The sequence below is a fragment of the Gossypium raimondii genome, chromosome 3 (assembly GCF_025698545.1).
Source record: "Gossypium raimondii isolate GPD5lz chromosome 3, ASM2569854v1, whole genome shotgun sequence".
In the NCBI taxonomy this organism is placed as follows: domain Eukaryota; kingdom Viridiplantae; phylum Streptophyta; class Magnoliopsida; order Malvales; family Malvaceae; genus Gossypium; species Gossypium raimondii.
Genome location: NC_068567.1, coordinates 7,234,779 through 7,306,867, shown reverse-complemented (window position 1 = coordinate 7,306,867; position 72,089 = coordinate 7,234,779). Strand labels below are relative to the sequence as shown.

Here is a 72,089-nt window from a genome sequence, read left to right as displayed (position 1 = left end):
AAAAACACTTTAAAATCAAGTTTTTATGTACAAACCCGAATTCACCATTAATGACCCGATTTTTGTCTTTTATTTAAAACATGCTTTTCAATTGCTAAAAATTCATTTTAAGGACTAGATATCATTTTAAACTCATAGAAAGTTGAAAGGTTACCTTTGATAGAAGAAAAATAAGCTTTGACAGAAATCTAAAAAACTCACGTTTTGGAGAAGATGATGAAGATGGTGAGGTTTAGGTGATATTTTTTGGTTTTTATGGAGATTTAAAGTTCAAGGGTGTTAGAATTCAAAGGTAATTAGGTCGATTTTAAGTTGATTTTGAAACAAAGCTTAACATGAAACAAAGCTATTGAATGGGGATTTTTAGGTTGATTTTGAAATTCTGGTTTAATTACTTCATAAAAACTCTCATTTTTTACTATTTTACAATTCAATCCTATTTTCAAAATCAAGGACATTTAAAACTCATTTTTAGAAATTGACTTGATGTTATGAAAACCATTGTCGAAAACATTATCGATTACCAAACTTATAAAATTTCAAGTTCATATATGCCAAAATTCCTAAAATACCCCTAAAACTCTTAGGCCTTATTTTGGGGTGTGACAATCCGAAAAGGGACACCTTAAACAATTCTTAGCTCAAGAGCCCCACCAATCAAATAGAGCCCAAGACAGAAAAGCGGGACCACTAAGATCACAAGGTGATAATATGGGGAAACAACCATTTAGGGAGAATATTGTTAAGATACTAGGGGGCAATTACACAAAATAGGTTTCATAAAATTTGAAGTGGGAAGCCCACATGGGAAGCCCACATGGGAAGTGTCCAATTAGTTTTTGTCACAATCAAGAAACCCAAACCTTTCCCATGAACCTCCAGTTTTCAGTGTGAGACAAGAAATATGTTTTTGACGTGGAAGGGAATAATCCTTTAGTGGTTTTGACTAATATCTCTCCCTTTCAAGTCAAAAGGATTTTGGTTGATACAGGTAACTCTGTGGATATTCTGACGTCTAAAGCTTTTTATTAGATGGGGCTTAAGGATGTACAACTCAAACCTACAAGCCCAGTGTATGACTTTCCCAACCAACCTATCGTGATTAAGGGAACCATTGTCTTTGGCGGTGGTACTGGGGATGGTGGGTACACTGGCACAGGGATGGTAGATTTTCTAGTGGTTGACCATCTAGCGGCCTACAATGCCTTTTTCGGTAAGCCAGTAATGACGGTGACAAATATGGTGGTGGTCACCTTTTGCATAATGTCAAAGTTTCTTACCCGTATAGGTGAGAGATACATGAAGGCTGACTAAAAGGTAACTTGGGAGTGTCATATTATCTCACTATAGCTCGCTGGGAAAGATCAAAACCTTTAGCCTCCCCCTCCAGCTTGCTACATATCACACTCTCATCGTGCTACTCGGTTAATGTGATTGGAAAAGTGGGAATCGATTTGGAGGGTCTTGAAACCAGACTAGAGACCCAACTCCCCAAAGTGTAGCTAGTAGATGTACCAAAGCCTATCTGTTTATACTAAGAGAAGCATGAGAGTGTCACCTAAATTGCTTCAGTCCTTCCCTCTAAAAAGAAAGAGAGATTAAAGTTTCTATTGATAGAATGTAATGATGTTTTTACTTGGATAGCGATAGACATACTAGAAATTCATCCATCAATTATTTAGCATCCCTTAGAAGTAAACCTTAGTGCTCGATCAGTGAAGCAAAAGAAGAGAAAATTTTCTAATAAGAAGGTTGTGACCACTAGAGATGAGGTAAAGAAACTTCTAGTTGCATATTTGATTTGGTGAAACAATTATATGTCTATCTCGCCACCTTTGATGAGACAGTTGCAACAATATCGGTCAAGGAAGTTAAATTACTCTCGAGTCATTTGTAGGGTCTTACAAGACAGATAATTAAATTACTCTTAAGTAGAAAAATCATTTTTGTCTTGATTATGGCTACAAAAAAGCTCCAGTTTTATTTCCAAGCTCACCCCACCATGGTATTGTTAGACCAACCACTCAAAGATATGTTAGGGAAAGTTGACATTTTTGGAAGGATGATCAAATGGAGTGTTAAATTAAGTGAATTTGCATTGGAGTATTCGTCACGAAAAGTAATACAACTTCATACCTTGGCAGACTTTGTAGTCGAGTGTTCATTTTCTTGAGGAATCGAAGTTTTTAGAGAAACAATTCCACTGACACTCCAATAGAGACATTTGATGAAAGTCCTTCCATAGCTTTCCTCTTGACACAAAAAAAGGCCTGGGATTCTTCACGTCGATGGTTCCGTAGGAAACAAAGGCTCTAGGACTGGAGTTTTTCTAATTGGCCCCAGAAAGAACAAATGGCAATACAATTTATCTTTCGCCTTTCCAGCCTCCAAAAACATCGCTAACTATGAGGCTCTGATAGCAGGATTAAAATTGACCTAGAATTTGAATGTACGGGACCTTGAAGTTCACATAGATTCTCAGCTGGTTGCAAAACAAGTTCAGGGAGAGTATGGGGCCGAAAAGCCCAACCTGGCCAAATACTAATCTTTAGCTAAGAATTTGTTGAAGAAGTTCCTTAAAATCCAAGTGAACAAGGTCCTTAAAACAAAAAATACTATTGTCGATGCCTTATCTTGACTCGATTGTCAGATTCGAGATTCTACATTCGTTGCTGAAGCAAATACGATTTCATTTTTATATTAAAGAAAAAACTTATGTGAGCTATTATTATAAATTCTTAATTAAAATATGATATGTAATTAAATCTAGGCTTTAAATGAGCTTACATAAGCTCTTATGATAAATTGATGTTGATTGAGAGACTAAAATGACAAATTTTCTAAAGTGTCGAGCTGACATCGCAACAGTAAAGGGATCACGTTGTGACATCTGGTAGCAACTATTGTCATATTTGACACATATCAACTCAAGCGAATGGACATGACAAAGGTACCATGGACTTGGAATGTTCAAAACTTGCGAAGGTTTTATTTATAAATGACAAGTTGTTGCGTGTAAAATGATATGCGATTTTGTGCAAGTATACACGTCGGTTGAAGTAATAAAGTGATGAGTGAGTATCGTTCCCACAAGGATTGGATTGAGGCACAAAAGTGATCAAGTTATTATAATCTGGTTAATGCTATGGAAAAATTGATGAATAAAATGTTATGGCAAACTACAGTAAGTGTGTTGTGATAATTCAAAGGTGTATGCGATAGATAGAATTGATGAGTAATTGGAAATGCTATGGAAAAAGTGAAAGTAGAAACGTAATGGTAATAACGGGAATAATTATCTGAATATAATGTAAAAAAAGAAATAAACAACTAAATATGTTGTGACAAAGATACTACGACAAAGAATAAGGATAAAATGATCTTGATTCAGAAGGTCGGGATTACCCAGAATCAACCCTTACTGTTAATAATGCCCTGGAAAAATTGTATCTACTTTACTGTACAAAAGAGTTCTAAGATGGCATGCCTCTTGCAAAAGCAAAACTTCAAGTTACCTTACCCATGTTTGTAGGTTTTTTAGGTATCTTGCATGAGTTCTTTCTGTATGATCGTGACTCTATGTCTAGAGTCGACTACAAGTTTCTATCTAGTACTTGCTCATTTCACTTAATTTTAATCTAACCAATCCAACCCTTTCGGAATTAGAATCAGTTTATATCATGCGAACAATCTTCTATATCTAGAAATCGTTCCATTTTAATTAAGAACTAAGAACAATAAAATGAAACAGTAAAGTAAATTAGATATATATGACATCCATAAAAACAGTTAAATTTTCATCGATAGTAATCCCAACCTTATGAGATTTAGCTCATGGGCTGGGAAATAAAATTCCAAACCAAAATATTATCCGACATTGCGTTCAGCTACTTCAGTTCAATCTTTCGAAGGAACATTAATGGAAATAATAGAAGAACTTCGGGAAGCAACTTTTGCTTGTGCAATCCACAATTCGACAGCACAGTATCCTACAATGGCTAAGATGGACTACCTTTGACTTCCTGTCTTTTGCGCAGCCGAACCCTTATTCACGCCTAAGGATCTTTTTCATTTTTTCTTCTCATTTGTGAGGTCCCTTTCATCAGTTTTTATAGATAGACTAGGCTAGGGTCGGCTAATAGCTCGTGATTATCTTCTCCTCTTTTAGGGGGATTTATCTAGTACAAGTTTGAATTTGAATTTGAACTGGGATTGTTGCACCTGAAAATGTTGACTTGGTCTTCTCGGTATTGCCACGACATCCATGCTAGCAAACTATCTGCACTTTGCCCTGAAAAAACTTCACTCCTTTATTTCCTTGTTTCAAAACCTGTTCTTGCTATACCAACACATAGACTCCACCACAAGCGATTAAAATCGCCTAATTCCAACACAGTCTAAGTCCTAATGCAATACTAAAAATGCTAACTAAAATATCCTAAAATGAAACAAAATGTACTTAAGTACAAGCAATTAGCTAGGTCTAAAGGTATGAAATATAACTTTTTTCAAGAGTTATCACAAGTTGGTACCCAAAATTGAAAATCATTTTTGTTATTTTCTTTGTACAATTCTGAATAGAATAAATAAAGAACTATAACTTGTCTTTCAATTATTTGTCATACATCATAAGCATCTGCACTCACCCATGTGTGGAAACAGGTACCTCGTAAGCCTCCGTCATGCTTTGGAAGTAGGACCTTACATAAGTCTTCCTCTATGTCTGGAAGTAAGCCCCTTGTAGGCCTCCTCATGCATTGAACGTAGGACCTTCCGTAAGCATTCCCCTATGTGTGGAAGTAGGGCCTTCGTAAGCTTCCCCCATATGTTAGGAATAGGACCTTCTGTAAGCCTTCCTAATTGTATGAAAGTAGGACCCTGTAAGCCTTCCCAAGCGTTGGGAGCAAGACCTTCTGCAAACCTTCCCCCATGAATGGAATTAGGGAGTAGGACTTTCTATCAGATTGTTTTTCCCTTCCACCTAAAATATATCGTACATGGTTATCTTGAAGCGAAGCCCTTTGGCCTGCAATAGTGTTGTAGACTCGTCGAAGGTGATGGTGCAGCAAAAACACCCACTAGGAGCGGTTTCTCATGTCATTCGAGGAGGATTCCTTACCCTACCACAATCAGCACCCCTAGAAGAACTCGCTACACCCCCACAGTTCTGGTGATCGAAGATCTAAAAAATTTTGATGAACTGAATTGAGTTCTAGAAGAAGACATCATAAACAACAAAAACAAGAAAAAAAAGAAAATCTTACCCTAAGAATAAAACTTGAATGAATAAGAAAATAAATGGTGTGAAATCAAAAGGATTCGAGTAATAGAATGATGAAAAAAAAGTAGAATAACAACACAAGAATAAACAAATGAAGAAGAGAAAGGTTTTTATAGAACTCTCCATCCAAACAGTGTGTTTCAATGAAATAAATAATGTCTCAACACCATCCAATACAAGAGTGGCATGTGGCCAAACGAGACATTCTAGGTAAGGTGCCATCTTTAGTACCACATCCCCAAACGTCATTTTCAGGCCCTTAAGTAAATCCTTTTAAACGTACCTAATGTTCTTCCAAAAGACTTGTGCAATACACTTCAGCTGGACACCTGAACATGAACCATCCATTTTATTATTGATTCAAATTACTCAAGTACAAAAATTATACACCCATTACTTCATAGCACTAAGGGCAATCCAAAAAAGCAGACATTGTAACACCCCTAACCCGGCGCCATCGTCAGACCCGAGTTATAGGATGCTACAGTATATAATAGAACTGTTACATCCAAACCTGACATTTAACAGTCAATCCAAACATTAAACATTTTATGTATTCAATAAATAAACAAAGTAAATCATAATCCATGTTTAACATAATATACAAACAAATTCGAGTCTCAAATGAGCTAATGAAAGCTCTTAAACCAATCCGAAAATAAATAAGGACTTAATTGAACATATACCAAATAGTATGAGAATTTTTGAAAATACGGATCACACGACCATATGGCCAGGTTGAGTGAAAGGCTGTGACCGTGTGTGCAATAATCGCACGTTCATGTGGCAAGGTCATGTAACTAATTGTGACCGTGTGGGACACATGCATTCAAATTCCAAAAGAGCACAAGATCGTATCATTAGCCTGTGTGTGACACACGGCCATGTGTCAAACTGTGAGGTCAAGAATATGTCTCCAAATGCCTAGTTTTGTTCAAACATTCAATAAGGCCTAAAATGCACTCTTTAATTAACATAAAAACTTGCACAAAATATACACAATAACATGCCAAAAATGTAACTTAAAATGCCTAACCAGTTTGCCACATTTGACACCATATTTCAACCAAAACCAAACCATCATTACGTACTTATCATGCACACCATTCATTATTTAAGCATCACCATACCAATACCATATCAAATTCTAATAACATTTCAATTTAAGTCTACTCAATATCACAAGCATATAAACATATGCATGAACCAAACCTACTAAAACAAAATTAACATCTCTTTTATTCATTACACTTATAACATATCCACATAAGCAAGTTCATAACTTTCAAATTCAAAACTTATATATACATTAACATCTATTACATGCCAAGTTAGAACATAGCCATTCATGTGCCTTATATGTGATCAAAATACCAAATTCTTATCATTTAAAAGTTGACCATAATGCCAATCTAAAAGCCTATTATTTGACAACAAGCATAACTTCACATGTCATACTAATAACATACAATTTAACCATCAAAATGTTATACCATAGTTACCGCCAAAATTTCACAATTTCTATTATTCCATATCATCATCAAACTTACTAAAACCCCATAATAATCTATACCTCATTTCACATACTTAACAATTACATTCAAAATTACCATTTCCAAGCCATAAGATATCATATCCACATGCCAACAAGCACACATAATTTATACAATACCATTAAACTCTTAACTTTCAATCCAAAACACATAAATAAAATTCAACTCCTATTTACATGCCACATAATCGAGTTGAACAATTAAAGGTTTACCAAAATGAAAGTTAGATAGTGTGTTCTTTAGCATGATCTGAATTGCCGAGTTCCACAAATTTCAACTACAGAAAACAGAAAATGAAAAAAAGTAAGTTTTAAATAAGCTTAGTAAGTTCATAGGATTGAAACGATAACTTACCTCAAATCACGTTAATCTATACCGAATTTAACTAATATCAATATTTCTATCACAACATATCACATTTACAAGGTGAGCATTTCGTACATATAAACTATTAATTATCCATTCATTTCGAAATCATTTCTAAGTAACTGTTAAACATATACTTATCATTCGTTCAATTCAATCATCTAACATTTCAATAAACATATAAACATATCCATTTTTCATGCATTTCAAACATATCCATTTCATGTATCTCATGGAATCAATCAATACTCTTTCTTTTAAACAGTTAGCCCAATGAATTAAATAATAAGATATAGATACGCGGGTAACTACACCATACTAGATAGCTCAATAGAACGATAACTACACCGCACTAAGATACCATAATGCAAAGCCCGTAGGTATAAATATCATATCCTACAATATATCATTCCTCCACCACACCAAATAGTTTGATAGAGCAATAACTACACCACACCAAATTATCCGTAGAGACAAAGCTCGTATTCAACAACAAATGCAGGATTCTAGCGTAAATAGTGATATCTTCATAAGATCTTTTACTCTACATCATCTTTTAAACATATCACGTACTAGTGCGCAATCAAACCTATTGGCATGTCAATTGTATCTTATCCTACATTCATCCGGGGTCTATTAACATATCAAGACAATTCTTTACAGTTTAGTTCTTTTCCTACATTTGTACCAATTTGAATACAATTTTGAAATATCATATATATATACACTAAAAACTCATAATTTAAGTATATTTAACACATTTTAAAATATAAATATCCCATATGAACTTAATAGGTATAAACAGTAGTAGGTAAAAGGTCGGGACTAATCCTTAATTTTCTATTTTCTTGATTATCTATTGGTTGGTTCGATTCTTGATCTATATAATAATTAAGTTTAAGATATCAATTCCATATACTTTATGGTACTCAAATACATGCATATGAACTTTTAATTTCATTTTATACAATTTCCTTAAACTTTTACATTTTATTCAATTTAGTCCCTAAAATCGAAACTATTATATCTTTCAAATTCAAGATTTCTTTTACAATTATATTTCAATTCCATCCATGTATAGCCCTCTAAATACATAAATTTCAGAAATTTCATATCAAATTTTACATTATTACATTTTAGTCCCTAAACTCAAAACTAACCAAAAATTAGTTTACAAATTAGTCATTAGACACATCTAAGCCTATAATCAAGCTATTTAAAATCATAAAATTTATGAAAAATAGATAGCTGAAAGACTTGCATGCATAAGAAAAAGCATGAATGAACTTTTGTCTTCTTTAATGGTGAAAAGGGCATGAAGGAAAAGGAAGAAGAAAGATGATATGATATGCATGGCTTTCTTTTTCTTTAATTAATAAAATTTTAACATATAAAAATAAATAAAAGTGAAGCCTTAACCATCCATGTTATAGTATTATGGTCTAAAAACCATATAAGTCCTTAGACATTTACCAAATAGGAAATTTAACTAATAAAATCAATAGTGACTAACTTTTATGGTTTTTACGATTTAGTCCTTTTTCCTTAATTAACTATCATATCATCAAAATTTCCAAACCAAACTTCAATCCACTTATAAAAAAACTACATAAATATAAAAATATTTATGAGCTTGGTTTATGAAAACGAGGTCTCGATACCTCATTTTCTAAAACCACTAACTTTCGGTATGAACCACTTGTATTTTGACTAACTGACCAATTAATAAAATCTATCAAATCCAAATTCACAATAATACTATATGTAACTTGTAAATATTAAATAACAATATTTATGAACTCATTTGTTAGAATTGTGACCCTGAAACTACAATTTTTGACACCACTGAAAAACAGGTTGTTACAGCTATCCCCTCTTAGGAAAATTTTATCCTCAAAATTTTTACCTAAAAATAGGTTCGGGCATTGTGGTCTCATTAACTCTTTCGTTCCTCACGTAGCTTCTTCAGTACCATGTCGATTCCATAATATTTTCACTAATGATACTTGTTTCTTCCATAATTCTTTTGCTTTACGAGCCAACGCTTTCACTGGTTCTTTACAGTAAGTCAAATCAGGTTATAACTCTATCTCATCAGGAGTTGTAATGACTCGAAAGTCAGTAGTGTCAGAACGTGTGGTTTTGGAACCCTTTATTTGTAAATCGAACTTGTAAATATTTTTATTAAATATTTACAGATTTATAGTAGAAGTGAATTGAATTTCGGTTAAGTAAATTTTGTCGAATTGGTGATTAATTAAGGTACAGGGATTAAATCGTAAAAGTGTCAAAATTTTAATTATTAAAGAATATATAATAAGAATTCAAGTAAGGGGGCTCATATACTAATTATCCCATAGAAATGTTATAGTGTAAGGTTTGGGGAATTAAAATATAAATGTATATGTTTTAATTTATAAATTAGATAAAAATAATAAGAATAAAATATAATAAAACTAGTTAGTGGAGGAGAAAAATAAAAAAACATTTCCATTTCTTTTCATACAAACTGAACTTTAGGAGGAAGAAGTGTGGAACGTTCGATTCTTGGGGGTTTGATTTCAAATCCAAAATTGCTAACATCGACCCGAATTCTTAGAAAAGAAAAAAAAGACAAAGTTGGTGTTTCTATAATCTGAACTCTTTGTAAATTGCTGCATTTTGAACCGTTTGAGTATGGTAAGAATATGAGGTGGGTCACTTGTGATAATGAAATGATTTGGGCTGAATTGAATTGATTTATATATCTGAGGACTAAATTGAATGTTTATGAAAAATCTGTATATATTGTTCAAATGTGAAATTGAGTATGTAATGTCATGATATAGTGTTTTCATATGTAAGTTTATATCTTTATGATGAAAACAAAGGTGAAATGAGGATGGTAATGAAATATGAAATGGGAACCTATTTAATTGTTTGGGCAAAGTGGGATATAGTTGGCATGCCATAGGATAAAAAGAGATCAAGGTTATTTCAACTACGAGTTGATAAGGCACTGGGTGGCAATTTACTTCAATTTAACTAATGAGACACTGGGTGCCAATCTGGTGTGTTTGGTTAGATCCGTATATCCGTCAAGGTCCGAGTTGTGTTAATTAAGAAATAAACAGTAAAATCAAGATAATGACATTGAAATGGCAAATGATATGGAATGGAATTAAAATGTGAAATAGAAAATGATATGGTGGATGGAAATGTGAATAATGAATAATGATGATCAATGAATGTATATAAAATTAAAAGGTTAAATGGGATATGTCTATGTATGAATTGAGTTATCATATGTAAAATGAGATATATTGCCATATAATGATATTAGTATGATAAATTGGTTGTGATCTCTTTTACATTTTAAATTTTACATGTCATTACTTTATTTAAATTTTACATTTTAATGACCTCTTTTATGCTTAAATATTCAGATTATAAAAATACCATTGAGTTATACCCAGCGTACGATTTTGTTTTTCTTTGTACGCATGTTAGGTACTGTATGTTTTAATCGTCGTTTAACATCTAATAACAAATCCCAGACTCAATCATTGGTGATATGTTCATTCCGATTTTTGGCATGTACTTAGGATGTTTAATGTTTTATAATCATTTTGAATCTTGTTAGTTTTTTATGAATATGTAATTAGGTATAAGTGTGGTGGCAATGGTCATTTTGTGGATAATTTGATAGATTGCTTGGATAATATGCTTAAAATATTCATATATGAGATAGATATATGCCAAACCTTTTGTTTTGGTTGATGCTTAAATGTGGGTTGATAATTGTATACTTAGTTCAAGCTTATCAAGGAGTTGGTAAGTTCATGTCTATGCTATATTTGAAAAAGATTTGGTAGTTCAAGTATTTAGGTTATAAAGCTTATATGAAATCAGATATTGAATGCTTGAATATTTGGCTTGATATTGCGGTGTCATTGAAGGCATATTGGCTAGACATTTAGGTTGATTATGTAAGTGATATTAAGATATGCCTTTGGTTGATTTAGTTAACTTTTGATTAGCATGTGAATTGAGCATGAAATGAAAATTTTAAAGATAGGATTTTACCATTTCTGTAACACCCCCTAACCCCGAACCATCGCCGGAACAGGGTTATGAGGCATTACCGGACATATCAGACAGTTTACAAAAATTCTTAAATAACTAACAAACATATTGAAATAAAATCATAAAATCATATGTTTGTTTACCAATTGACTTCATCTCTCTTTTTTTATTATTATAAATTTTATAAAAATTTCGGCAGCATTTCTGCTTATTTTTATATAGAACCCCCTGCAATTAAAACCATATCTTTTCCAAATATAACCAAATCAACCAATTCATTCCACATTCACATTTTCTATTCTAATTACTTCTAATCAAACTCAATCAACATAATATCAATTTAAAATTTAACAAGGTAATAAATAAATCAAAATAGATAAACTTCTTTCATAATAATTCATAAACTTTTAATACTAACATTTTTTTAACCATTTATATTAAAACATAACAACCTTTATACACATCCTATGTACATGCCACATTACCTAAAGGAGAATATACATCACCAAAGTTATGCTGAAGTCGGGATTAATCTGGATGCTGAACCAGGACCTTTGACTTCTATCGACCTGCGAACAACCGTACGCTGAGTATTTCATACTCAGTGGTATTACCATAATTCAAATTGTAACAATAATAAACATGTAATGCATAATTCGTATATACAATTTAAATTCAATATTTCAACAATAGCAATTCATCAACCAATATCGTATATCCACAATTTGAGTTTGAACAAATCATGAACCTTAGGTTCATTTCTCAATCTCATTTCACATTTCAATTCACAATTCAACTTTTTTTAATATAATTTCAATAGCTCGTTGACCAACTCGTTCGGTTTATCATTTCATTATTTACCCTATTAACAAAACTCGAACTTTGGCGGATACACGGATCCAACCAAACACACCAGAATGGCACCCAGTGCCTCATCGGATAGTTCGAAGCAATAGTTGACACCCAGTGTCTCATCGGCAAAGCCGAAGAAAGTTGGTACCCAGTACCTCATCGAATCTATCCGAAGAAATATAGTGACACCCAGTGTCTCATTGATTCGAGGTCGAAGTATCCCTGAACTCTTCCAATCCTATGGCATGCCAACTATATCCGACTCAACCCGACTAGTTAATAGGGTATTTAAATCACATATATTCTCAATTCAATCACAATTTCTCACACTTTCAATTCAATCATTTTTCCACCTTTCAATCAATAATTATTTCACAAATTCACACATTTTCACAACTCAATACATTTCCATACAATTTAATACCATTCACAATTCGATTCAAATTCATTTCCCGCTTTCAATCAACAAACAATTCAAATATTAATTCATATCAACTATTCAATTTAATTCCCACTCATAATAATAATAATAATAATACTAATAATAATATTAATACTAATATTAATACTTACCTCACATTTCATTTACTAGACACATATAAATTAAAATTTAGCATTTAATAATAAATAACTTGAATTATGGTAATACAAACCCGAATTTACTCGATTATTCCTCAATAACCTTCTCCTTTCCTTTGTGTGCCGATGCTTCGAGTTCCTTGTTAGCTATTAAACTTCAAGCTTCAAATCCCTAGTTTTCCCTTTTATTTTTTCTTTCTCCTTTCCTTCCCCTGTTTTCGTCTCTTTCTCTGTTTCTTTTCTAGCTATTCTGTTTCTTTCTTCTTTGTTTCTTTCTTCTTTGTTTCTTTCTTTTACTTTATTCATTTTATTCATTAGTTAATAATAATAATAATAATAATAATATATTTTAATATTATTTACTTAAATGATAAGTAAATATGTAATAATTACTAATATATGTATTTCATTTTTCCACATGTCTTCATATACACCATACATTTGTCAACTTTTTTATTTATTTAAAATATAATAATAATTTAATAATACTAATTTAATAATAATAATTTAATAACATTTTTTAACACATAAAAATCTCAGATTTTTATGCTTATGTCGCCTCAAATTTGGCAATTGGCATAATTGCCTATTTAGTCCCTATTATTTTCTTTTAATTTATAATTAAACTTTCACTTCTATTGCAATTTAATCCCTTTTTGCTAATTATTCCTAATTAAGCTAAATTCACCTATCTAAAACCTAATTAAATACACAACTAGTCTAGTAAATATTTCTAATAATTATTTTCAGACTCAGCTTACTAAGACGGAGGCCTAATATTATACTTTTCCGATGCCTGTGAATTTTGGGTCATTACATTTCTCCCCCCTTAATAAATTTCGTCCTCGAAATTTACCTGAGAAGAGATGAGGATATTGTGCTCTCATCGTCTCTTTCGGTTCCCAAGTCGCTTCTTCCACACTATGGCTTCTCCATAAAACTTTTACTAAAGGAACCCGTTTATTTCTTAATTCTTTCACTTCTCGTGCCAATATCTGAACCGGCTCTTCTTCATAAGTTAAATCAGATCGAACTTCAATGTCTTCAGTGGGAATAATATGAGAAGGATCCGATCTATATCTCTGAAGCATCGAAACATGAAAAACATCATGAATTTTTTGTAATTCTAGAGGTAAGGCTAATCGATAAGCAACAGGCCCAATTCTTTCCACAATCTCATACGGCCCGATAAAACGTGGACTCAATTTTCCCTTCCGACCGAATCTCAGAATTTTCTTCCACGGTGATACTTTAAGGAATATTTTGTCACCAACGGAATATTCAATGTCTCGCCGTTTCAAATCTGCATAAGATTTCTGTCTGTCAAAAGCGGCTTTCAGTCTATCTTTAATCTTTTTAACTGTTTCTTCTGTCTCTTGAATCAATTCCGAACCAATCACTTTTCTTTCTTTTAATTCTGTCCAACGCACTGGTGATCGACACATTCGACCATAAAGTGCTTCATATGGAGCCATTTGAATACTAGATTGAAAAATATTATTATAAACAAACTCGGCCAATGGTAAATAACGTTCCCAACCTGATTCAAAATCAATGACACAAGCTCGAAGCATATCTTCTAATATTTGAATTACTCGTTCAGATTGTCCGTCATTTTGAGGATGAAAAGCTGTACTGAAATTAAGTCGAGTACCCAATGATTCATGTAGCTGCCTCCAAAATCTCGATGTAAATCGAGGATCTCGGTCTGAAATTATCGATATTGGAATACCATGTAATCTAACAATTTCCCGAATATAAACCTCGGCAAGCTTCTGTAGTGATCAGTCGGTTCTAACTGCTATAAAATGAGCTGACTTTGTGAGTCGATCGACAATCACCCAAATGGCATTCTTTTTACTCACTGACAACGGCAATCCCATAACAAAATCCATGGTAATGCAATCCCATTTCCACTCGGGAATAGTAATAGGCTGTAACAAACCTGTTGGTACCTGATGTTCTGCTTTTACCCGCTGACAAGTCAAGCATTTACTAACATACTCGACTATATCTTTCTTCATCCCTGGCCACCAATACAGTTCTCGTAGATCACGATACATCTTCGTTCCACCTGGGTGCAAAGCAAAAATACTATTATGTGCTTCTCGAAGAACCAGTTCTTTAGTCTCAGAAGTAGCTGGAACACAAATTCGATTCTGAAATCTCAAACAATCATGCTCGTCAATACAAAAATTTTCCACCGTACCATGCTGTACCATTTCTCTTTTCTTCATCAACTTTTCACCCTTTAGCTGTGCTGCTCTGATTTGATCAAACATTACCGGCTTGACTCTTAACTCAGCTAACAAACTTCCATCATCATTAATACTAAGCCGAGCAAACATTGCCCGTAATTCAACCGCTGCTTTTCTACTCAATGCATCTGCTACTACATTCGCCTTTCCTGGATGATAATCTATAACACAATCATAATCTTTTAGAAGTTCTATCCATCGTCTCTGTCTCAGATTCAACTCTTTTTGTGACAGAAGATATTTGAGACTTTTATGATCAGTGTAAATATAACATTTCTCACCATACAAGTAATGTCTCCAAATCTTCAATGCAAAGATTACAGCAGCTAACTCCAAATCGTGTGTCGGGTAGTTGCGTTCATGTGGCTTCAACTGTCGAGATGCATAAGCTATTACTTTTCCATCTTGCATCAATACACAACCCAAACCATTCAAAGAAGCATCACTGTACACTATGAAATCTTTCCCCGATTCTGGTAAAGTTAAAAATGGTGCCTCTGTCAACATTTGTTTCAATGTTTCAAAGCTTATTTGACACTGATCATCCCATATAAAAGGAACATTCTTTTGTAGTAACTTGGTCATCAGCAAAGCTATCTTCGAAAACCCATTTACAAATCTTCTGTAATACCCAGCCAAACCAAGAAAACTGCGTACCTCTGATACATTCTTTGGTGCCTTCCATTGAACAATTGCCTCGATTTTCTTCGGATCAACTCTGATTCCATCTGCCGATACTACATGTCCCAAAAATACCACCTCTGATAACCAGAATTCACATTTGTTGAGCTTTCCATACAACTGTTTTTCTCGCAAAATCAGAATACGCTTCGAGATGTCGATCATGCTCTAACTCTGACTTCGAATAAACTAATATATCATCAATGAAAACCACCACAAACTGATCTAAATACGGCTGAAAAATACGGTTCATCAGATCCATGAAAGCAGCTGGAGCATTAGTCAATCCGAATGGCATCACCAAAAATTCATAATGACCATACCTTGTACGAAAAGCTGTCTTCGGCACATCACTTTCTTTTACTTTCAACTGATAATACCCGGACGTCAAATCAATCTTCGAAAATACCGAAGCTCCTTTTAGCTGATCAAATAAATCATCTATACGAGGCAACGGATACCGGTTCTTGATTGTGACTTTGTTCAACTGCCGATAATCAATACAAAGCCGCATTGATCCATCTTTCTTTTTAACAAACAATACCGAAGCTCCCCAAGGTGAAATACTCGGTCTAATAAATCCACGATCTAGCAAGTCCTGCAACTGCACCTTCAACTCTTCTAATTCAGTGGGCGACATTCGGTACGGAGGTATAGAGATTGGTGCTGTACTCGGGTACACTTCTATAGCAAATTCAACCTCTCTGTCAGGTGGTATGCCCGGTAGTTCTTCAGGAAATACATCTGGAAACTCACATATAGTTCTGATCTGACTACACTGACTACCCACCGAATCAGAATTAATAACATAAGCTAGATATGCTGTACAACCCTGTCGAAGCAATTTACTAGCCTTGATTGCTGAAATAATACGTGTCGATCCATTAGTACGGATACCCTTCACCTCAATTCTGTCCCCGTCTTCTGTCTGAATACTAAACTTCTTTTTATAACAATCCAATACCACTCCGTGTTCAGACAACCAATCCATCCCCAGTATTATATCAAAATCCCTAAATGGCATAATCAACAGGTCAATAGGAAAAGTTTTATTTTGTATAATTAACGGGCATCTTGGACAAACCTGATTCACTAATACTGTTTGCCCCAACGGACTCAACACTTCTACAGTTACTCTAGATACTTCAGAATTAAATTTTCCCAATTCAACTAATTTTGAATTTATATAAGAGTGTGAAGATCCGGGATCAATTAAAGCATAAACAGGCTCAGAATATAGTAAGAATATACCTGTTACTACATCGTGAGTGTCGCCTTCTTCCCGTGTTCTGACCATATAAGCTCTGGCGGGTACTTTAGCTTCAGACTGCTGGGTACCAATATCACTGCTCCTTCTACTACCTCCTCCCCTTGAACCCAAGCTACCTCTACCTGTCCCTCTGCCTCTAGCAGTAGATACTGATCTCTGTGATGTCACGGGTGCAGTACTATCAACTTTCAGACAGTCTCTAATGAAATGGTCTGTAGAACCACATCGGAACAACCTCTAGTTAATTTCCAGCATTCCCCTCTATGTTTCTTTCCACAGTGCTGACAGTCTGGAATTTCTATTTCTCGAGAATGACCTCTCACACTGCCAGTAGATACTGTCGTCTGTCTTCCTCTACTTCTACCGCCTCTGTCTGATCTGAAACTGGATCTCCAACCACCTTGAGACTCCTTTGGTCTTTTCGGCTGAGGGTTCGAACTCGTAGTTCCTGTACGCTTCCCGGTTGGTCTAACAACTTCAGTCTTTTTATCAAGGCCCAGAACTTGTTCCACCATTTTAGCCCGCTCAATCAAATCTACTAACTCAGTGATCTGATGAGATACTAACTGTACCTTGATCTCGTCTCGCAAACCCCGTAGAAATCTTTTACAACTATCAGCTTCTGTAGGAATAAACTCGGAGGCATATCTGCTGAGTCTAGAGAATTCCCTCTCATAATCTATTACTGACATATCACCCTGTTGTAACATTAAAAATTCTTGTTTCTTATCTTCGATATACATCTCTCCGATATATTTCTTTTGAAATTCCTTCTGAAATAGATCCCACGTTATTTGATTCTCTGGTAGATGTCGAACCACTGATTCCCACCATAAATAAGCTTCCCCTTGTAGCAACGATACAGCACAGATTAAACACTCCCGGGGGGTACAGTCCAACTGCTGAAAAATTCTCTTAGTCGACTCCATCCAATTTTCAGCTGCGGATGGATCGACTCCTTTTAGACCCATAAATTCAGTGACACCATATTTTCTCAGTTCCTTTATCGGGGCCCGTCTTTGAGTAGGTACTGGAGTCGTAGCAGGAGTAGTCCCCGCTACTCTTTATAGTGCATCAGCTATAATTCTCAGTAATTGAGATTCATCTCTTTCTCTAACATTTTCCCGTTCTACATTAGGAGGTTGGTTACCCAACGGATTCACACTCGGTGCAACAGATTCTGTTTCATCTAATTCTCTATCTTGAGATACATTCTTTCATCAAGATCATTTATTCTTTCTTCGACATCTTTAATCTATAAACAAAGCAAACAAATAGGTCAAGATCCAAAATCCCGACTCAATTTAGACTCGGCGATGGCATGTACATCTAGACTCAATTCCTAGCTCGATTTAGTCCGAGAATCATTAAACTCGATAGCTCGATACCAACAATCTGTAACACCCCTAACCCCGAACCATCGGAGCAGGTTATGAGGCATTACGGACATATCAGACAGTTTACAAAATTCTTAAATAACTAACAAACATATTGAAATAAAATCATAAATTCATATGTTTGTTTACCAATTGACTTCATCTCTCTTTTTTATTATTATAAATTTTATAAAATTTAATGACATTTCGCTTATTTTTACATAGAACCCCCGCAATTAAAACCATATCTTTTCCAAATATAACCAAATCAACCAATTCATTCCACATTCACATTTTCTATTCTAATTACTTCTAATCAAACTCAATCAACATAATATCAATTTAAAATTTAACAAGGTAATAAATAAATCAAAATAGATAAACTTCTTTCATAATAATTCATAAACTTTTAATACTAACATTTTTTTAACCATTTATATTAAAACATAACAACCTTTATACACATCCTATGTACATGCCACATTACCCAAAGGAGAATATACATCACCAAAGTTATGCTGAAGTCGAGATTAATCTGGATGCTGAACCGGGACCTCTGACTTCTATCGACCTGCGGACGGAAACAACCATACACTGAGTATTTCATACTCAGTGGTATTACCATAATTCAAATTATAACAATAATAAACATGTAATGCATAATTCATATATACAATTTAAATTCAATATTTCAACAATAGCAATTCATCAACCAATATCGTATATCCACAATTTGAGTTTGAACAAATCATGAACCTTAGGTTCATTTCTCAATCTCATTTCACATTTCAATTCACAATTCAACTTTTTTTCATATCATTTCAATAGCTCGTTGACCAAGTCGTTCGGTTTATCATTTCATTATTTACCCTATTAACAAAACTCGGACTTTGGCGGATACACGGATCCAACCAAACACACCAGAATGGCACCCAGTGCCTCATCGGATAGTTCGAAGCAATAGTTGACACCCAGTGTCTCATCGCAAAGCCGAAGAAAGTTGGTACCCAGTACCTCATCGAATCTATCCGAAGAAATATAGTGACACCCAGTGTCTCATCGACTCGAGGTCGAAGTATCCCTGAACTCTTCCAATCCTATGGCATGCCAACTATATCCGACTCAGCCCGACTAGTTAATAGGGTATTTAAATCACATATATTCTCAATTCAATCACAATTTCTCACACTTTCAATTCAATCATTTTTCCACCTTTCAATCAATAATTATTTCACAAATTCACACATTTTCACAACTCAATACATTTCCATACAATTTAATACCATTCACAATTCGATTCAAATTCATTTCCCGCTTTCAATCAACAAACAATTCAAATATTAATTCATATAAACTATTCAATTTAATTCCCACTCATAATAATAATAATAATAATAATAATAATAATAATAATAATAATAATAATAATACTAATATTAATACTTACCTCACATTTCATTTACTAGACACATATAAATTAAAATTTAGCATTTAATAATAAATAACTTAAATTATAGTAATACAAACCCGAATTTACTCGATTATTCCTCAATAACCTTCTCCTTTCCTTTGTGTGCCGATGCTTCGAGTTCCTTGTTAGCTATTAAACTTCAAGCTTCAAATCCCTAGTTTTCCCTTTTATTTTTTCTTTCTCCTTTCCTTCCCCTGTTTTCGTCTCTTTCTCTGTTTCTTTTCTAGCTATTCTGTTTCTTTCTTCTTTGTTTCTTTCTTTTACTTTATTCATTTTATTCATTAGTTAATAATAATAATAATAATAATATATTTTAATATTATTTACTTAAATGATAAGTAAATATGTAATACTTACTAATATATGTATTTCATTTTTTCCACATGTCTTCATATACACCATACATTTGTCAACTTTTTTATTTATTTAAAATATAATAATAATTTAATAATACTAATTTAATAATAATAATTTAATAACATTTTTTAACACATAAAATCTCAGATTTTTATACTTATGCCACCTCAAATTTGGCAATTGGCATAATTGTCTATTTAGTCCCTATTATTTTCTTTTAATTTATAATTAAACTTTCACTTCTATTGCAATTTAATCCCTTTTTGCTAATTATTCCTAATTAAGCTAAATTCACCTATCTAAAACCTAATTAAATACACAACTAGTCTAGTAAATATTTCTAATAATTATTTTCAGACTCAGCTTACTAAGACGGAGGCCCGATATTATACTTTTCCGATGCCCGTGAATTTTGGGTCATTACAATTTCTGAGCTCAAGTATCGAAATTTTGGCATTTGGTATCAATACTTGACCATATCAACAGTTTTTAAAACTAACAAAATTCCAAAATGGTATCGATATTTCTCCAAGTATTGATACTTTTTCATAAAATATCGATACCCTTGTTTTTGTAAACAAACATAATCTTGATTTGGTATCGATACCAAGTAAACTATTGAAATGGTATCGATACTAAGAAATTAAATACCGTTACAAACTTTAAAATGTTGAAATTTTACAATTCAACCTTATTTCATGCTTGGATTTCACGATTAGGTCCATATAGCTTACAAATTATTATAGTTGATTTTATGTGATTTAAGGATAATTAATTGATATTTTAATTAATAAAGTACATGTAACTTGTTTGGTTTTTATCTGTAGCATCCTATTACTCGGGTCCCTCGATCAAACCGGATAAAGAGTTTTACAGGATTATCACATGAGAAGGATTTGATCTATACTGTCTAAAAATAGAAACGGGAAAAAACATCATCGATTTTTTTTTTGAGTTCTTGAGGTAAAGCCAATCTGTAAACTACAGGGCCAAATTTCTCGACAATTTCATACGGTCTTATAAATCTTGGACTGAGCTTGCCTTTTTTACTGAACCATACCACTTTCTTCCACGCAGAGACTTTCAGAAATACTTTCTCACCAGTCTTAAACTCAATATGTTTTCAATTCAGCATACGATTTTTGACGGTTTGAGGCGACTTTTAAACAATCCCGTATAATCCAAACTTTATATTCGGTTTCTTTGATCAAATCTGTTACAACTATCTTCTTTTCACTCAATTCTGACCAATATAATAGAGTTTTGCATTTACATCCGTAGAAAGCCTCAAACGGTGTCATCTTAATACTCGACTGATAGCTATTATCATAAGAAAATTCAGCCAACGATAAATACTTTTCCCAACTACCTTTAAATTCAATGATGCAACAACGCAACATATCTTCAAACATCTAAATCACTCGTTCTGACTAATCATTTGATTGCAGATGAAAAGTAGTACTAAAATTCAATCTAGAACTCAGGGCCTCGTGTAATTTACTCCAAAACCTGAAGTAAACCTTAGATCACGATTTGAAATACAAATTTGATTTCTAAAATACTAGTTATCATTACTTTCAACACTGAATTAATTAACCTCACCATTTTTAATTTGTTCTTGTTTAGCTTTCAAGTTTGGATAATTTCTTTGTAACTCGTGAATTCTCTAAAGGAATGTGGCCTAACTCTCAGTTTAACAACAATAGAACCATATTGCCTCAAATTCAACTGAACGTTCAACGCTCTCAATGTGAATAAAGACTTACGACTCAATGTATCAACTACTATATTAGCTTTACCTAAATGATAGTCAATTATCGACAGTAATCTTTTAATAACTCAACTATCTTTGTTGCCACAATTTTAACTCTTTCTGAGTCATCAAGTGTTTCAAACTTTTGTGGTCGGTAAACACATGACATTTTTCACTATACAAGTAGTGTCACCATATCTTTAAAGAAAAAACAACATTTTCCAAGTCAAGATCATATGTAGGTTAATTCTTCTCATGTGGTTTTAACTGTCTAGAAACATAAGCTATAACTCTACCTTTTTGCATCAATACACATCCCAAACCACTCAATGAGGCATCGTAGTAAACAAAAAATTCTTTTCCAAACTCATCCTGTGTTAAAACCGTAGCTTTTGTCAATAAGGCTTTCAACCGATAGCAACCTGATCTCAAATCTATCTTTGAAAACATAGTAGCTCATTTCAACTGGTCAAACAAATCATCAGTTCGAGACAATGGCTACTTATTCTTTATAGTCACTTTATTAAATTCTCTGTAGTCGATGCATATCTCATCGATCCGTCTTTCTTTATCATGAACGGAACTAGAGTACCCTAATGAGGCACACTCAACCGTATGAAACCTTTGTCAAACAACTCTTGCAACTATGCCTTTAACGCTCTTTAATTCAATCGGAGCCATTCTATAAGGAGTAGTTGAAATTGGGGTAATTCCAGACATTATCTCAATAGCAACCTCAACTTCTTGTTCTAGTGGTAACCCGAATAGTTCTTTAAGAAACACATCAGTGAATTACTTGACTGTCGGTAACTGATCAATCTTCGACTCTGATGCTCGTGTATCTAAAATGTAAGCTAAAAACATTTCACACATTTACGAACCATTCTCTGAGCAGAAATTGCAGATATGACATTCATAACACAATCAGTTCTATCTGACTCAACAATAATCATTTCGTCATTTTGACGTCTCAAATTGATTCGTTTCTGTCTACAGTTTACTACAGCATCATACAGAGTCAACCAATCCATACTCAACATTACATCACACTCGTGGAATGGTAATAACTTTATATTGGCAGGAAAATCACAACCCTAAATTCTCACTGGACACTTTTTACAAATCAAACTGACTATGACACTTTAACACAATGGTTTATTTACTTTAACATCAAATTCAATCTGTTTTACTGCTACATTCTTTTCAGATATTAAATTAGTACAAATGTAAGAATGAGTGGACCCAAGGTCTATAAGTGCATATGCATTAGTATTAAAGGGAGAAAAAGTAACAGCTATAATATCTAGGGCAGAAGCCTCCTCTCTGGCTCGAATCGTATAATTTTTAGCAGGAGCCCGATTATCAGAAATGTGTATTTTATCCTTTGTTTCCACCTCCAGTAGTTCTAGTGTTACTACTCTATTCTTGGTCGTCTGCCACTTTGAGAAACAAATATCTGTTTATCAACTTGATTTTCATTATTGTCTGACTTCTTTGGGTAGTCTCTCATAAAATTTTTGGTTGATCCACATCGAAAATAGGCCTCAATCATAATTTAACAAACAACCTTATGGAACTTTCCACAATGATCACAAATAGATTTATTATCATTACGGACACTGCCATCATTGGTTGCCAATGTAGACTGAAATCTCGAGTCATTTGGTATTGACTTATTTTTCCCGTAAACCCTGATGGTACGGTTTGACAGCTCTATGTTTCTCTCGATCTCTTTGATGGTGGAGCTGAGAACGATTTAAACACATTCCGTTTACCAAAATCTCGAAATTTTGTTTTAGCTTTTTTCTTACTACTAAAGATTTCTTCCATTTTCTGAGCTCGATCAGACATAACCACGAATTCTCGTATTTCCATTGCTCCAACCAACATTTTAATTTCATCATTTAGCCAGTCTTCAAAACAAACACACATCTCTTCTTCGGTCTGTATAATCTTTCAAGAATACTTTCAAAGTTGTACAAACTCTTGTTCATATTCTGATACAGACTTGTTTCCCTGTTTCAGCTCAATAAACTCTTTCTTTTTTGTCCAGGTACCGTTCACTAACATATTACTTTCGAAACTCAGCTCGAAAAAGTTCCTAGTTAAATCTATCTTTCAATACAATAGCTATCAATGTATGACACCACTAATATGCCTTATCTTTCAATAGTGATACAACACATCTCAAATAGTCGTCAGGTGAACATGATATTTTCTAACCAAAATTCAACTCTGGCAAGATCATCATCTGTCTTGCCTCTAAACTCTTCGGCCCCATATTTTTTAATTTTATCTATCGGAGGTCTGTGCACATATATGGGATTTGAACTTTTAGGACCAGGGGGTGTCGGGGTAGGCACAGTATGGCAGTTTGTCCAGTTCCTAGTGGTATCTTCCAATTACGGTAAGGCAGATTCCAGAATTTTGTAATATAACAAATGGGCTCCAATGCTACCCCCGTAGACACTTGGCAATCCTAAGTTTGGAATAGAAAAGGAAAGCATGAGATGCTAAAGGCACTTCTTGTTTCATTGGAAACCATCCGTTATATCTCTAGAGGTGAACCCAAAAACACCCTCCTCCCCGAGATAATATTTAAAAATGCCTCTTAAAATAATTTCAAGGGTAACCAAAAATATTCCTTTCTAATTCATCATTTTATATTCAAGAGAACCTTCGAGAACATTCTGCAGATACGGACAATAAAAGCATCTTTCAGTGGAAGGACACGTAGATTCGGTAGGAAAGCCAAATCGACTCCCAAATTTTAGCTCCACGAGGATGTACTCGCTATAGTCAACATCCATAGTAACTTTCTCACTATAAAATATGTTGTCTATACGTAGGGCCATCGACTTATGGCAAAAATTGAACAACCTGGAAAGCTTCTCCTCATTCAACTCCCATAAAAAAATACATATTGCGAAACATTCAATCAAGAAAATATATGCCCTTCATTTGGTGCAAAATAAAAGAAAATCCAATGAGAAATCCCTGGTGCTACATTAAAGACATAAAAAAGATCCTGATGAAGTCGGGGAGAGGAAGAGTAAAACTTTCTTCAAGCAGAAATAATAGAAAGAAGAATCCATTCCTCCCGCCAATAGATTCTGGGCCAAACACTTCATTGAAGTTATGTGATCCTTTCAGGATGCTGAAATTGTACTTCTGATGTTTTGTAAGTAACCCACGACACATTAGTAGTTTCTTTATCTCTCAGTAGGTGGTGGAGCATTGATAACTAAAACTCACTATCGGCTAATCACTCTTCCTCTCGAATTTGTCATCCTTGACTTCTGACTTTTTAGATTTTTTCATACTTGGCTTCTGACTTTTCGCCACTACTTTCGACAAAGCACGACCAGTACAGCCACCACCCTTACTCTGACTCTTGCTTGACTATTCACTAACTTTGGCCATTTTTAAGCAAAATGCAAAAAGTTTCTTTAACAATGATAAAAAGAAGCACCATAAGGTGAATGGAAGTACACAAACAATTAAAATGCAGAAATCGTTGTTGAAAATTAACAGAAGCAAGGAAACCGCCAACAGTTTCAAAAAATTTCAAAACAAATATATGGCAAAGTAACTTGGACAAGACAATTGAGAATATATAGACTTATCTACCAAAATGCACCGTTTCAAAGGACAACTAGCATTCAATGGAAACTCACCACCTATCCCAAAAGTTTGTTGCTCATCATTATCATGACTCCCAAGAAACACAATCTTTAAAGTATATTTATGGAAGAAACTCAAACGTTTGGACATAACGTTTTATTATAAAGTATAGCCACCATCAGGAGCAACTTGGAAAAGAGAGAGTTATCATATCAAAACATCTCAAAGAAAGTCACTTTGTAACCTTCTTCTCAAATCAAAGAGGAGGGGATATTGTTATATCCCCACCCACGTTAGGACACATAGCAAGCCAAGAAGAAGCCTGAACAGTAACCCTGCAACCAGCAAGTCGGAGGTCACTTGCAAGCTCACCTTCCCGAGATGACTACTTGGGAACATGAAGTCATTAGTCACTAAATATCACATAGGTTCAATTGTTTTATCCCATTAGAGTCAGAATGAATGACAGGATCTATCCTATCACATACATCATTGTCCCATCAAAGACATCCCTCCCACATGCTCTGTAATGATGGCTAGATGGCAAGTACAACCCGTTAACACCACCTTACATGGGATCTCTTCCTATAAGTACCTTCAAGAATAAGGAAGAAGGGTTTGACTCTTCGACAATATGAAGCCTACACTCTTCCAACACCCTTTCAACCCTCAACCTTTACACTATTTTCTCCACCGCTCTTCATAACCCCCGACTTTCCACCCCAATCGGATTGACCTAGCCTTCAAAACCACCACTTTGAAGATTGTAGATACAAAATGAATGTTTATATTTATACTAATATTTGACTAATTATTTGGTACACAAACTGTGGAAATTTGTATTTCCATAAGTGGCGTTCAGATTTTTTCACATATTTTATTTATTTATGTTTAAAAATACAACTTAAAAGATACATGGCAAAATCTTAATCCCACTTGTGTAGATAAAAATCTTCACCACCAGTGTACCACATAATTTTCATTATTGTTTATGTTCATTATTTCATTATTTTTTTCTCTTTTTTTTTTTGAAATTATTGAACTTTTTAGAGTTTTTTCTTGAAACTTTATTTTTGTAACTGTTGAACCAGTTGAATTGTAAACCAATAATCTGATCAGTTCAACCACCACCAATCCAGTTCTTACAACATTGCAAGAAGTTCCTATTGTTGGAAAAATACAATTAAGAAAACGATTTTCAGTTACAATGAAAGTTTAAAAATTTTGAAAACCGAGTTGGTTTATGATATTTATAGCAATAAATATTTTTCCAAAAAGTACTTGTGTTTTGTGTGAGACAGAATTGTATCGTTCTCACCTTTCAACCGTACGACCTTCTCCGCTATCCTCGTACCTTGAATTGTATTGAGTGTGGCCTCAAACAACACGAACCAAACACAGAACACGAAATGATTTAATTACTTTCAGCAGGACAATAATTCTCTCAATAAAAATCAGTAAAAATTGTAATTCCCAAAAAATAGAATTTATTCTAAGAAGATAAATTCTCATTACTTATGTGTTAAAATTTATGTAAATAGCCCTACCAGTGCCATCTATTTATAAGAAGAGATAGAAGAACTCTAGCTGAATAAGACTTGAACAAATGGTATTATTCAAAACAGAAAACACTCTCTTAGTCTAACTAGGGAGGGGGTGGGCGACACACCCTAGTAAATAATACTAGGGTTGTCACCTCTCTCTCTTATGATGAGGGGATTTGGGCCTCTCCTGTATTGAGTCTGATTATATGAGTTTCTTGGACTTTTAACTCAATACTTTATAATTTAATCCCACCTAATACTTGTTTTCTACTTCCCAAAATAAATATGTTTATTCTTTAACTAAATTAATTTCCTATTAAATAATTTTTTCAACCCATTTTTAATTTCGTTAAGTCAAACCAACTTTAATGTAACAGAATCTCTAAGAAAATATATTTAATTTATTTATTCAATTGGATTCATAATGACTAATTAATTTAATTCAATTTTTGAACTTCAATATTTTAATTATAATTCAAAAACCTTAAATTAATTCTCAAGTCATTTCTATCCTTAGTGAGAAAACACATTCATTTGTGAACGCGACCCATTTTTTTAATTTCATCATTTTCATTCATTTCTGTTCATTTGATCCTACATGCAATTCATTTCTAGTTTGAAAGAGCTAGCAGAGGGACCAATTGAACATATATAATTAAAGCCCAAATAATTTATAATTAAGTTCCAACTTTTCACATATTAATTATAAACTTATTTAGTCACGAAGTCATGCCACTATAGTATCGTGATTGAGCTCTCCCTAATTACATACCATTGCGAAAGCTATTCTCGTCCAGTGACCTTATCATAAGTGTGTTGACCTCATAGGATATCCTAAATCTCTTTAGGATAAATTTGTTCTCTTAATATGGTCATATTTTATCTCATTTTAACCATTACATCTCTTTTCATGAAAAGTCAATTACTATCAAATAGTAATCAAGTAATTTATCACAAAAACAAACGACCCGTAGCCACGTTTACTTTTCATCTATCATATAATGATAATAAGAGAATATCATTTACCGATTTGTTGGGCTATGAATTCCACTATTGTGAAAGATGCTTCATTTTGAAGAAGTCATATACCCAACACATCAACTTTCGATTCCTTATCTATTTTAACTCAAGCTTTTACTTACATCAAAGTATATAAGTCATGCATATTATGAACATCACAATGAATAAATTCATAAACGAATATAGGATCTATTCTACTTGGGTCCTATCCTATGTACTGTCAATCTAGTCAGTCACATCTATGTCTCCATCTTCTGGGAGTCATCTGCTCCGATGCTCAAAACAAAACATCTCTCCAATTGTACTTGAATAAGGTATATTAGTTTTTCAATAGGTTTGCACATTTTTTATTAGACTAAGGACGCGTTTAGATTATCTACTAATATAAGTTGCATTTTTGAATTACAATCTGACCACGTAATACCGTTTAGTTTTAGTTAAATGCTAGATAATCAGTTAGCCAAGATTTGCTTCGATTTACTTTGCGTGCAAAAATAATTGAGGACGTTATACAAAGAATATTAATGTAAAAGTATGCAAAATGAATATCTACACTTAAGGCATCAAATCCAATGCTTATGAAAGTCCACCTTAGGAATGTACATCCTAAAGGCTACAATAATCTTAAGATTGGTTTGGCTTAAATTGATGGTTGTACTATAGAACTAATGCTATATTAGTTTTTAGGTGAGGCCCCATAGATGTAGGTGTGTCCACCAAACTACGTAAACAACTCTAGTGCATTTCAGTTTTTTCTTTCTATCTATCTACTTAAACAATCGCAACAATCTTATGCAACAACTACTCAACCAGTCATTCTCAATTGTTATCAAAATTCAACATCAAACATACTTTATGTTAAATTGGTAGCCAACTATCCTAAAAGAAATTAGCGGAGTAGCCAAGGGGCAGGCAAGGACCTTGGTCCCTTGACAAAATAATAAATTTTCTATTTTATGCCCTTTAAAAGTAAAACGTTAAATTTAAGCATTTTAAGCTTTTAGTAAAATTAAAACAATTAAAATTTTGACCGCTCTAAAAATAAATAATTTAATTTAATTATTTTCTTCACAATATTTTTATCTTTGCCTCCCCCCTAACAAAAATTTTATAAATTCATCTTGACCCCTTAACAAAACTACTAGCTTCACCCCCGAAAAGCAATGTTTAAAAACTAGACCGAAGTTTGAACCAATCAAATCACCAGTTTCCAGTTCAACGTCTAACCGTTGTGTAGAGGATGAAAATTTGCACCAATCAGAATTCATCATTCATCATTATGGTTTATCTCTAATTAAATTAAATTATATTAAATTACTAAATAGATAAATAAAGAAATTGAATCATTTTAGAACTCTTTTTTAAAAAATTCATATTCTTAAGGATTATTTCATCTCTAATTAACTAAATTAATATGAGATAAATAATAAATAAAAGAGTTTAATTCTTATAAAACACTCAAATGACGAAGTAAACTTTTACAAGAACTCTCTTTTATTGACTAACTGGCACTATAAAAGGGCATCACTTCCAAGTCATTCAATACACATTCACAAGTTCCAGAATCAATAATTCTCTAAAGAAATTGAAGAATTTGAAATTCTAATGAATACCATATCTGTTTTGAAGAAAAGCCACATCCCGGACCAATTTAACTAAGGAGAGGGAGTCAAAAGTTGTTTCTAGAGAAAACTATTATTCGATCTTGTTCAACAATAGTAAGGGTAAAGGTGCTCATGGGTCGAGTCGGGCTCAACTAAAAATTTAGTCCCATTTACTAGGCCCAGGTTTGTCCCAACCCGAAAAATGACCCTAAAATTTTGCCCAAGCCTAACCCGAATAAAATGCGAAAACCCGGGCTCGACCCTGCCCACCTGTATTAATTTTTTATATAATTTTTAAATATATATAATACATCAAAAATACTAAAACATCAAAATATATATTTCCCAACAGATAGAAAATAATTTTTTTAAAAAATATATAGACTTAAATAACACTAAGATAAATGCAACTTAACAAGCAAATGCCTCTAAAATAATAACAAATTTAACAAATGCCTTTAAAATAATAACAAAATTAAATATAAAATAAGTTTTATACAATATCCAAACAATAACAACAAAATAGTAGCAACATAATAGTAAAATGGTAGCAAAATAGGGAGAAAACAAGAAAATAACATTCAAATAAAAAAAGAGCAAATTTTTTTGTCCTTTAGTGAATTCGGGTCGGGTCAAGCCGTGGCCGGGCCAAAAATGCCTTACCCAAGGCCCGACCCTTTTTTAAAATGGCCTTATTTTTTGTCTAAGACCATTTTTCGAGCCTATATTTTTGCCCAAACCCTCCCACATTTTGGGCGGGCCTTAGTGTCTGGCCATGATTAAGTCTAAGTAAGGGGGTCTAAATCCGTTTTCAGGGTTAAGTTTCAATAACCCTTGGCGCGAACATCATTTATTTAAGGTCAAGTTTTGATGACCATCGAATCTAAATCAAATCACATTCTCAAGCAAGATTTTTCCAAACTCGATTCAAGAGCACCACAATACTTGAAACAAACTACATCATTTTAAGTTCAAGTTTAGACGTGTTGAGGTTTAAAGCCCTAAGTGTAGTTTATTCATCATTTGTACTAGTATATTTCAAATAGATTGGTTTGAAAGAATTCCATCATTTACATTAATATCTTTCATATTATATCCATAACGGTTTTTGCACGTCAAGCAAAATGTAAGCAAATATTGGCTCACTGATTACCTAACATTTAACTAATATTAAGTTGCATTATGTGGTCAAATCATAATGCGAGAAGAAAACTTATATTAGTAAGTAATATAAAATGTCCATGGTATGATTAATCGAAATTGAGTAAATAAATCAAAGGTCTATTACGTTGTCTATCAAGTCCAATATAGGAGACACCTTGTCTTAAGTGTCAGAGCGGTTGACTCCCAGAAGATATAGACATAAGTGTGATTATTTGGATTGACAACACATCAAAAATGACCCAAGTTGGATTAATCTTGGGTATGTTTATCGATTAATTCATTTTTGACAATCATAATGTGACTTAATTTAATCCTGAGTAAGCGACTGACTATATGTGCGTGACTCATATACGTTGATGTATTAATAGTCCGTGTTCAATTGACAATAGATACGAAAGCTGGTACATTGGGTATACCACTTTTACATGACATAGCTTTACTTGCAACAGTGAAATTCATAACCTAATAAAGGGTAAATAATATCCTCTCATCGATATTGCATGATAGATGGAAAGTAACTTGGCCAGGGGTCATTTGTCTTAAAGATAAATTATATAATTACTATTTTTTAGTAATTAACTTTTTAATTAAGGAAAATGTAATTGTTACCATAAGATAAAATAGAATCTATTGAGTGGATGAATTTAACCCAAAGAGATAAATGATATCCTATGAGGATGGCACACTTATAACAAGATTATTGGACAAATGCTTATTAAGTTACTTTCATAATGGTATACAATAAATGAGAGTTCAATCATGGTACTTCAATGGAATGACTTTATGACTAAATAATGTTGCAATTAATAGATTAAGAGTTGGAACTTAATTACAAATTATTTGAGCCTAATTATATATGTCCAATTGGTCCCTTCACTAGGTTGACATAACCCAAAACAGAATGCATGTAGAACTGATACTACGGAATGAATGAAAATGATGATTAAGGGAAATATATAGCATATACCATTATCTGAAGTGAATGCGTTTTCTCTCTAAGTACATGAGATGAATTAGAAATTAAATTAATTTCTTCGAATTATTATTAAATTAATTGCAATTAAATAATTGAAGTTTAAAGAGAAAATTAAATTAATTAGTCATCACAATTTTATTAAATAAGGCAATTAAATATATTTCCTTATAGAATCTAGTATAGTAAAGTCATCATGACTTTCATGGAATCGAAATTGAATTGAGAAAATAATTTAGTTGAGTAAATTAATTCAATTAAATAAATAATATTTTGGGAAATAGAAAAAAAATCATTATTAGGTTAGTTAAATTATATGAGTTAGTTAAAAGTCTAGATGACACTTATGATTATCCTAAATACACGAGATGAGCCCGAGAACCCATCAAGCTTGGAAGGGGGCAATAACCCAAGTAAGGGAATTTTAATTTCTCTATTAAAGTTTTATTATTTAATCTACCCTTATTCAAGTAAAACTCTTGTAACTTTTTTATTGACCACCTCCCTCGGTGCGCAACGTACAAACGTCGGAATCCAGAGAGATATCAACAACTAAAGACAACAAGAGATCGGAAATTATATTATCATGTGATGTCTAGAAGTGTGACAGGTCAGTTATAATATATTTGTATAACAGGGTACGGAGTACTCTGATGATCAAACCCAAGAAAGTTGGTGATTAAGCAACTTCTAGTGACAAGCACGCAAAATAAATAGTCTAACTAACTAATTGCTAAACACTATAGTACGACAATCCATAATATCGAGAATAATTACACTAATTTACCACTAATTAACACAATGACTAAATTGTAAAATATGAAAAATTATGAAATTAAGTAATGAATAACAAATGGCAGTTGATTGATTTTGATGTGGTTCACTAATCTTTGACTTAGGTATCTAAATTGGTTAAACTCCTAAAGTGGTTTCGTTTTACCTCTCGGCCTCAATTTTACCAAATTGGACAAATTAGTCTGGTTTATCTCTCGACCTCACTGGCTAACTCGTGATTTATCAAATTGGTTCCCAATAAGATCTCCTCTAGGTCTCACTCATCTTGATTTTTCCTTATGGGCATCAATCATAAGTTTTTAATTCTATTCGATTTAGTCTAATTTATTTGCAACTTAGTCCCTCATCCAAAAATCAGCTTACCCACATCTCCATCAACCAACCCCCTTAAAGTTTAGTTACCCATGCTAAAAACTAATCTAAAAATCATGAAAGAAAAGAACATAACAACCATGAACATAAAGCTTGAGAAAAAAATGAAAGATTGTTTTTTAAGCTATAAAACTTGAAAGAAAAGTAAATATAAGCATTCAATGGTAAAATGAAAACTAAAAGAAATATAAAAGGTAAAGTCTTTAACAGATTAAACTAAAAGAAACTGAAATACATTGAGCTAAATGTTGAAATGTCATTACAAGCAATGAAATGGACTAAAAGTGCAAATAAACTCTAGCTACAATAATAACTAACAAGAAGAACAACAAGAACAATGAGGAAATTTGCAGAAAAATAACTTTTATAGCTAAGGAAAATGGAAATTAAGAAACCCTGAAAATAGAGAAGAAAACCTAAAATAACTAAAGAGAAAACTAAGCTAAAACTAAAGCTAATGTGTGTAACCCTCTTGGAAGGTGGATATCGCGGTACCACTATAGGCGGTCTTCATCCCGGGCCTATTTAGGGTGTTGCGATTCCCATGCTCCAATGTCATGATACCTTTTTCTTCGGTGATCTTTTCGCACAATTTCGAGCCACTGTCGAGTACCTACAACACTCCATCAGATGATAGGGCCACCAATGGCACAATTGGCCAATTTGAGTTTCAAAATGATTAAAAGGAAGTATTTACACTTATTGAATTGAAAATCTAAAATCTACACTAAACTACAAAAATACGCTAATTTGCTTGAAAACAAACTTCTTAAATATAACGAGGAAGCTTAATTTGACATATCAAATTACGACAAATCACTTATAAATAGGAACAATGGTATGAGCTAATGACACGCCAATTATTCATATTTTGAGCATCATTACTCTGTTAGAAAATAGTGGCAATTTATTTAGAGAATAAATTCCATTTTCTCGCGTGCTTAAGGTTTTTGGTTTCCCATAGAGAGAAATTAATTTGGTTGTACTTAGGCTTTTCATATTTTTGAGTTTGTAATTAGATTGTAGACTATCATCTCCATGCAAGAATTTTTAAATTTTAATTTTATTTTTATAAAATTAAAAAAAAAATTATGTGAGCCAAAAACAAACTAATTAATTTTTTAACCTTAAAATTTTTTGATGAAACCCAAAAAAGTGAGGCGGACTAAAATAAAAACAATGAACGAATGACAACGAGCCAACATGAGAGGCAGTTGGCACTAGGAGGTGTGGGCGAAGTTTCCCGGAGCGTCACACGTCGCATGACACTCATGCGAGCTAGCGGGGGTGTCTCCCCTGGCAGGAGGGGTTGCACTGAGGGAGGTCGAGGCATTGTTGCCCCTGCCAGTCTGTGCAACTAGAAACATAAGCCAAGGGCATTGCGGCCCAAGTCTGTTGCCTTACACAACAACTGATTGGGAGAAGGTTAGATAGGGGCTGAGGTCACATTCCCCAGTTGATCGGAACTTGCCAATCCCAATGAAAACAACAAAAGGGCCTCGACCTGAGCTTATTGAGGTCAACTAGCAGCAAGGAAAACCAATGGAGTTTTCTTTGTAATCAAGAAATCCAAAAATTGTAACTTCTTTTTAAAGTTTATAAATAAAGTCTGGCTAGAAATAAATAGTTAAAACTTATAAAAATAATTAAAATATTTTCAAAATTTATAAATTAGTTCAACCAACTACTTTTTGTTTGAATTTCAATTTTTACCAATTCCAAACTATTCGCTCCTGATTTAATTATTTTATCCAAACTAAAATATCAATCAAGTCCTTAAAAAAAAACTAACTTATCCGATCCAACCACACTACTTCAAAGTTTAATATAATTCCTTTAATAACCGATATTCACAATAAAAAAAACATAAAACATTTATTACATTTACGATCACGAAAACATTCAATTGCATTAATTTAAATCAATGAAAATAATATATGATAAAAATATATAAAGAATTAGGGTTTAGGGTTGTAAATATTTTAAATTCTTTTATCATGGCATTATATCTACGGATATAGTCGGTAAGATATTTCAGGAGGACCAGCAGCGTCTGAATTTCCTGCTAATGATGTGATTATTCGATATTTATTTTCATTTTGGACCTGCCTTTTCATCCAATTATTATTTATTTTTTCCTGTGGTCAAACATTCATAAAATTTTATTACCTAACATATACTTCTTTTGGGAAAAACATGCCTAAGTAGTCAAACAAATTGTTGTTTATAAAACATAAGTTTGGGTCAAAGACGCTTCACATTGAGAAGAATCATTAGAAACAAATATCAGAGCATATGTAGATTGTATTAATTGTTTTTTCTTTTTTATTTTGATAATCTATTAATTAGTTTAGGGACTTTTGTTTGTCTTATATTACATTTTAGTTATTTATGTTTGAAATATTACGTTTTAGTCATTTATGTTATCGTTTTGTTACGAGGTGGTCACTCTACTGTTAAGTTAACGACAAGTGGACATCCAAGTTGGCATATAAAACATATTTTCATCCCAGCAACTGGATATCAAGTTGGCATTTAAAACCCATTTTGACTGCCACGTTGTCGTCAGGATGGTAACGAAGTTTAACGATAGAGTGACCACTTCGTAACAAAACGATAATGTAAGTGACTAAAACGTAACATTTCAAACATAAGTTACTAAAATGTAATATGAGATAAACAAAAGTTTACCCATTAATTTATGTTAAATTCTAAAATTACTATTAAATATTGTATTGGGCTAACTGTATAAAATGTAAATAGATTTAAGTGTTAAATGTTGGTTTAAAATTGATGTGTAGCATGTTTTAAAACATATGAATCAAATTGTAAATATGTGTGCTCTTACAATATGATAGCTTAGATCTAACATATGCACGTGCTTACCATTGTATCCATGTGTATACCAATCAGTTTGAACCAGCGTTTAACACCTAAGCTAATAATTAAGTTGACGGAATGACTTAACTGATACAATTTTAATACTTTGAAGATACAATTAAAAAGTTCTAAAATTTGAGGACCAATTTAAATTTTGAACCTGGACATATTATAGAATTAACCTTATTGTAATTAACTATCAAATCAGGCATTTTATATATATATTTATATAAACTAATACTCCCGAACAAGCCCTTCCTTTTAATTCAGTTTATTCTTGAATTATGACACACTCATGATGTAAATGAAAAATAAAATTATAAAGATTTTTAATTGAAACCATGAAATATAGATATTGAAAATTATAAAAGTTTAGCTTCGAATTTTATTTTGTATTACTTTCAAGTATATTTATTGGAATGCTTTAAATAGATAAAACTCCAACTTAAATCCTCAAAAAAAAATCCATTTGCTTTAAATTATTTATAAAATGAAAATAGAAAAGTGTGTAAGGACATGAACGCACCGTCATCCCGTTGGAATTGTCAACCCCATAAACCAGAAAACCCTGGCCAGCTTTTTGACAAAATTACTGCAATTTATAAATAAAATAAATTTAATGGAATGCTATTCATTTTCCATTTGTCCAATCAGCTCAAATTCTTAAAATTAATTGGTTAATAATTAAAATTAGGCATAATGATTTATTTCGCCTCTAATTTTTTAAAAAATTATTTTAATTTTTATGTAATTTTTTCTCTTTTAACTTTTAAATTTGCATTATTTGTTGAATCACTCCAAAATAGATGAAAAAATAATTTTACCAAGATGATGCTAAATGATCAATTAATTAATTTTTAAATTTAAAAATTCAAAAATATATTTTTAAAATAAAATTTTTAAAACTACTAAAAAGCAAAAAAAATATAATTTTTAATGTTTTTAATTTTTAAAAAATTAATTTTTAACGTAGACTACCACGTCAGCAATGTTAACAAACGTCAATTTTTTCATCTATTTTGGAATGATTTGACAAACAAATCAAGTTCAAGCGCTAAAAGAGGTGAAATTTTAAATGAATGACTAAAATGACTTTTTTTTATCAAGTTAGAAGGTCAAATAATTCATTATGCCTCGAAATTTTTTTTGGCTTATAAGATTAAATTTTTGTAAAATATTCAAATTGAAACCAATTTTTAATTAATTCTTAATTTTAAAAAATGTAAAAAAATTATTTTTTGGGTAAACTACACAAATAATCACCCAATTATCAAAAATTCTCATTTTAGGCACCCAAAATAAAAAGATTGCAATTTTGGCACCCATATTATATAATCCGTTCATTTTGGTCACTCCCGTTTCAAACTCTAACGAAAATCTTATACGACATTTCGGACACGTGACATAATTTATCACGTCATAAGTATTGCATACCATTTTAAAGGTCTAAAATACACTACACCAAAACAGGCTTTTAGCGGCATTTTTAGCGGCGTTTGGATAAAAAACGCCACTAAATATTGATCATTAGCGGCGCTTTATGGAAAACGCCGCTGAAAATAAGCATTAGCGACGTTTCCAAAAGCGCCGCAAACAACCTAAGCCCAACGACGTCGTTTTCTTAGCTTTTGGGGATTTAGCGGCGTTTTTAATAAAGCGCCGCTAATGGTCAGGGCTTTAGCGGCGTTTTTGAGGAAGCGCCGCAAAAAAACACAGGCCTAACGACGCTGTTTTGTGGGCTTTTGGGGATTTAGCGGCGTTTTTAAGAAAGCGCCGCTAATGGTCAGGGCTTTAGCGGCGTTTTTGAGAAAGCGCCGCAAAAAAACATAAGCCCAACGACGCCGTTTTTTGGGCTGTTGGGGATTTAGCAGCGTTTTTAAGAAAGCGCCGCTAATGGTCAGGGATTTAGCGGCGTTTTTGAAAAAGCGCCACAAAAAAACATAAGCCCAACGACGCCGTTTTGTGGGCTTTTGGTGATTTAGCGGCGTTTTTAAGAAAGCGCCGCTAATGGTCAGGGCTTTAGCGGCGTAAAAACGCCGCAAAAAAACGTAAGCCCAACGACGCCGTTTTGTGGGCTTTTGGGGATTTAGCGACGTTTTTAAGAAAGCGCCGCTAATGCTTAGGGCTTTAACGACGTTTTTGAGAAAGCGCTGCAAAAAACATAAGCCCAACGACGCCGTTTTGTGGGCTTTCGGGGATTTAGCAGCGTTTTTAAGAAAGCGCCGTAAAAAAACATAAGCCAAATGATGCCGTTTTGTGAGCTTCCGGGGATTTAGCGGCCAAAAAAATAATGACACGTAGAAATAATTTGAAATAAAACACATGGAAAAATTAAAATACTATTATTTAAAATAATTGTAAAAGAGATAATAATAAATTTGTTTAGGGTTTTTGGTTTAGGGTATATGATTTATCTAAGATTTAAGGCCGGTTTAGGGAGTATGGGTTTAGGGATTATGGATTAGGGATTATGGATTAGGGTTGGGATTTAAGGGTTAGGGGTTTAGGGGTTAGACGTGCTAGAGGTTAAAAGTTAGGGATTTAGGGGTCGAGTTAGGGTTTTGGGTTTAGATTAATTATTTTTTTAATTTATATTTTAAATATATTCTTATATAATTGTAAAAGAGATAATAATAAATTTGTTTAGGGTTTTTAGTTTAAGGTATATGATTAATTTAGTATTGAAGGTCGGTTTAGGAGTTCATATTTTAAGGTTTAGGGAGTATGGATTTAGGGATTATGAATTAGGGATTATGGTTTAAGTGTTTGGATTTAAGGTTTAGGGGTTAAGAGTTAGAGATTTAAGGTTTAGGGATTCAGGGGTCGAGTTAAGGTTTTGAGTTTAGATTAATTATTTTTTAATTTATATTTTAAATATATTCTTATATAATTGTAAAAGAGATAATAATAAATCAAATATATTGAAATTATGAGTATAGTTTAAATTATTTAAGAGATATATAATAGATAGACTTTATATGTATTGAATGGTAAATTTAGGGTTTACTTGAGATTTGTTAAATGATAAAATTTTATACAATTAATTAATGCTTTTATATTTAAAAAATTTAATCTAAACCATTTGATATATTTAAATATTAGTTTAAATAGAATTAATAAATAAGTTAAAAAAAGTAATAGATTGATATGGATATTTAGGTATAATTATTTATTTTGGAGAGGACCAAATTATAAGAAAAAATACAAAAATAAAATGATATGGATATATAGGTAATTATTTAATTTAGATAATTCTAACTTAATAATTAATTACAACTATTTTATCATTTGTTTTCTTATTAAAATATACAATATATATTTATTTTGAGAGTACTTGTTTTTTTATTTTATAAAAAACAAAATAAAAAAATTTTAGCATAGCAAAACGGCGTCATTTTGTTCAAAATGAAATAATATTTTGCGGCGTTTTTATGGAAAACGCCGCAAAAGATAAGCAATAGAAACGCCGCAAAAAATAAATCAATTTTAAAAAAAATAAAAAAATTTGGCATAGAAAAACGGTGTCATTTTGTTCAAAATGAAATAGCGACGTTTTTATCAAAAACGCCGCAAAAAATAAATCAATTTAGTAAAAAATAAAAAAAAATTGTATAGCAAAACGGCGTCATTTTGTTCAAAATGAAATCGCGGCGTTTTTATAAAAAAACGCCGCAAAAATAAATCAAATTATAAAAAACAAAATAAAAAATTTTTAGAATAGCAAAACAGCGTAGTTTTGTTCAAAATGAATTTTTTTTGCGGCGTTTGCGTAAAAACGCCGCTAAAGGTAAGCAATAGCGGCGTTTTTGTAAAAAACGCCACAAAATAATTTTACTTTTAAAAAATAGCCCCCTTTTAGCATAGCATAGCAAAACGGCGTAGTTTTATTCAAAATGAATTTTTTTGCTGCGTTTTTATGAAAAACACCGCTAAAGGTAAGTAATAGCGGCGTTTTTGTAAAAAACGTCACAAAATAATTTTACTTTTAAAAAATAGCCCCCTTTTAGCATAGCATAGCAAAACGGCGTAGTTTTATTCAAAATGAAATTTTTTTGCGGCGTTTTTATGAAAAACGCCGCTAAAGGTAAGCAATAGCGGCATTTTTTGTAAAAAACGCCACAAAATAATTTTACTTTTAAAAAATAGTCCCCTTTTAGCATAGCATAGCAAAACGGCGTAGTTTTATTCAAAATGATTTTTTTTTTGCGGTGTTTTTATGAAAAACGCCGCTAAAGGTAAGCAATAGCGGCGTTTTTATAAAAATCGCCACAAAACTAATTTTACTTTAAAAAAATAGCGCCCTTTTAGCATAGCATAGCAAAACGGTGTAGTTTTGTTCAAAATGAAAAAAAATTTGCGGCGTTTTTACGCTAAAGGTAAGCAATAGCGGCGTTTTTAGAGAAAACGCCACAAAAATAATTTCACTTTAAACAAATACCGCCATTTTATAAAATCCCGCTTTCGAAATTCCCTTTCCCCCCTAAAATCCCTAATTTCCCACATCCAAGAAAAAAACCTAAAAGCTTATTCTACTGATCTGTGTTTCTTCCCAACTGAAGCCAAGCCAGTTCTTGTTTGTTCTTCTTCTTAAAACTCTCAAATGGATAAAAGTGGTCCAAAATCAAAGAACTCAGAACCAGGAAACCAAGGAAACGATGAGAAAAAGAGCAAAAAGGGATTGCGACTATTAGCTCGAGCAGGTTCTTTTTCTTGTTCCTTACTAATGCAACATATTCTGTTTTTAATATCTCACAAAAGTAACATTACAGACACTATTTTACAGTTGTCTAGTGTCTGAAAATATGGATATTTGCAGGGATTGAACTATGTTGGTTCAATGTGCTTTTCAGATTACGCATTTGTTCCTGTTGCTTCTAACGTTTTGCTGTTTAAATGCATGGCTTGTGCCTTTCCTTTCAATTTCCAAAAACCAAAAATTGAACTCCACTCCGACAACACACACAAACGCCTCTTACATTTCTGCTTATTTTTAGGGTTAATTTTTTTCTTTTATTAACCTAAATTTCATTTCTCCATCCCAAAAATCCTTGGATCAGGTAACTTGAAGAGATAAGCATATTCAGTTTTTTCCTTTAAATGTTTTTACGGGTTAAAAATCAAATTTTTTTACCGTCCATTTGTTCATCTAAAACTTTTTTGATCCTGGGTTTTGTCTAATATTAATAAAAGATCTTTATATTTGCTTCAAATTAAAAATCTCTTCTGCATGAAGAAAAGCAGCAAAATTATGATTGTTATTTTTCCGGGAATCTTGTTGTTCATTCTTGTTTGAAGATTAGATTAGATTGAAAATATTAATCTAAAATTTTGATTCTTTCCTTGTTTGGTTGGTTTGATAATGTGGTGCTTAGAATTAATAATAATGATGTTTTTGGAATGAAGTTGTAGCTAATGTTAATAGTTACAAGCCTTTGTGGGGGTAAAATATTCATCAGCCTTGAGGTAATCAATATTCAATTTACATACATATGATTAGAAATATTCATAAGCCTATATAATTCATCAGCATACAATATTGGCATCTGCTCACCCATTGTTTTGGGTTTGTTGTTGTTGCAGGGAAGTGAGAAGCTCCTTCAGCTAGTCTCAAATTACTCCATGGTTTCAAACTTGAAAAGATAAGCATAGAGAAATGTCGATCACCCACACTAATTTCCTGTCCTGAATAGTTCTATGGTGATGATAAATAATTTGTTTGTGGGATGAACTTGCCTAATGTCTTATAGGTTTAAATTATTATATAGTAAATTAGTATATAGAATCACCGCTTGCTTTTTCAAGTAAAGGTAGATACAAAGGCACTACTTTAAATTGAATAATGCATTTGATTTAGATGTTTATTGTTATTATTTTCTTAATTTTTATTATCGCTCACATTCCATGTGTCTTAGAAAAAGTAGATTGTCCTTAATAGAAAGCTCATCTGTGAAGTTGGTTTGCGTAACCTCCCTTACTTTTACATAATTAAGTAAACTCTATTTTGTCACCCTATCTTTTCCAAATTGTGAGTTACTGATCAAGTCGCAGCGTATCCAGTTTAATAGTCCTACCGTAAAGGTTTCAATATCTTAATTATCTCTTTCTTTTATCATTTGGCATCTACGTTTTGAATTTTTAAAAAAAAGCAGTTAAATTTATTTCATATCTGTCATTCTAATTGCATATCTCTTATTTTTAATTTATCAATGTCATTCTAATTTGTTTATCATTAGTATTGTGTAAAAAAGCTTATCTTTCATATTCCTTTCATCGGCCAAAGGTTTATGTTTGTTTGTTTAAATTTTTAGCTTAGTTTATACTTTATGCTTTAACTATTAAATACAATTACAATAAGTAAATTAGGGCCAGTGATATTTTTTTTATATATTGTTCTAAAGTATTTATATTTCCTTAAATTTGCATTGTCTATTTTTGTTTTCACCCTTTTTTTTCCCTTGATTTTTTCACATCCAAAAATAAAACTAAAAGAGTAGTGTTAGTCGATCCTCTAAAAGAGTTCCATGTCTAACATGCAAAGGAATGGGTCATACAGCTGAATATTGCCTAGTCTGTCAGGCATCTGGTGCTGATGAGTCTGCTCCTAGAACTTCTAGAGAATAGGTAAATAAAGGCAATAAGTTGAAAGCTACAATTGAGGTAGCTATGCGTTTGAAGCCTGGAATATGTGAAAGAAAATTGAGGGGTTAATAATGCAATTTTTTTTAATGGCAGAATGATGGTTAGGTTTAGCTTAGTTTATTTTAGTATGTACGAAGGTTAGGTTTAGCTTCTAGATGCTTAGTTTATTTTAGTATCAGTAGCTTAGTTTAGCTTAGTTTATTTATTGTGATTTGAGCTTCTGGCATTTTATATTATTGATTCGAATAGGTGCGGTGCCACTCCTCATTGTAGTGGTGTTATTATTTTGAACAATCTATACTCTATAAATAGGATGTTGTTATCTGTCGTTGTGCATAATTGAAGAGTATGTTCAGATTCCATGGACGTTTTACAATGATACTATGAATGAGTTTTACAATTTTTCTACTTATTTTTTGTGCAGGATAGTGATGCCTTGTCAATGGCTGAAGGACAAAATGAAATGCAAAAGCTTTTCAAGGAGTAAGCCACTTTTTTCATTAGAACAAGCCTGTATGTCTGTTGAGAGTACTTGTCATAATAAATTGTTTGCACGCCCTTTGGTTCCATGATTGAATCATAAAAATCAGTTAATTGGCTTTTTATGCTATTATCTCTTTAACTTTCTGAATGGCCCTTCCACTTTGATATTTCGTTGATGTAAAAGATTCTGGGAGCTCCACATTGATTTAAATGTGTTTTCAATTTATTTATTTATAGTGCTCTTATCCCTTTCAGTAACAGCCAAACTCCAATTTTCTGTCTTAGTCTGAAGTTATGGTAAGTTCTTAATGTTAGCATCTCCCTTAAAATCTGTCTTGGAGGATACTTGTAATAGCCTGAATATTCAGTGGTGTCGGAATGGTGATTCGAGATCACTAAATCTGACAAACGAGTAGAAAATATTATAAATTTAGTAAGTATAAGTTAAATGTGAAGTTAGAAAATTTTTTGAAATAGTGAATAGTGTACTAGGAATAAATATTAAAATAATTAAAATAAAAACCGAGGCATCGAGACCTCGAAGATTTTAAACCGAGCCATAAATATTTTTAGAAATATTTATAGAGTGTCATTGAGTTGGTATTAAAGTTTCGTTAGAAAATTTTAACGTTTGGATAGTTAATTAACTAAAAAGGACTAAATTGAAAACAGTGTAAAATTTGTTAAATTGTGATTAAATAGCTTAAGTGACTAATGAGGAGGGATTTAAAAGGCAATTACGCCCAAATTTTATGGGCTGGACGGTTGGGTAAGAAAAATCAGCAGAATATAAGTAGAAATAGGGGCAAAATTGGAAACTTAACAAATTAAACATTTAAAACAAAGACAAAAGTGAAAAATCTAGAGATCTCTTCACAATTTATCAGCAAAAACGCCATAGGAGGTCTGAAACAAGCTGGTTTTTCATATATTTGAATCATGTAAGTTTAATTCTTGATTATTTCTTCTAATTTTTGTGATTTTGATACTTTTACAATTAGGCCCAACTAATTATTTCATTAGTTTTTGATTTCATGGCTGATTTTGAAAGTTTCTATGAATACATGCTGGAATTATATGATGAATGAACATGGAATTAAAGCTTTAATTTTGTTATATGATGATTTTATTTAGTAATTTTGATAGAGATTGATTTTAGGGACTTAATTGTGAAAAAGTTGGGAATTAAGGTTTGGTGTTACAGTTTTGAGTATGAAAGGCTATGTAGTAGTTTAAAATAGTTGGAAAAGGTGTTAATTGAGAAAAATTAGATCAATTGAGGGGTTAATTGAGTAGGGACCAAATTGTAAAAACTGTAAAGTTTGGGGTAAAAGTGTAATTTCGAAAATTTAAGGGCATAAATTGTGAAATGGATTAGAATAGAATTATATGCTGATGAATGAATAAATTTGTATTTTAGATCGAGAACCCGAAGCAAGCCGAGGAAAAGAAAAAGTAGTTGATTAGTCCCTGAACTTTTGCAAATTCTGCAAATCGACCCAGGTAAGTTCATATGGCTGAAATTTAATGATTAAATGTTAATTTCATGAATTATACAATTTATGATGAAATGTATTTATTGTTGAAATGAGAATAAAATAAAAATGTGAAAATCGAATAAATGATCAAATTAAGTGGAACGCCGGATTTGAGTACTTCTGATCAAGTGACAAAGTGATAAGTGGTAGTTTTAGCTACACTTATCTGATCAAGTGACAAAGTGATAAGTGGCTACACTTATCTGATCAAGAAACAAAGTGATAAGTGGTTACACTTATCTGATCAAGAAACAAAGTGATAAGTGGTTACACTTATCGATCAAGAGACAAAGTGATAAGTGGCTACACTTATCGATCAAGTGATAAAGTGATAAGTGGTAGCTTCAGCTACACTTATCGATCAAATATGAAGTGATAAGTGGTAGCCTAGCTACACTTATCGATCAAGGACAAGTAATAAGAGGTCATATGTCAAAGTGAAAGTGAAGTACTCAATTTTCCGTAACCGTTCCTTAATTTTGATCAAGGATGGTAAGTGACAAATGGGCCCAAAGGAATTATGGTAAAAGAATAAGTAGTAGTGAGTTTATACCAAGGAACTCACCAAAGATTGTGGTTGACAGTAAATTTAGTAATGGTGTATATTGTATAAGTGTACAAGTGTTTGGTAAGATTTATGTTTTATGCCTATGAACTTACTAAGCTTTTCTATAAGCTTACATGTGTGTGTTTATTGTTTTGTAGATTAACGTATTTATACATTCGGAGGATCGGATCTACATCAAGAATCACACTATCCAGATATACTCCGGTAGATTATGTTAACCAACTTTTGGATTTATATGGTATGTATAGGGAATTGAAGTAAAAGTAAATTTGAATGTTATGGTTATGTTAGATATCGAAATATATACATGTTTTAGTTTGAAATGGTTGATTGGTTGAACTTCATTAGTATTTAAATGAAGTAGATGAAATACTGGAATTGGTTGTGATTTGAAATTTGCAGGGAAGGTTAGACAATTATAACGGGGTTATATTGATTTTTTTTTAAAAATTGCAATGGAGCAGTTCTTGGACAGCAGCATTGATGTAAATTTTAAAAATCACCAAAAATAGTGGAAATAGAATTAAAAGTTGAGTGAGATATGAAATTAAAGCTGAAAGAGTATACTTTCATATGAAAGAAGTGGAGTAAGCAAAAGAATTATATACTTTTAGATATTTGAATTTTAGTGAAACAGGGCAAGAATGTTTTTGAAGTCCCTGTTCTGACTTTAGAAATTCATTAAAATTGTACAGAAGGAATTATGAGTTATAATTTATATGTATAGATTCATTAATGAATCTATTTTCAGTAGAAATAAGTTTAATCACCATATGAAGCCGTTAATAAGAGATAATTAAATTTTAGTGATGAGTGGTCAGGATAGTCGATTAGTGAAACAGGGGAGACTTCAACTAATAAACTGTACTAATTGGCTAAAGAAAAAATTCTGAAAATTTTATGGTGAATAGATATATGAGTCTAGTTTCAGGGAAAATTTACGGATCTAAATTTTGAATTTCGTAGCTTGAATTATAATTATTTTAGTGACTGCTGTACAGGTGGACAGCTTTATTATGAATGATGAAATTAAATTCGAAAGTAAATTTTTATGCCCCGAACTTTTAAGTTAAGTCAAGTAACGCCTCATGCTCGAATCCGGCAACGGTATTGGGTAAGGGGTGTTACAATACTAAATGGATTTATTCTATATATTGAGGTTAGAAGTACATGTATATTAGACTTGAATTGTTTTAGATAATAATTCATTTGGTAGTATTCTCTAGTTTTTTGGATGATCAGAAATGTGCTTGATATAGTCGTTCACTTAAATGTTTTTCTAACTGTTTCTTTTTTAACCTGACAATTTCATTGTTTGTCTTAAATAATTACAGATATGGCGTGACTCCATTTACTCTGCTGAAAGGGATTTTTATTCAGGGTCCCATCTTTGTGTCTGAGTCACAAAAAAGACTACCTACAGAAGATAAAAGTGGTGCTGGTATCAGAATTCATGATAACAATGAAGGAGAGGAATCCGCGGCAAGGGGAAGTGTCACTGGGAGATTTAATATGGCTCAAACTCCTTGGGGAAACATGGTGGCCTGCAGTGGTATGCCTATTGCTGTGGTTGTTTGATCTAGCAACTAGTTCTCTTTTTCAGCCTTTTAAAGATTAATTAGCATTTGGAGCAGAATTATGTAGTTCTGTGGATTTTATTTGTCGATATTGTTTCAGGTTGTATTATTAATTGTGTTATTAATTTATTATTTTAAATTCTAAAACTAAATTCATTAATTTTTATATATAGTTTTAAAGTTTAAAATTTTCGTAGAAAATTTAAATTAAATAATATTTTTTATTTATCCTAAAAAGTATATTTAAAGTTCAAATTTAAAAAATAAAATAAAATAAAATATTTATCATAAAAATAAATATTATTTGATTAAAATATTTTTTTAAAGGTTATGTTTTTAGTGGCGTTTTTGCTAGAAGCGCCGCTAAAGGTTTGTTCTTTAGGTCATGATCTTTAGTGGCATTTGTGACAAAAGCGCCGCTAAAGCTCATGGTCTTTAGCGGCGTTTGTGACAGACGCGCCGCTAAAGGTCATGGTCTTTAGCGGCGTTTTTTCGCATAAACGCCGCTAAAGTTAGTGGCGTCTTCTGTAGCGGCACTTTTTGCGGCGCTTGTGAAAGTGCCGCTAATACTTTTAGTGGCGTTTAAAAGCGCCGCTAAATGCCTAAAAAAATGCCGCTAAATGCCTGTTTTGGTGTAGTGATATAATTTTCCCAATACTAATTAGTAGCCAAAATAAAATAATAAACAATAATTAAATAGTTGAAAAAACCCAGAAATTCAAACCTCATCTTCTTCCTCAAATTTTAATTTAGAATTTGAAAAAAAAAATTTACTACACCTGATGTTGATTCTTATTTCACTAACTAAGTATCCTTAATCTCACCATTATTGACTGTGTGAAATTTTCATCAAACTAGAAATTAGCAAATTACAAAATGGGAAATGGTCCAATCCAACAGTAGGCAAACTCGTTACTGAAGTAATCGTAGCAACAGAACCTCAAATGATCTGATAGTCATAAGTTCGAGAATCAAATCCTATGTTCAATTTTGAGGAAGAAGATGTGGTTTGGATTTCTGGGTTTTTTTTTATCTATTTAATTATTCTTTTTTATTTTATTTTGATTAGTAATTAGTATTGGGCTAATTATAGTTTAATTGTCCTTTGAAGTGGTATGCAATACTTACGATATGATAAATTGTGTCATGTTGCATTCAATGATTGGTTCATGTGTCAAAAAAATGACATACAAGATTCTTGTTAGTGTTTGTAACGAGAGTGACCAAAATGAATGAATTATATAACGTGGATGTCTAAATTGTAATTTTTTTATTTTGAGTGCCTAAAATGAGAATTTTTATAATTGGGTGACTATTTATATAGTTTACCTTTTATTTTTTTACTTAGTGAATTTTAAATTGATCGAATTTGTCCAAACTAATAGAATTTAGTTCAAGTAGATTCCATTATATATTATGTTAATTACATTAAAAAGGTTAAAAGGTGAACTAAACCTAATATCACCGAACTATTAATAAGTTTACACTTTATTCACTCAATTTTTAAAGGGTATAAAATGATCATTGAACTATTCGAAAGTTTTAGTTTAAGTCACTAGATTGTTAAGTAATTTTTTAAAGCCTGGTTGGTAAGCTCCAGGTGACAGTTCGATGAATGGTACGGTGGAACAGTACCCACCGACTAGTCAAATCCAAGTTGATCTGATGGTGGCATCAAACCAAAGAAGAAGAAACTCATTCAGATTTTGGTACGTATATTCGTGACATTCAAAATTGTTTCATGTAAAAATTAAACCAGAGCAGAGAAGAGTTGGATGAGACGATTGATATCGATAGTGTGAAAAGAGAAGCCTATACGACAATGGTCAACGATAGTAAAGAGAGGCTAGCGTTTACAACAAAGCGGTTGTTGCTACTTGACCAATAACTCCTTAAAAAAACCTAAACAAAGTAATTTAGGTTGCATTAATTCATTAAAGGATAAAAAAAAGCCCAAAACATTTTTCCAGTTATTTAAATGAAGATATTTGAATAATTTAGTGACCATTTTATATATACATATATATTTTTTTAAATTAAGTGATCAAAATATAAACTTACTAATAATACAATCAAGTAAAGTAATTTACCCAATAATAAAACACATCATCACATTAGTAATATTTAAAAAGAAAATCAAACCAAACTATAAGAAACTCAATTTTACTCCTCTTACTTTTAATATAATATTCTTCTATTTCAGTTACCCCAGCATTCAATGAGATTGATTATTTAAATTAAAAGGTTGTTGAAATTTTGAGAAAAAGAAGTTTGACTTTGGTTCAGTTAATCTTTTTCAGTCTTGCAACCATTAAGTAAACTGATAGTTGCTTAGGTTCTTGTAACTAAATTCTAAAATTTAGGTTTAGGTCTATCAATTCATGAAAATTGGGGTCTCATGAATTTAGAAATACATATGTATATACATGACAATTCGGTCACAGTTGCTATCTGACAAATTCGTTAAGGAAGTAATTAATGGTGATACTCCATCAAATTCGATCACTAAGAGCGTGTTTGGTTCAATGTAATTGGTATGCGTATTATCTTTCTATTTAAGAATTGGAGAGGGACTATGAATAGTTTTATATATTGTATCAACAAAGAGCAGATATTATGAGAACTTATAATGAGATTAATGTTTCATATACATATAGGTAAACTGGTTGAGTCTTAGCTCGATTGGTATGGGTGTTGTCCTCTTATTTAAGGATTGGGGAGAGACTATGGATAGTTCTATATATTGTATCAACAAAGAGCAGATATGATAAGAATCTATAATGAAATTAATGTTTAAAATAGATATAATATATTAAAAAAATATTAAATTCCCCAAGTTGACGAAATAAGATTTAGTGAAAATTTACTCTCTTAATCCATTTTTAAACTTGAAAATATAAAATCTGTTAAGCTTACATATGACCGACTTAGAGTCAAAGTCGTTGAAAGTGAAGAAAAAAAAAAGGGGAGTTGGTAGAAACAATTTCAGCAACCAAATTAATTAAAGATTTGTCAATATATAGGCTACCTGTTATGACTCAACATTTTCCCATCCCAAGTTAATTTAGGATACCCTTTGATGAATAAAAAAAATTATAATTTACTAATAATTTTTTTGATTTATAGTAAAAATATTAAATTGTAAGTATGAAAATGTAGATTCAATCTCAATTCTTGAATATGAATGAATCAAACAAAATATTGTAAGAGATGAATACTTGATTTTAAGTTGGGTTGGGTTTTTTTTAGGTGTTGCAAGAGGCATGTTAGTTATGGAGTGTTGATGTTATACTTCAATATAAAAACAAAATTTAAAAGATTAGACTACAATCAAATAATCAAAAGCAGTATTAGTTTTGTCACTTTCAAGCACTACTAGAAGATTCGCAGGAGCATATACCAATTCGATTTGCGACTACATCGACTTTCCTTGGTCTCTCAATGCTCGAACTAATTGTATTAGTCCTTGATGCTTAAATCAGTTGAAGTTAAAAAAAAAGAAGAAGATAGAAATAAGAAAAGCAAAGTAATAATAAAGATGGATAATAGATGAGAAAATAAAATAGTAAGAAATACCTAGATTTATACCCAAGGGCAAACCTAAAGGGAGACAGGATTTTGGCCCCTCACAATGAAAAAGAAAAACCTTTGCAATCTTCAAAAAAATGTTTAAATTATAAAATACTCTATAAATATTTTAAAAAATATAATCACAAATTAATACATAATAAAATTTTGATTGCTTAAATAAAATTCAAGAGCTGGCTTGGAGCCCATCAGTTGATACTAACTGCTATTGACCTGCAACCTTACTAAGGGCAAGGCACAAAGCTTTGTAGCACTTCAACAATATCAGTCATTGCTTGCTACATGATTTATATGGCAAGAGTTATTTGTAAATGAATGAGCATTTTGAATTATGTGAATTCTAAATTAGAATTAATGAATTTTTTTTAAGTTGTATTTCATATTTATTTTATAGTTTATGAAGATTGTTTCAGAATTTGTAATTGTCTCTCTCGACAATATCATTTTCAAGATTCGAAACTAAATTTTCTCCTTACAAATACAACGTACCTTATTATTATATCCAACACTTACCAATAGAACCAATAAACCTATTTGTTTTCTTTGTAACAATTGAACATGATGATGAGTATTCTTAAATGGAATACTTTACCAACATATCACAATACTGTTACCATGAAATTTTTAAATGGTATGATAAGAATGTTGGTGTAAATGACAAAATTAGAGAGAAGATATGGTATGGGGTTGGTGCCATAATTTTGAAAAAGAAGTGACAATTAAAAAAGAAAAAAAAAAGTGGTGTTTTAATCCCATAAGAAAGGGTGTATTAGGTGGAATTTGAGGGTAATGTGTCCAAGGGCAATGAATTTGTGCCCCTTTGTCATCTTTTGCTATGCTTTTCCCCATCAAGCTCCCTAATGGGGGGATTAAGCAATTAAAAGTATTAACAATATCCCATTAATTTAATCTCTCTCAAGAAAAAAAAATCCATTAAATTTAATATAATTTAAGCTCTTGGAATCTCTCTAGAACCTCTCTACTTTTTCTTTTCAAGAAATTGTATAAAAAAGCCTTTTCACACTTGGGACAAGCTCTATCCAATCTTAATTTCACTTTATATTTCCACATAATCCTTTTAAGTGATAACAACTTGGAAACCATGGATTGTATAAACATGGGCCAAGCTTTTAACATATGTATTCATTTTTATTTATTTAAATGGATTATCATAAAGTTTTAAGAAAATATATTCTATGTTCTAAACTATCAATGATTGAATTGATTCTTTAAAAAGCCAATATTTTGTTGTTGAGTGATGGATGATGCTTCTATTAAATATAATATTTATGCATTTATTATTAAATTTAAATAAAAATAATTTTGATTCGGGTTGGGCTCAATTGTAAGATGTATTACATTTTCAAAGGTAAATATAAGTTTTAAACCTTGGATATAATTAGGCATGTTCATGGGTTGGGCTACCAGCCTGGATTCGAAGGCTCGTCTAAAATTTGAGAGGATTTGAGTAAATATTAGGCCCGGAAATGGGTTTGGGCAAAAAAATGAGGCCTGCTCAAAACCTTGAATTTTAGTTATTTTTGTCCTAACCCCTATTTTTGAACTACTATATGTAAGGCTTCAGCTTACCCTTTGGTTTTGTGTTTGAATCTTTGTACGTGAAATAGAAAAGAATTCGAACTCAGAACCTCACACACACAAGCAACACACCTAACCACTAAACCAGTTTAACTCACTTAACAAAATTTTCACAACCTTAATTCAAAAATAGGACGTGACCATTCTTGGTTTCACTAACTCAATGTCTACTAACTTAATTTTTGGGATGTGACAAGATATATAATATTACTCTAATGTAAACATTAAAATAATATTAAGATGAATATACAAAATGTTTCAATAAATAAAAAAATATTAAATTTAAATAATATAAATATATATTTTTTAAATTAAAAAAAATGGATGAGCCTAAGATAAGCTTGGGTTAGTCTTTTGCAAATGTGAACAGGCTTGGACAAATTTTAGGTTCATATTCTGGGTCAGGTTAAGCTTGGGAAAACATAAAGTAAGTTAATATTATGTTTAGACCCGACCCATGAACACCTCTAGATATAACATTGTTGGAAGGGTAGCCTCGAACCCTAAATATAAATCATATCCATGGATATGGAAAATACTTGATATTTTTATTTGAACCCTTCAAAATATCAAGTGGACCTTCAAGCTTAAGAGTTTAGTAGTTTGGCATTCACATGTACGTAAGTTTTTAGTAAATTAAAAACGTCCAACTATTTGTTTGATGTAAAATAAATAGATTGACTATTGAATATATATTAAAATGCCAGTATTTTGGATTGATGTGAATATGATATAGATATAAGATCATTTCTATAATTTACACTCATAACAAATACAAGTATGTTGATAAATTTAATGTATGAATTGTTAAAATATCGATTGTAAAAAGAGTTATGAATGTGTGTAAAACTATTATAGGTTTTACATTAACGTAAGTAGATCCCTCCCTATATATACTCTTGAATTTTGGGTTTTAGAATATGTGACAGTGAACTTCAAAGATAGTGAATTATTAACAACAACAACAAAAGAAGGAAATGGCTTTGAATGCCAATTTTCTTTTAAGCTACAATAGTTTCGATATGATTGACTAAATCAATTCAAACTAACCAGAATAAATTTAAAGAGAACCCACATATTTACATAGAGTAGATCTCGAATTTGAAATTTTTAAGTTACTAAAACCTTAACTTGTTGAACAAATGTTTTTTTTTTTTGATTCATGTCATAGAGAACCAAAATCACCAAATAATGTTGATTGCGTCTTAGCTTGATTTATATAGATATTGATATTAATACAGGAGGACATGGATTCAAGTGTGTTGAAGTGCAAAATAAATTTTCGAGGTACAAAAGCATTTGGGGCTTATTTTTAAAGCTTTTGAGCTGGATTTTTCCTCCTCGGCTTTTGAGCTGGATTGCCAAAGAACTTGCTAGGAAGGTGTTGGAATATTGGATATAGTTTGTACGATTGATTATTAATAAGATCATTTAGTGATTAGTATCACTAATTATTATTAATAAAATTATTAAAGTTTGGAATTTAAAGATTGCAATTATTGAGTGGGTCGTATATATAAGCTTTGAGGTCTGGTGTCAATTACTGGTTATGTACATTCAACTTCGAATCTTTTAACATGTTCGATATTATTTTGTTGAGAGTATAAATGATTTTAATTTCAAAAACAGTAAATTTATCATTTAATCTTTTAAATTTGATAAAATCACATTCTAACCTCGTTAATTTATGATTCATTTCTGACTCGTGTACACCTTAAACCATAATATTAAAAGAAGGGTATATTATGGTAGGATTTGATGAGCTCCAATGGAGGATGAGAATATAACACCGTCCAAAGAAAAACAAAATTCCTCCGACCAAAGAAAAAAACAAATAAAGAGATAATAAAGAGACAAAAAACACAGAGTTCGACTTAGATACTCGATCTTTCCATAATATTGGAGGATCTAAACACCTGCATATATATATATATAAAAGTTACATGTACTATAATTTGTCACATTTTTTATGTGAGTAAAAGAAGAAATAAAATTTCATATATATATATATTGAAAAGTAATAAAAATTACTTGAATTGAAATTTAATTAGAAAAATATATAAAAAAATTATAATCACACATTATATAGAGATTATAGATTATGGATATCCTTTACTGATATGAGTTATGAACAATGGGTAAGAACATACATATTTTAATGTTAGTGATAGTTGATTGGGTGGGAAGAAGAATGGTAAGTCGCTGTCTAATTAGAGCCACTAAGCAGCTGAATTGCAACCCCACAAGCAGATCAGCCTAGAAAGAAACTTTATCTATTTTTATATAAAATAATAAAAGAAAACGTGTGGAATTTTCTTTTTGTAGCATATTTTATATCTATATATGCATATATATCACACCCATATGGTCCACCACCTCACTGCAAATCAAGCACTCATTTTAATAAACAATTACTGGTAAGATTTTTTATTTTTTTTATTTTTTATTTCCTAATCTAGAATAGAGGCAGGGTAAATAAACTTCGATTTGTTTCGAAAAATAAAAAAAAAATCAAATTTTGAGTTAATTGAATCGTGTTATTTAATTTTTTCGAGTCGGCTTGAATAAGTGATTTGAGTTTTGAGTTCGAGTCGAGTTGAATTATACAATTCGAGTAACAGATTGGCGTAAATACTCTTTGGTCTCTGTCGATTTTGAAAATGAGCAAATTGGTCTCTCTCTCTCTCTCACACAACAAAAAATACAGAAAAGAAAAAACAAAATAATTTTTAAAATTCCAAAATTTATATTTTTTTTAAAAATTTATAGAAAAAATTCTAAATAATATATAAGTTAAAATTTAAAATTTTTGTAAAATAATAATTTTGGAACATAAATAAATTAATTAATAATTCAAGTTTATCATACTAAAATATCTTTTCTTTTCTCTTATTTTTCTTATTTTGCTTTGAAAAAGTTTTCAAATATATATGGTTTAATATGAAATTAGTCATATTGTAACAAAATTTTAATTTAATATGTTTAATTTTTTAATTTAACTCAATTCGACTCGAATTAAATTAAATTTCACTCGACTCTATTTGAAAAAAATTCAAATCGAGTTAGGATAATAAAATAAAACTCGTCACTTGATTAACTCGAAATTTTTTTATTCGATATAAAAGTGAAAACTCGTCACAGATAAGGGCCAACCTCTGTTAATTAAATGGTAGAATTACATCTTTAAACTCTCTTAAAAATTGCTAACTTAATTTAAATTTTTTTAACATAAAATTTATTCAATGTTTTAAAATTTTATATTATGCATCACGACGTCATCAGATGAACTGAGTCGAGTCATGTCATATAAAAAAAGTGCAGCTTGTACTGATGATACAACATTGTCCTAATTGTAGGATTAAATACGCAAATGTAGAAATTAAAAACTAAACAAAATTTGAGAGATTAGTCTTGCAAATGAAACAAACAAGAGTGTACCATACATCAACGCCCTTACCAGATTAAATGGTAAAAATTTCGATATCTGAATAAAAAAAATAACATCGAAAGAGTTTATTCTCTATTTAAAGGTCTGATCTGACGTGATGACTAAAATATATAAAGATTACGTGTGAGATTGAGAGCTAATTAGCCGCTGAATGAAAATTTCTTTCAGGGTTTTGGTTGCATGGAAATAGCAGCAATTTACGTTAAGGGCTCTTCGGCTGAGCCATTCAACAATAGACTTATGCCCACATTTCCCACTCAGAGCCTACAGCCGCCTAAGCTATATGCAAATTGGCAACACTAATAATAACAATCAATTATCAACCCAATAAATCATATTGATGTATATAATAATATTTTTGACACAATGCTTTAACACATTCGAATCTATATTTTCCATAAATAAAAAGATAATACTCATAATCTATATTTCTATTTTAAAAATACAATATAATCTGATTTAACGAAAATCTTTCGACGATATTATCAATTATTAAAACAAAATGTGACAAAAGTGTAGGGATCAAGAACAGAATTAGACCTTAAATATAACTAAGCCTAATTCATAAATTCTTTTAAAATTGCCTAATAAATATATTCCCACTGTTTATGAACTAACCCTAAAATGGAATGGAGTGTTTGAACAGCAATATATTCACATAAGTGTCATTACAATCACAAAACCAAGATAGACACAATTGTAGACTTTCCAATGGAACTAAATAAATTTAAAACTTTAGTTAAAAAAAAAGGTCAAAAGTGTCAAACATTGAAAGCCTTGTTGCCATTTGCTAACTATATTATATAATTACTATCAAAGCTCCCTTTAGTGTATTAATTTAGTTGTTGTTTTTTTTTTTTAAAAAAAAAAAAAAAAACCCCACAAAGCTCCCCATTGCGGCTCTCACAAAAGGGTTACCATTATTTTCCACAAGTTTGCAAAAACCAAACTCCATCTATAAAAGCCCCCCAAGTACTTGTCTTTCTTCCCTATAATAAAAATCAAAGCTCTCTTTTGTTTTCTCTCTCTCTGTCTCAATACATATCTCTTACATCACAAAAGCAAAAAAGAAAAAAAAAAACACAGTTTGGTTTTTATATAGGTGTTTGGAAATGGATGGTAAGAAAAGGGGTTGTACAGGGAACGTTCAAAGTGAAGAAGATCATGAGATGGATTTGATACGCGGTCCTTGGACTGTTGAAGAAGATTTTAAGCTCATCAATTACATTGCCATCCATGGCGAAGGTCGCTGGAATTCCCTTGCTCGTTGTGCAGGTAATTTAATTTAATTTCTTTTTCCTTTTCGTATTTAATTTTCTATATATATATATATATATATATATATATGTATGTAACAAGTTGGTTCGAACTTTTGTTTTGTGTGTCATGTTTTCTTCTTCATGTCTTTCTTTCTTTTTTTTTTTTTTCTGATTAATGACATGAGAGAGGCTTTTTCATGGCCATAGAAAAAAGGTGCAAAGTTCTTGTTTTCGTGCCGGTCTAATTTTAGTTTTAGTCCCTGTAGTTTTATAATTAAGGCCATTTTTAAAAATATGTAGCAACTAAAGAATTTATCAATAGAGGATCGGATTAAATCCAAATTTGTAGTATAGTAAAGGGAGTAAAACTGAAATTAGACCTTTTGTTTTTTCTTCTGTATTTTCCAACAAAAATGCAAAGCAAGAAAAAAGGGAAAAGAAGAAGAAGAAATCTTAAGGGTTTGATTGATTGATGCTGAGGATTTGATATGCATATAAGAAAAACAGCACCACAACTTGTTAATTAAAAAGCAAAAGCTGTACGTTTTCATGGAAAAAGCAAAGGCATATAATTTAGAGAAATTTTTGTGGCTTATAAAATGTGAGGTGTTGATGATGTTTCGTATATATTTACATATAAAAAGAATCAAAAAGCTCACAACTTTACCAAATAAATTTACAGGTTTGAAGCGAACTGGGAAAAGTTGCAGGCTGAGATGGTTGAATTATCTACGCCCAGATATTAGACGTGGGAACATCACTCTTGAAGAACAGCTTTTGATTCTCGAACTTCACTCTCGTTGGGGAAATCGGTAAATCTTTTAACCTTAATTCCCTCGAATGATTATTTGTTCATAATGTTTTTTTTGACAGATTTTTTTTTAATTGTTACAGATGGTCGAAAATTGCTCAACATTTGCCTGGAAGAACCGACAATGAGATCAAGAACTATTGGAGAACTCGTGTCCAGAAACATGCGAAACAGCTTAAATGTGATGTCAACAGCAAGCAATTCAAGGACACCATGCGTTATTTATGGATGCCTAGGTTAGTCGAAAGAATCCAAGCTGCCGCCGGTTCCACCACCACAACCACTACTACCACCGCGGTCGTCCCCTCCGCCTCTGTTATGGGCAAAGACTTTTCGACACATGTAACCCCGAGTTATACTTCGGAGAATTCGAGCACGGCCACCGCGGCTTCGTCGGAGTCATTCGAGGCCCAAGTTTCGCCGGTTTCGGATTTGACTAATTGTTACAATAATGGGTTCCAGGTTACTAATAATAATAACCCTAATCCTGATTATAATTTCCAAGCCTGTAGCAGCCAAGTTGACTACTATGAGCACAGTCTCTCAGCTGCTAATTATTACAACCATGGCGATGGCGGCTGCTTGGATCTTCAGACCAACAATTATCCCATGTTAGATGGTGCTGATTTATCAGACAATTTGTTGAATGCTGAGGATTTTTTGTTCTTACAGCAACAGTTCAACTTCAACATGTGAAATATATATGTTTCATGGATTTGGGGGTGAAATTCAATTGTATAGAAGGAAAAAAAAAACATGACAAAAATGGCAAGAAAAGAGAGTGAGAGAGATAGAGAAATTTGGGAGTAAAAATAATAATAATAATATTTTAGAACTCTTGAGGTAGATTATTGTAGAATTAGGGTGGGTTTAGATGGCGGTGACGGTGAGATTAGATACTGTAGCGTGAGATAAAAAGTAAGCTAAATACACCGCATCCAATCATCCATCCAAATTTATCCTTAGTGTAATTGTTGTGGATCACTTTAGTTTGTATTTTGATTATTTTTATCTTTGTTTTCTTTTATTAGAAAAAAATCTTGTAATTTGAAGAGTTTTGTTTAATCTCATTCATTGATATTTAGTCAACTTATGATAGTAGTCCTTGTATTTTAACAAAATTTAAGATTTATTCCCTTTACTACTTTATGCAATCTTGGGGTTGTTAATATTTTCAATCAAAATTTTCCAACATTCTATATTTATTAGTATCAAATCAAAACATTACTACTTTATGCAATCTTGGGGTTGTTAATATTTTCAATCAAAATTTTCCAACATTCTATATTTATTAGTATCAAATCAAAACATGTTATTGGATAGAAAGTTTTACGAATAATTAGACTCGAATTTTAAATTAAAATTTAGTCAAAATATAAAACTGATATGATGTTTATTTACTTAATTAATTGGTTTTTTCCTTATTTTATAAATTTTATATAACTAATTTTGAGATTCTGATTATCATATTTTAAGTTATAAAAGGAATTAAGCAAAGGGATTAAGGTGAATGATTAATTATGATGATTAAATTTTAGATTATAAAATGAACATTCTTTCTACTTCTACTTTTGAGAGCTTCTAGATGAAAAGAAAGGGCAAAGCTTAAACTTAATTATTATAAGATGAAAAATTAAAAAAATAATAAGGAAGACGTGGCAGCATCTGATTCATCCAATTGCTTGTTTAAGTTGGCCATTAAGAGATGTGTCATCTTATCTTATCAAAAAAAACCTATGTTAGAAAGTGAAATAATTAAAGTAGATTTCCGAACTCCATTAACTTTGTTTTCTTGTTTTGTTTTGTTTTTTTGTTGTTTTCCTCGTACGGACAACGTGTTCTGTTTCATCCCGTTTTCCCGTTTAACCAGACAGCCTCTTCTTCTTCGTCTTCTTCTTTTAATTTAATTATTTATTTATTAGTGCTGTTTAAACTAATTAAAATTCCTTTCACATGTTCTTTTTATTATTTGACTAACTCCGTTGAAAAATTTTAATTACTATTTTGAATGATTAATACTGTTTATTTTTAATTTTAATAAATTAAAATTATTTCAATTTATTTATTTATTTTCTATTTTAGATGCCAAAATTATAGCCGCTGTGATAGCAAGCATCTCCGCACAATTTTAGATTATTTTTAAAAAAAGAAAAGGAAATGATACGTGTGAGGGAGAAGAGAGGGTGAAGCACGTGATGGAATAGTACAGGGAGAGGATGACGGCTGGGGAATCTTTGTAGGCCGCGTGCCTAAGGAAGAAGCCATCGATATGGCCCCATAAGTGGACACTGTTGATTTTTTGACACTTGTATTATCAATGAATTTTTTAAAATTTATTTTTTTGGGACTCCCAACTGCATAGCACTTCCAGCCGCAACTCTTGAAACACCCCAATGCAACCATTCCACGTCGGGCTTTTCGTTTTCGTATTGTTTGTTTCCCCGGATAATTATTAATATAATTATATGCATTAAATTTTTATTTTTTTCAAAATATTGCGTTGAATTAGAAGTGTTCATGAGTCGGAGCTAAGGACGAGATTAACATACTTTATACTTACTCAAACTCATTTATATTTGCAAAAGATTAACCCAAATTCATATTATTTTTATTTTTTTAAATATTTATATTTGTAATTTAATATTTAATAATATTATATATTTTTATTTATTGAAAATTTTATATGATCATCTTAATATTATTTTAATATTTATATTAGAGTAGTATTATATATTTAGTATATATTTATTCTTTTATGTGTTATAAATTACATAATATATAAAAATAACATAATATAAAGTAACATTATAAATATATTAATATTAGAGTAGTATTATACATTTAGTATATAAGATCTTGTCTTGGTGCATATTAAAGAAATTATGCAGGCTCGTTTAGGAGGAAGATCAATCAATAGAACTGATACTGCTAATTCTTCACTTTGTACTCTTTAAGATATTATTGAACTTAAAATTATTGTATAATATTTTTTTGTTTTTTTAGCAGTTTAACTGCACTGTTAGATTAATAAATTTCATATTTTATAAAAAATAATAATAATGATGAAAAAACTTTTATTTCATTTAAAAATATAATAAATTCGACTTCCAAAATCTTGCATAAATGGAGGCTAAGAAAGCCATCCACAGCTGGAGTCCACAAATTTAGACAGCTAGCGTTCAAATAAAAATGGAGGAACCTTTACTAAATCTCAATGTTTCATTTCTTAATATCTGCTATACTTTTTTTCACTCAACATGCATTTGGGCCCTTGATGGCTCCACGTGGAGATCCTACGTGGCATCTGGATTTTTATAATGTCTCTTGATAGTGTGCAACTGCGAAGTCCCTTTTGGTGACCTTTACATACATTTACACTCACCACGACGACGTTTTCATCCTTTTCTTGGAGAGGACCAGTACGTTATATGTGTGCATAAATATGGTTTTTTTTAAAGGGTAATCTTAATGTCATTTGAAGTCCCCATCTAGATGTATAACGCAACGGATTCAGAAATACAATCTAAGGGAGAGGCGAAATTAGAAATTTTTGGAGAAGAATTAAATTATATATTTTTATGATAGTAAACTGTAATTTTATTATTTTAATAGTTTATATCTTTATAATTTTCAGAAGATTAAATTAATTTTTTATTATTTTTAGAGGAGTCCAAATCCGGCTCCCTTAGATTCGCCCTGAATGTATATATACAAATCCCACTTTCTTAATTTTTTTTTTTCTGAGTTACATAAAGTTTGATATTTTAAAGCCAACCCTTTTACAGTTCCTTTAATTAACCAAAAACAGAAATTTGATGGAGTTTCAACCAAAAATTTTATGAACACAACAATTTATCAATGTCTTAATTTGAAAATTAGCAAATTTCATGGGATTGCCAAAAATGTGTACAACATCTTCCTAAGCCGTAACCAATTAAGTAAACCATCATGTTGGGGTTCCAGTATTAGTAAAGAATAATGTGTATGTTCTTGTGCTTATCCTCTTTCCCTACAATTTGTCAAAAACCTAATTTTGTGATTTAATACATGACCCTAAATTCTATTGCAAATTAGAATAAATATCAAAACTACATATGAATTTTGATTTAAGGTATAGAAATTAGATTTTAGTTCAAATTGTTCAATACATAAACATATAATAATGTTATATTGATGGTTGTGTTAGTGATTTATAAAATGGAATCAAATCGAATTTCATGTATAAAATCAAAATTTATGTATGACATTGCAGATTAGATTAAAGCTCGTGTATTGTTTTGAGGTTTGTCATTTACACATTCTAAACAATAAAAAAAATTTGTGTTGGTTTAAAGTTGTTTAGCTATAATTTTAACTTAATAATAAGCCCTTAATTTTTAAAGTTTATTCAATTAAACCCTTAGCCTTTGATTTTATATTCAAATAAACTCTTAATATAAATCGGTATTTCCTTTGAAATAAGGACTAAATTAAATACAAATCAAAGTATAGAAACTGATTTAAGTGTAATAAAAACAGAAGGGATTAATGTGAGAAATAGATATATGGTTATAATTAGTTGCGTGATAAATTTAGTTAATAAAATAAATGGGAAAATGACACAGCATATGTTAACATGTTGTGTTGATTATAATCCTTAAACATTTTAGGATAAGAGCTAAGAGCATCTTTAAATTAAACCAACAACAATAACCACTTTTGTCCTTAATTATGCCATTGTTTAATAGTGTTTAAGGTAATAACACCAAAATCCAATCCTTTTTTATTTCTATGTTTCTGCAACTTTCATTACCTTTAATGGAAAATGGAGCTTTAATTTTTTGTTTTTTTTTTCAAAGAAAAAAATTGGGAAAACAAAATTAATACCAAAGGAACTTGTCTAATTCGTAAAGTTGACAAAACGATTCCGAATTCGAAATACGCATCCAACTCGTCTTACGAATCAAAGTTTGAAGTATTTGATATTGAATTCAATAATTTAAATTCGAACTGAATCTCGAAAAAACTTGAACCTAAAATCAATCAAATCTTCTTCTTTTTTTTCATACGAAAATTATCCAATCCAAACTTATCAATGGGAAAACAATCATATATTTGTTGAAATATGACTTAATCAAATTCTATGTACACATTGTGTTATTTGTAGAAATACCAGAATGAAAGAACTAAAATTGCTGTGAAAACTAAACAGTACTTCAAGTAAACTTCTCCAAGGATTGGATTATTAGTTCGGTTCGGTATTATCCAATTCGGATTACAATAAATATATTTCGACAATATAAGACATAATTAATGCAGTATTTAGTACATGAGTTTAATTTCAATGTATATTTTAGTATTAAATTTCTTTTTTTTGGTTCCAGTTAAGTTGTATATGAGTTTGACTTTCATGTTCATTTTGGTACTGAGTTTTCCTCTCTCTTTTTCCCAGTTACGTACCTATTTTTTTTATTAGAATCATTGGACCATTTATCCCGAGTACTAAATTAAACATTAAAATCAAATTCTATATTAACCCAAAAAAGTGGAGGGTGAAAAGCATTAAATCATAAAACCTTGTTCTGAGTAAGTGATTGATTGTTTGTTAGTACAAGATATAGCAGCCTAGTTGATTTTGACTTCAAACTGTGTTTGATATTTATATGAGACTAAATAATCAAAGGGTAAGAAAAAGGTGGGTCAAACAAGTGAATATTTTGATGTAATTTTATGGAAATTAAGGTGGACGAATTTAATCATATAGTTTAATAATATAAAGGCACTTTGTAAAGCATGTTCAACGTGAAAAGTTTGACTCCCCCAAACCTAAAACTAAACCTAATGTACTTCATCTTCATCTTCATCATTACATTACGTTTTTAGCTTTTCACCCAACTATTTTCATTTCCATGTGTTTATGGGTTTAACGTTAAGGAAACCAAAATTGAGTCTTTTTCGTATATAGTAAATATTAATATAAAGTTGATATTTAATATATTTATTCAATTTGAGAAAATTTATAATGAGATTGTTCAAAATAAATAAATCTATCCGAGAATATCTTCTTTTTTTTCTGTATTACTAAATTTACATTAAAAAAGTTGAAGTAAAAATAGAAGTTGTGATATTAGTTAAAAAAATTTGTGCTAATTTTAAAATAAATTTATTACTTGAATATAACTCTAAGCATAAAATAAAGAGAAAATGGTGATAATTATAATTATTAGTTAAAATAATTTTAAAGTAAAAAAGAAGTTGTGCTAATTTTTAAAAAATTCTATTAATTTTATTGATGTAAAATAGAGTCGTTACTTGAATAGAATTTTAAGCATCTTAATTAATATCAGAGTTAATTATGTTAATTGGTTAATGTTTTGAACAATGTTACTTTGCATTAATGGTATAAAGTAAAGCTATATTGTACGTTGAATATGTTAAAAACACTGAATCCCATGTGATGGGTTGATGGTTAAGGTGTTCACGACTCCAAGTGTGGCTTGGGTTTGAGTTGCGCTAGTCGCGTTAGTTGTTTGGGCTTTACCCTATTGTTGTAATTCACCAAAAAAAATTGAAGAAACATGTAAAAATTATTATGTAAAACTAAATAAATTTTAGTAAAACTATTTTTTTATACAAGAGTCCTATTAGAATATTGATCATATAAAATATTATGACAGTGTGTTAGAATTTTTATTTTTATATTATAATAATGGGTGGCTTTCATCTGTATCATATGGCTATAATTGTGCTTATATTTGCAGATGTACAGTCCAAGAGTTTAGTGGATTAAGTTGAATATAAGTAGGCCCATAATCTTTACCTTTGGAAGGCTAATACTGTAAAAGATAATGGACCAACTATTCTATGCATGTCTATCACTAAGAGCTTCCTATGACAAGAAACATAAATACCATATATAATTTTATTTAATTGGTTTAGCGCATATTTGTTGGGTTGATCTTTCTTTAATATTTAACATATGTTCTTTATCATTATCTGTTAGTCATTTACCAAGTTCATCATCGTCTGAATTTGAATCTGCATTATTAAAATTATCAAGATTTCATTTTTCTATGTACTCTTCGAAGTATGAATCTTTTCAATTCCACAACTGATTGAAGTTATGAAATATGCAATATGCTAGTACGATCCAGCCTTACTTTTTTATGTTGTATTAAGGTGACATTGTTAATATTGGAAATAATTTTTAGAACAATAAATATCTTCTCAACCACATTTCAAAGCCTTGAATGTTTCAAATTAAAGAGTTCACGGTGTTTGTGTTAGGCGTCATTCTTTCAAATGGTATCATACCCATAATATGGTACAAAAAAAATTCTTATTTGCAAAGTTAGCATCGACCTTATAATATTTGGGCTTATAGTCCAAATAGTTTATAATTTTAATTAATTTGGAAAATGACTTATACTAGGATATATTCCATTTTATAATGCATAAATTAAGTAAATAAAAATTTATGATTTATAAATTGTCCAAAACGTTCATAACCCTTCTTATAAGCAATATAATTTTTATATTTTTATGGTATATAGCATGAATACATAAATAAATTATATCCATACTTCTTGGTTAACTTTTATAAATAAATATATTATAATATTTCTATAGCATGTAATTATAATAAAATTTTGGCCAAAACTTTAGACATTTTTAAGATTTAAATAATATTTTATAACATTATAAAACACACAAATTATTTCTATAATATAATTTTTTTATCATAACCATCCCAAACACTAATACGTATTTATGCTTATAATATATATTTTTATAACTTATATAAACAATAATTTTTAAAAATTAGATTTGAATGTAATTACTCGCATAATTATTCTAATTCTCATCATTCCCCTAAGAATTGGAAAGTACAATTGGAGTGTTACAATTGCGCCCAATTCAATGAGACCCACCAAATATATTAGTTAACAAAACATACCACTCTTGTGTAATTACAATCATTTACACTCAAATCCAATTATTAAGTGACTTTCCAAATACTACCTTAATGTGCAATGTGGTACATAGGCTTTGATATAGTGTAATTATACACATAAAACTTTTATTTTGATTCAATTGTACACATGAAATTTTAACTTTGATTCAGTTGCATGCATTTTATATTAAAAAATAAAGGCAAATATGCTAAAAAAAACCCCCTTAAACTACTACACTTTGTTTAAAGAATCCCTTATACTAATTTTGTAGTTAAATAAGCCCCTAACCTATGATTTTTACCGATAAAACCCCTTGCTTTAAATGTTAAAGTAAAATTATTTTGAATTGCAAGCTCTTATCTTTATCTTGATGCAAAAGAATTTAAAAGAGTGATTGTGTTATATATATAAGCACTTTCAAAATTTTTAAAAATCATAGGTTATATAATAAACGTACTTATGGGACGGGTCAGGTTGGGCATAAGATGATATTAACATACTTTATGCTTTTCCAAGCCCAAGCTCGGCCTCGAATATGGGTCTAAAATTTTACCCAAACCCGCTCATATTTGCAAAAAACTAACTCGAGCCCATTAGGCTCGCCCATATTATATTTTAAATATATTTTTAAAATATTTATATTATATTATTTTAATATTAATAATTTTATTCTTTTTATTTATTGAAATTCTTTATATATTCATCTTAATACTATTTTAATATTTACATTAGAGTAGTGTTATATATTTAGTATAGGTTTATTTTTCTAATGTGTTCTAAATTACATAATATAAAGTATTATAAACTTAAAAACATGTCGGGTCAAGCTAGGCTTAGACCTTAAATGTTTAATCCCGAGCCTGACCCATATTTTAAACAGGTTTAATTTATTTGCCCAAGTCCATTTTTCGAGCCTAATATTTTAACCTAAACTCTCCCAAAATTCAGGCAGGCCTTTGGGCTTTGACAGATAGTCTGACCCATGAAGTTATAGCTTATTTAACTATAAAAACATAATTAAAGCTTGTTTAATAAAGCATTTTTAGGATATTAGTCAAAATAAACGCATCAGTTTGTTTTTGATGTCGGGTAAATATGATTATTGGATACGTAATATATAAATGTAAAATAAGGTTAGGTGGGTGATTTGTCAAAATTAAATTTTGATTAACTTTAAGTAAGAGAAGCTGGGGTTGATTGAGCCGACGCTAATTGGGAAGTTCCATTTTAAGCATATTCTCATACCCAGTAAGCATATATTTCAGCATATTCTTCTTTCCTTTAACCTTATTAAGTAAATTTTATCCGAAAGAAGAAAAAGAGAATGAATTGATACAATTTACACAATGTATTAAGAAATTTAATACGTACAAGTAAAATGGCAATTGAGATTGTAATCTACATATACCACCTTTCTTTCTTGCACTACTTTCCTTCCTTGCCTTCCTCGGTTAATTCCTTCACGGCAACCGCTCCAGCTTCAAACACCGATACTGGAAACGACCTCGACAAGCCGACCGGAGTTTTGAACGTAATCATCGACGTCGAAGAAGGAGATTGTTGGACGTAGATTTCAGTTAAGTTGACCCAAATCATGAACTCCTTAGCTTTAACACCAGTCAGGTTCTTGATCTTGTTTGTCTCGAAATACGCCGTTATTTCGGTGTCGTAGCTGATGACAACGTTTTCGAACCTGTAAAAGCTGTCTTTCTTCGACGACATTTTATGCCGGCAGTGGCGGCGGCGGAGCCAGACAAAGCCAGTGTCCTTAACGTAACCACATTCATGTATGTCTTGCAAAGTTAGTAAGCCATTAGGCAACCCTTTTGCTGCTAACAACGACGTGAATTTGTCTCTGCATGTTTGGTTTCCATGGTAAACTTCTGCTTTGGCCTTCGTTTCCATTGTTACAAGCGGAGTCGACATTTTTGGGGGGACAGGATTCGAGGGGATTGAGGTGAAGGTGGAGTATGGTTATGGTGTTTTGTCTCAAATTAAACTCTTTGTTTATTGAAATTGAGTTGGGGGGCACGTGGTCATTTTTGTCAATGCCCGGTATTTTGGTTATAAAGGAATATGTGATATTGTAATCAATAATGTTCTTTTTGTTTAATACATTTCCCGATTAAATTTAGAACAAAATTATATAATAAAAATAAATAAATTAAATATGGAAACAAAGCTTTCTCAAACCTATCAACAAGGCATTTATCAAATGTACAAATACCCTGCCTAGCAACCTGGAATCCATAACGTCCCCTTGTTTATTAGACCTGTTCATGAATAATGCTATTTGTCTAAACCCATCTTAAGAACCACAACCCTTAATTTCATTTTTTTTTTGTTAGGGTTCACATTGGAAGATGAAGCTTTCCTTTAAAATTCATCATCTTTCTATTGAGGATTCCTAATAATTGTCTCTAGTTGAATTTTGAACTTATCAAAGGTGTTTACCTATTTTTGCTAACAGATCAATCAATTTGAGAGATGACGTTCTTTGAGGAAGGTGAGACAAGCTCAAACACTTTTGGGTCCCTGCAAGACAAATATGAGCTTGAGGGACGTCATAGATTGTGTTTCAAGGCACTCTTCAATAGTTAAGTCAGTGTAAGTGTTTTATAGTGAAGAAAGTAAGTAGCTTGTGCTAGTAAAGAAAATGAAGAGAGCTCTCTTAAGGGCATAATACCTGTGAATATGTATTTGGTCCATTCGCGCTGCCCATTTTTTATTCTTCGTGTTTTATAGAGGACAACAAAGTCTGTTTACACAGTTCATGTAAGACCCCGATATCTGACCCGAACGTAGGGTCTGAGCCACAAAGTGCCACATTCGTTGCCAGAGCAACCGCAACCAATAATATTCAATCCAACATCATTATACATTTAAATATAAATAAATCATGCAAAGCATGATTAAAATCTATGTACGGTACATAGTACATACCAGTCTATAACAATAATTCATATATCTGATTAAAATCTAATTTCTCTTCCTTTTTTTAGTGGGATGATCTATGCAAAGCATTCTTAAAAGAAGCAAACTGAGCACACAGTAAACACATTCCGACATTCCAAGAACTTGAAAATGCATGGTTGTCTGTATCGAGACATCTTTGTCTAGTCCACACCTACTTTTTACAGAGAGGAAACATCACCATTGAAGCACTTCATAGCTTGGAACATTACCATGATGTCATTAGATGGCCATCCATTATTTTTCGACTTTGCAATGATTTAGGCACTGCAAAGGTGTATATATATTGTAACAGCCCGATTTTGGTTCTAGTCGGAACAGTGGTTTCGGGACCACAAAACCGACGAGGAAAAATGTAATGGCCTGAATTTTCAAAGGTGTCAGAACGGTGATTCGAGATCACTAAATTTGACAAATGAGTAGAAAATATTATTAATTTAGTGAGTATAAGTTAAATGTGAAGTTAGGAAAAATTTTTAAATAGTGAATAGTGCACTAGAAATAAATATTAAAATAATTAGAATCGAAAACGAGGTATTGAGACATCGGAGATTTTAAACCGAGCCATAAATATTTTTATAAATATTTATGGAGTGTTAAAAAGTTAGTATTAAAGTTTCGTCATGAAATTTTAAAGTTCCGATAATTAATTGAACAAAAAGGACTAAATTGTAACTAATGCAAAATTATAAGAAATGATTAAACAGCTTAAATGATAAAAGGAAGAGGACTTAAAAGGAAATAGACCCAAGGTCTATTTGGGCTGGACGGCAAAGGCATGAAATCAGCAAGAAAGTCAGGAGAATTAAGGGTAAAATTGGAATATTGCAAAATTTGCTTAATAAAGTTAGGACCAAAGTGGAATTATCTAGATTTCTCTTCATTTTTCTGCATTCTCATCAGCTAAAACACCATAGAAGGGTTTCTTCAAGCTGGTTCTTCATATTTTTACTGCAGGTAAGTTCAATTCTTGATTATTTCTTGAAATTTTTGTGTTTTTGGGACTTTTACAACTAGGCCCACTTGTTGAATTCATTAGTTTTTGATTCTATGAAAGAATTTGAAAGTTGCTATGAAGACATGCTGGAAGTATATGATTATTTAGCATGGAATTAGAGCTTTAAATTGTTCATATGCTAATTTTATTGAAAGAATTGAATAGAAAGTGAATGTTTGGGACCTAATGGTAAAAGAGTTTGAAGATAGAGTTATATGTAGAAATTCTGAATTTCAATAGTTGTGATACAACTTATAATGTCTAAGGAAAGTATTAATTGAGAAAATTATATTAATTGAGGGGTTAATTGAGAAAGGACCAAATTGTATAAACTGTGAAATTTGGGGCAAAATGGAAATCAACATTTTGCACTAAAGTAATTTTGGACAACAGCAGTAGTATAAATTTGAAAAATCACCAAAAATTGTGGGAATTGAATTAGAGGGTGAATAATATATGAAATTAAATCTTATTGAGTTTAGTTTCTTATAAAATAAACATTGTAAGCAATGGAATTATAAATCATGAGATATAATAGATTTTGTGAGACAAGGTCAGAATGAATTCGGGTTCCCCTATTTTGATTTTGGAAAATCATTAAAATTGTACAAAAATGATTATGAGTTATAATTTATATGGTTAGAATCCTTAATGAGTCTATTTTCATAAGAAAAACAGAAACATCATCCGAATTTTGTATAATGACATAATTAATTTTTAGTGAAGAGTGGTCGAAACTGTCAAACAACAAAATAGGGGAAAATTTAAAGAATAAACTGTACTATTTTGCTAAACCAAAAATTCTGAAAATTTTATGGTAAGAAGATTTGTGAGTCTAGTTTCAGGAAAAATTTACGGATCTTAATTCGGAGCTCTGTAACTCTAGATAAAAATAATTTAGTGACTCTGACTCAGACGGACAGCTTGAATTTTACATACAAGAAAATAGTGAAAGTATGAATAATGTTGTTTAAGTGTGTTATACACATTAAGGATGTGGAATGGAGAGGAGGAGGAGGAAAATTGAGAAATATATGAATGATTTGTGTAGAATTGGTCATATGCTTGATTATAATTGATAAACGATGAAATAGAAATCATGCTTATATTTGTGCATTATTGGTCATGGTTTAAGCTCATGAGTGAAAATAAAGTTTCATAGTATGTGTGTATGGTATATTCGGTATATGATTGACATGAAATAATGTCATGAATGGTTTATGAATTAACACATGTTGGTAAGCCTGATACATGAATAAGTGTTGTGCTCATCCATGCTTATAATGCTTATGCTATATGTGTATTTGGCTGACATATTTGGTGTATATGCTTAGGCTTTGGCCAAGTAGTGGCTAGATTATGCTATGTTAAATTTATAAGTTATGCATTGAAATGGTTTATCATGTGGTTAGCCCCAAAAAGAGTTATGTTTAAATACACTAGCTTGCGACTATGGTTGAATGATATGTTTATATCTTATGTGATGTGCATAGAAAACGCGTGTCGAAAGATGATGAAATAATAAGTTCATATGGCTGAAATTTAATGATTAAGTGTTAATTTCATGAAATATATAATGTATGATGAAATGTATTTAGTGTTGAAATGAGAGTAAAATAAAAATGCGAAAACCGAATAAATGATCAAATTAAGCGGAACGCCGGATTTGAGTACTTCTAATCAAGAGATAAAGTGATAAGTGGTAGCTTTAGCTACACTTATCTGATCAAGTGAAAAAGTGATAATTGCTATACTTATCTGATCAAGTGAAAAGGTGATAAGTGCTATACTTATCTGATCAAGTGACAAAGTGATAAGTGGTAGCTTTAGCTACACTTATCTGATCAAGTGACAAAGTGATAAGTGGTAGCCTCAGCTACACTTATTTGATCAAGTGAAAAAGTGATAAGTGGTAGCCTTAGCTACACTTATCTGATCAAATAAAAAAAAGTGATAAGTGGTAGCCTAGCTACACTTATCTGATCAAGGACAAGTGATAAGTGATCATACGTAAGACCATAGTTATACTATGGCAAAGTGAAAGTGAAGTACTCAATTTTCAGTAACCGTTCCCTAATTTGATTAAGGATGGTAAGTGACAAATGGGCCCAAAAGAATGAAAGCAAATGGATAAGTGAATTGTGGATTTATACCAGGATGATGTTGTTATTTAAGGTAAAGTGATATTTTCATTGCAAAATTGAGAATTTCATAAATGTGTTAATGAATGGTATAATCGATAAACGTTGAGTTAAATGGTAAATACGTATTAGTGTTAAACTTAATGTCATTGAATTGTACGTGAATTAAATGGAAATTGCTAGTGATATGATTTAAATTGTGAGCACGAGAAATTGCGAATTGTATGAAATGGAAATGAAGCATTGAATTGCATGAGTATGGATCGGGTCTCGTAGGCCCTAATTATTATGATTATAATATTTTGATGATATATTGTGAAAAGTTATAGAAGCATGTTAATAATTTTGAAAGTTTTAATTTAGATGAAATTTTATAACTCGATTAAATACGTTCGCAAGTGTATGTGTTCTAGTAATGCCTCATACCCTATTCCAGTGTCAGATACGGGTAAGGGGTGTTACATATATACACACATATGCACTGATTTCCACCATTAATTTTTGTCTTGTTAGAGTTTCATGTACCGGGAACTAATTCATGAAATGCTTTATAGGATGAATTAGAAAGAGACGAAAGTGTAAACTCAATAACATGCTACATGAACGAAACTAGGTGCTCAGAGGCAATAGCTCGCCAACACATAAGTGACTTAATCGAGGATTATTAGAAGAAGTTGAACAAATGTTATGTCGATG

At 31.4% G+C, this 72,089-nt stretch overlaps 3 protein-coding genes across 3 annotated transcripts; 2 read left to right on the top strand and 1 right to left on the bottom strand.

The window, feature by feature from the left end:
- Positions 1–42,766: 42,766 nt before the first annotated feature.
- Positions 42,767–46,795, top strand: LOC105796925 (uncharacterized). Its single transcript, XM_012626785.2, has 2 exons — positions 42,767–42,960; positions 46,401–46,795. The coding sequence occupies exons 1-2, from the start codon at positions 42,920–42,922 to the stop codon at positions 46,642–46,644; spliced, it is 285 nt and encodes a 94-aa protein (XP_012482239.2). The 5' UTR covers positions 42,767–42,919; the 3' UTR covers positions 46,645–46,795.
- A 9,468-nt stretch (positions 46,796–56,263) lies between these two features.
- Positions 56,264–58,437, top strand: LOC105796924 (transcription factor MYB108). The gene is made up of 3 exons (XM_012626782.2): positions 56,264–56,553; positions 57,220–57,349; positions 57,432–58,437. Exons 1-3 carry the CDS (start codon positions 56,391–56,393, stop codon positions 58,042–58,044), a joined length of 906 nt encoding a protein of 301 aa, XP_012482236.1. The 5' UTR covers positions 56,264–56,390; the 3' UTR covers positions 58,045–58,437.
- Positions 58,438–66,573: 8,136 nt separating this feature from the next.
- On the bottom strand, positions 66,574–67,331 carry LOC105796923 (uncharacterized). The gene has a single exon (XM_012626781.2). The coding sequence runs from the start codon at positions 67,206–67,208 to the stop codon at positions 66,708–66,710; it is 501 nt and encodes a 166-aa protein (XP_012482235.1). The 5' UTR covers positions 67,209–67,331; the 3' UTR covers positions 66,574–66,707.
- Positions 67,332–72,089: the final 4,758 nt, after the last annotated feature.

Coding starts and splice junctions, on each gene's coding strand:
- LOC105796924 (XM_012626782.2), top strand. CDS start 56,391: ATGGATGGTAAGAAAAGGGGTTGTACAGGGAACGTTCAAAGTGAAGAA. Junction 56,554..57,219: donor TTCCCTTGCTCGTTGTGCAG/GTAATTTAATTT, acceptor ATAAATTTACAG/GTTTGAAGCGAACTGGGAAA. Junction 57,350..57,431: donor CACTCTCGTTGGGGAAATCG/GTAAATCTTTTA, acceptor TAATTGTTACAG/ATGGTCGAAAATTGCTCAAC.
- LOC105796923 (XM_012626781.2), bottom strand. CDS start 67,208: ATGTCGACTCCGCTTGTAACAATGGAAACGAAGGCCAAAGCAGAAGTT.
- LOC105796925 (XM_012626785.2), top strand. CDS start 42,920: ATGGCTGAAGGACAAAATGAAATGCAAAAGCTTTTCAAGGA. Junction 42,961..46,400: donor ATGCAAAAGCTTTTCAAGGA/GTAAGCCACTTT, acceptor AAATAATTACAG/ATATGGCGTGACTCCATTTA.